Here is a 72,089-nt window from a genome sequence, read left to right as displayed (position 1 = left end):
TCTGTTAAACTGATGACTGACTCAGAAGCTTTATGAGCTGTTATTTTTGTGTCACATTGAAAAATGTATTTCGAGTTCTTATATTTTTAAGTTACGCTGCATAGAATGGCAAAAGTATGTGGACACCTGCCCATTGCACCCATATGAGCTTGTTGGACATGTCATTCCAAGGACTATTTGCATTAATATGGAGTTGGCCATCCCAATGCATTTATAACAGCCTCCACTCTTCTGGGAAGGCTTTCCACATGATTTTGGAGTGTGCCCATTCGGTCGAAAGAGTATTCATGAGGTCAGGCACTGATGTTGGACGAGAAGGTCTGGCTCACAATCAAGGTTTCAGTTCATCCCAAAGGTGTTCCGTGGGGTTGAGGTCAGGGCTCTGTGCAGGCTGCTGAAGTTCCTCCACACCAAACTTTGTCTTTTTGCACATGGACACAGTCATGCTGATACAGGAAAGGGCCTTCTTCAAACCATTGCCACAAAGTTGGAAGCATATAATTGTCTAAAATTCTTTGCTTGCTGTAGAATTAACCCTTCACTGGGACATAGACCCAAACCCTGTGGCATCCTATGACAGTGCCATGTTCTCAGTCTACTTTCAGTAGAGCCCATTCTACCGTTCTTGTTTGTCTATGGAGGTTGCAAGACTATGTGCTTGATTTTATACACCTGTTAGCAACAGTGGTGGACAGAAACTGTGTGATTGTGATTCATTACTGTACTTAAGTACTTTTCGTGTATCTGTACTTTACTGAAGTTTTTCCATTTGGGTGACTTTTTACTTTCACTCCGCTACATTATGCAAAGTCTGTCGTTCACTTTGGTTTATGTGTGCATAAAAACATAATGTCAAAGTGAAAGAAGCGCAAAGCAAACACACCAATTATCAATGCTTTTGATCATTTTTATAGACATCAGCATCGGACTAATTAACATTCTATTAAAACATTGGTGTTACAAGACTGAGACTAGAGTATTTTCCCCTAAAATGACTTAATGTAATGTTTTACCCTGAGTATCTCTACTTTAACTCAAGTGTATGGTTTGTGTACTTCATCCACCGCTGCTGGATAGCAATAGGATTGGCGGAAACCTCTGAATGCAACAACCGTAGGTGTCCACATACTTTGGGCCACATTGTGCAGTTTTTTTTCACATTTCCATTTTTGGCAGGACTTCACTGGAAATGGCTTAAGCAGAACGATAACGTACAAACTCATCAACTTTCTAATTAAAGTCTTCAACAAAAGCCAAAGCTCTGTGTAATTCATGCTAAAAGTCTAAACACAAGAAAATGGGCAGTTAAATGCCTCAGACAAATGACAAAACAGTGGGCAAGTGTTAACCTGCCATTCAACATGCAGCGCTGTCATTCAAATAAAAAGCCTTTCCAAAATTGAGATGCAATTACTGAAAATGGTCAGTTTCAAACGCTCACCCGCTGGGTAGGACAGACCACTTTTTGGAGAAATGAAGGTTCTGTCTGCCCTGTCGAGTCTTCTGACATGTTCACTTTGGGAGCGAAATTTCATTGGCCTGGTTTAGTCATCTAATGGCTGGTCAAGGTTAAGTACATAATGACCGCCATCTCACGAAGTCTCATCACTGTCAGCAGCAAGTTAATGTCTGGCAGAAGGACAAACTCAAAATAGGTGCGCTTTGATGTGGTTTTAGTATCCATCAGTGTTCATACATTAACTGAATAAGAATAACTTATTTTGCGTAAACAAGCAGGTTAATGTGATTAAATAGATACGAATAGCAAAACAAATAGCGGCACACTCCTGTCTGGGTGTCAGAAACTTCTCGATTCCAATTTGGTCATGAACACATGGCTATTCCGTTGTATGTAAATGTTTAGGTGCCTCTGGTTAAATGACACTTCTGCACATTTTAACACAGAATTACTGTTTATTTCCTGAATTTAATGTATTGAAAATCAATAAACTATAAAATGTGGCCTGTGCATAACTCGCGGCATATTTTGTGTTATGTTTTACATTTACGTTTACATTTATGGCATTTGGCAGACACTGTTATCCAGAGCGACTTACAATTTGATCATATTCATACAGGTAGGCGAAGATAATGTTAGGAGTCTTGCCCAATGACTCTTATTGTTATAGTGTCGTGTGCTTTACTGTCCAACTCTGCAAATAATTACAAACTAGTTACAAATAGGTGGACTTTACAGTGAGGTACTGTCTCTGTATGACATATTATAATGAGAAACCTTTCCTGCTGACATAGCAAATAGCATTTTTATTGGTATAATTAGGCTCCCATTTCCAAGAAAGGCTGCTGCCGCATGAAACAAGGGCTCTTTAGACAGAAAAGTCCACAAACAAAATGAAATGATTTGTTTTAAAAATGTAATTAGCTTTTCCTTGAGGTACATCTCTCCTGCTGCCATTCCAAACTGAACAGAGGGACAGATATTCAGAGCACTAAGCACATACAGCTACAGACAGACACACTGGCATAGCGTGCAGTGCACCAATGCACTCTTTACTTCCTTTGGTCAGCAGATTGCATCTGATGTTAATGACTTTCTTGCTGCAGGGTTACAACTGAAACCTGAGGCTGGTTTATTGGGCTAATTGTTAGCACAGAAGTGTTTAATGTACTGAGTTAAAGAGTCTCTGGGGGGCTGGAATCACAGAAGCCTGGTACATAAAGTAAGATTGTGTTAGAAAATACAATGTCTCTAATTTAATTTTCTATCCAGTGCAGAGGTAAGTAGTATGACAGGGTTTATCACGATTGTGATAAATTGTCTTGCGTTATATCACAACATGCTTTCCTTGGTGTATTGACCAACTGCATGTTTCTTTTCAAAGAGGGCTTATTTGGTCCTGTTTAACCTCTAATTCCTGTCTAACCTTTAATTCCAGGCTTATTGCAGACTAAGGCATATTATTCAGGAACCACAGGGAATTCAATGCAAACTGGTTGAGCTATTCTTAGATTATAGAAGATTGAGATAAAGCAGGCCCTGGCCATGTAAGGGGTTAACTGTATGCTTTACTATAGCACAGTGCATAAATTGCTAAGAAAAATCATTCTAACAGGAATATTTTATGTAGATAAACAGGCTCAAACAGAACATGCTGTTAGTCATGTTCTCGTATTCCCAAAGCAACATCATCCATGAAATTTTACACCAGCTGGACAGATATTTCTCAAGATTCACTCCGAAGGTTTTTATACCATGTACTCAACTTTTTAGAGAGTGAGTTTGATCACTGAGCTTCGTGTATTTAAGCCCCTTTGGAGCTGGATCAGTGTTACCAGAGGGGGTCCGGTAATGTAATTCATGCATGATTTGAATGGTTGATTCATGCAGGATAAAGGATTGAGGTTGAAGTTGCAGGTTGAGATGCAAAGAGGGAAGGTGAATGGAGTTATAGGCCAGTTGAATGGCGTTATAGGTCAGTTCTGAGTCCCAAAGCAGCCTGTTATCATATTAACTATATTGTTTTTTTAAAAAGGTTTAATCTAAGATGAACATGTTGTCATCAAAAACTCCCACTCAGTGTGCCCTCTAGTGTTTCTCACTACAAGGCCATGACCATATCGGCCACCATGCAATCTAATTGGTTGCTGGTTTGATGCATCATACAGTATATCGCTGTTGTTGGAACAAAACCTCGTATCTCCAAAATGGTAACTTTACGGAAGAAGGAAGAAACCTACTTTACTTTAAATGGAAGTCAAGGGAACCAGACATTTTTCCAAGTCATTTTGAGACATTTCTTTTGGCCCATTCATCATGAAATTTACAAACAATGTAAAGGGCAATAAGTACTTTAAAATTAGGTCAAAAACTGAGAAATGACAAAAACGGAGATACAAGGTTTTGTTCCAACAGCAAAACCTTGTATCTCCATTTTTCAGTTTTTGGCATCATTTGAAAGTGCCTATTGCCCTTTATAGTGTGTGTAATCATTTTGCGCAATGTCATCATTCATGTCAGTTATAGGCATTCCAGCACTTCCTCCTGCGTCCCTGAGCAGACTTGTAAATCCTACATACGTTGCTGATTCATACTTGATTAAACTCATGGATTTAGTCAGTAATCACACAAATGACAGCACCACCCCAGGTCAGTCTAATCCAGCTCTAATAGGGTTTAAATCATGCATTGTTTATAAACCAGTACAAATCTGCTATCTTCTATCATTTCCAGAGCGTCCTCTGTAATAATACATTCAAAATACACGTTTTTACGTCAACATATTTTCAGTTTATAAGTCAAACAACCCTGCTGGTTCATTTTTTTTGTATATGCTGGTTCGAATCAACTTCACAGTAAAGTTATAATAAAATTGGGTGATAGAAAATGGTGCCTCCATTTTTTCTTTTTTTTTTTTGCTACCTGCAGACAAGACTAACAGCTAAAACTGACTCAATTTGTTTATGCTCAAGTTCATGATAAGACTACTGAAGTCCACAAAAATGTGTGGTATACTATAGTTATTCACCATCATTTGGAACTGTTAATGATAAAGGATGTCACTCCACCCTGAAGCAAATATAAAGTCATCTCCCTCATCCAGTGTCATGTTTTGGCCTTTTCTTTTGCACCATATTTGCCAAATACTATTTGGGAGTGAGGCAGCTGTCTCATAATGCTGATGTAAATGTCCCACGATGATGTTTCAATTCGGCCGTGAAGGAAAGTTACACAAGTCTTTTGTCCTGTATGAGTCAACCAGTCAAATCATGCGCAAATTACATTACTGGACCTCCTGATAAACTAATCCAGCTCCAACAGGCCTTTAGTCACAGAATACACATTTAAATCATTCACAGAATTCACGCTCTTTCCCCTGGCTGCTGTAATATAACACCATTTTAATGCATGTCTAGTTGTATATAATATCTGTGTGCATCCCTGGTCAAATGATCAAAATCCCTGGTTTTGCTGATTTTCTACATCAAAGTATCTTCCAGTTGGTCCAGATTTGTGTGGGTTTTAGAGAGTAACTCAGAAATAAAGTAATAAGTAGTAAGAGAGAGTCGTAACATTACAGTTTGAGAGAAGTGACTAGTAACTTGTGGTGGAAAGTCATATAGGCCTTCAGAGAAGGTGTAATGATTTCTGTAAGTTTTAGTAAATTTTTGTTTGATGTTTCATTTTTGTCATATTTAAACTCTTTATTAAACTATTTTATTGTTAAGTTTTGGTTGGACTCAAAAGTGTTAAATAACCAATAGAGAAGTAACCAATCAGGAATTTTGTCTGTTTTTTCTATAGAGACAGCCAAGCAAGCTCACTGGTCAGACCTTCAGGAACTGAAGTGAAGACCTAGAAAGTCAGATTAACCACTAGAACCATTATGATCTGAGTGGAATCGACCAAATACATTTTAATTTTCAATTTTGTGCGGAAAAACCACTATTGTATGACTGTAATTACAAGCGGTAGCCTGACCAGTACGTTTTAGTCCGGTGTTGGAAATGGAAAATAAGGTAGCTCTATACCAGACCTCTTTACTGACCTGCTACAAAATAAAATATATCATCACTGTCAGAACAAAACCTGGATTGTCCATTTTTGTTGTTTTCATTTAACATAAATTCAAAATCCCAGCTGCCACTTACATTATACCAAAACTTCATAAGAATCAGAGCAACAGAAACATTCCAAAATGACTTAGCATAAAGTCTTGATCCATTAACTTACATTAACAAATGAAGAATGTTTTTCCTTCTCCTGGAAAGTTAAAGAGTAGGTTTGTGCAAATAGTGATAATGGACTTGGAAAAAAACTGTGGTTCCATTGACTTACATTAACAGTACAGTTGGGTTTTCCTTCTCCTGTAATTTTACCATTTTGTAACAGGTTTGTGTGATTAGAATCCAGTCATGAAGAAGAGTAATCAGTGATCAGTGAGAGTCCTGAGTCATGAGACACAGTGAGGGGTTCTGGGAAACGTAGTCTGGAACGGCAGCGTTGGCTGTACTCTCAGCCATATTGGTGGAAGGCGTAACATTAGTCTATATTTACTTAAATCACTGTTAGCTTAGCGCTAACCTACTACTAGAACCTCACTGGCACACTAGCAGAACTTAGCACTACTATAGAGGTGTTTTTGACCAACTCATCACATCTTTCTTCCAAACTGGAGGCCTAGCTCTAATGCTAAAGGTTTGAATGGATTACTCTTAAAGGACCAAAGTAACTACGAAGAAAGCAGCAAAAAGGACTAGTTCAGCATTAAGGATTCAAACAGAGACAATACAGAGGAAATATCCATTAGATAAAGCAATAAAAGATGAAGATGGGAGTTTAGCCATTGTGTTAGACCCATACCGGATGTTAGATATGAGAACATGGTAAGTAAGAAGTTCAGTGTGAGCGTAAGGCCGGATTAGGGCTTCCAGAAACAGGCTGGGAGTTCACGCAGGGGCTGGCAGTCATGAAGCTGATTACAAACTGGAGAGAGATGAATAACTTCAGCTACCTCAGTATGCATTACCTGCTGCTTATCATCAGTACAGCTGGCATGATAAACTCTGAATTAATGTGTTTTGAGCTTAATTAAGCAGCTACTGAGGATCATCAACAGCTGACAAGCAGCTTGATTTGCTTTAAAGAAAAGTAGAAAAATTACAAGCTCGTTCTGCAAGATTAGGTTTGAATGATGTGTCCTTCACCACACGGTACCTGGCATAATAAAAGCACAATGACTGCTTTATAATCAAACTGCAAAAGACTTGCTGAAGCGTTTTAGACGTTTACAAGATGTTAAGACTGAAAACATGTCAAGTAAGAAGTTCATTTTGAGTGTGAGGAAGGATAAAGGGGCTTCGTGCAGGGGTCAGTTTCAGAGCTGTAGAAAAGGTGCTTCAGTTTAGCTGTTTATTTATTTATTTGGCATCATTGGAGCGGCCCCTGCCCTTTACATTGTGTGAAAATTTCAGGATGATTGGACCAACAGAAATGCTCTAAACTTGCTTGGGAAACATCTCATTGCATTAACCTCTTAAAATCTCAGGCTTATGACACACTAAGGCTTATTATTCTTTAACTACATGGACTTCAGTACAAACTGCTTGAGCTATTCTTAAGTTATAGAAGTCTGTATAGAAGTCACTTATTATTAAGGGTAAGGGGGGGTAAGTGTACACTTAATAATAAGGGTAATTACATTTGTTATTAAGTGTAAGGGGTTAACTTACATTAAAACCTAACGATCTCCTGAAAAGTTACCATTAAATAGTTATTTTATGTTTGAACAGCAACAAAATGTTATTTTATGTTAATTATTTCTCCCTCATAGCTCCTCAAATTAAGCAGACAAATTCTTTGAAGTGGGTTTCAGACTTTCAAACCACATTTGTGTTCCTGAGGACAGGAGAGATATGGAAAACTGTCCAGAGTCCAGTTTTGAGTCTTTAGTAGAGAATCTTACTTTATTTTACTTAGTACTTTGGTTAGTAGCTGAAGGCACTGTGTTATGCACGTAACACCTGTCAGGGTCAACACAGCTTCAAATAATCAGGCTTTCATTATACAAAACCCTTCGGTCTGAAGGACAGAGCTGAAGTGATTCATGCATTAAATGCAGCGTTAAAATAAGAGGAAAAACAGATTGAAAGCTTGGTTAACCTGTAGTTTGTGCAGCAATTATGCTAGCTTGCGTAATTGGGGTTGTCATGGGGTGGGCAATCTGGGCTTCATTTTTTTGGACTGTATTTATAAGTATTGCTAATGTATTATAGTTAAATGTTGTTAAGTAGAACATGCGTCCTATTGCTTCACACTAGTATTTGCACAATGATGCCACACTTCATGCTCACTATTGTAGGTATATGCACTATTGCCAGCCATGAATATCATTACATAGAAATACTTAATACAAGAACCTTTCAACTCCTTATATGGCCAAAGTTTTATCACACACTTCTATACTCTAATAGCTCAGCCAGTTTGTATTGAAGTCCCATAGTACTGAATAATCAGCCTTAGTGTGTAATAAGTCTGGGATTGTAAAGGGTTAAGCACACATGTCCAATCATTGATACATGCATATAAATATATATATAACCAACATTTTTTGTCAACACCTCAGTGTTGCAGCTCCTTGACAATTAAAAAAATAATTAATAACAAAAATAAAAATCCAGCGTTAAACTTCAAAAGTCTTTAATAAAGCCAAAACTTGAATTGTCAGAATAAAGACACTAAAAAAAATAATAATAATTTTAAAATATAATTATGTATGTTTTTTTAACATCCTGAAAAGCTAGGCTTATTACACACTAAGGCTTATTATTCAGTAATAACTATATAACTACAGGGACTTCGGTGCAAGTGTGTAATAAAACTTTGGGCCTGCTGGTGGGCCCTGGCCTCTTAAGGACCTAACTCATGTTGTCCTATCTTATAATGCTGTGTAGAGCATCTTATTATCAACCTTACAGTAAAGTCTTGTGTTAGAAAATGTCTTAAGATTAGTAGATTCTGAAGTAAAATGACGAACACAGTGTTAAATATTGCGAAATCCTGGCAATAATTAGTAATATTTAGTGATATTCATTTAAGAATTTGGCTTCGGCTACAAGGTTTGTACTGGTTTATCAGATCAATATTCAGAGATCATCCTCTCTTATGTACTGAGATGTTTAAACAGACTGAACGGCACCCTTTATTCTTATTTAGATTGATTGCGTATCACTATCATATGGACTATCAGTGGCAAGTCATATTCTGTATTAGTTGGCATTTGTATGGTGAAGAAGTGAAGTGCATATGGAGAATTAAAAGTCCTTTTCAATAGCCACCTGTCAGATTTGGCATTCGACGCACTCATGCAATCATGCCAACTCCACCATCATGCCTGTGCAGTGCTGAGAATGACCCACCACCCAAATAATATCTGGTAAGTGGTGGTCCCTTTCCAGTGATGGATGGGTCGGAGGGTGCCTGATAAATTGTGCATCAACAGACCTTCCCCCTACAAAGGGCACCTATATCACAAGTATTTCTGATAAAAAGGCCAGCGAGTGTAGCTTCAAGGTTGGTGTATGTAATAAAGTGTTTATGCAGGGATTAAACTCATATCATCTGAAACAATATTCTTTTTGTAGACTCCCTGAAAAAGACCAATGTATTATCATAAAGTATATTCAAAATGAATGTGGGTCCTTATCTTGATCTATGTGAAGTAATTGAAAAAAATACAAAAGGTCAGAAAATGGGAAGGTTAATGTTTTGGCATGAGGGCTTTTCCCAGGCTACAGTGATTTATGAGTTGTATTTTTAGGGAGCTTTGGTATTAGTTTTCACTGAGAGACTAGACTCACTGCCCATAGGCAAGGTACTTGTTTTGCCAACGTGAATCAAAATTGTAACTGCTTAAAATTTGGGGGTTCAAAGCATCTTTTTTTCTTTTTTTTTGCAGCTGCTGGAGTGTTTTATGGTCTTTTCGCGCACTAGATAAAGCAAACTGGGCCAGGTTCATTAAACGCACCACCACGTTTAACATGATGCCAAAAGCCAATAACATTGCAGTAGCACATTTATTGTAAACAAAGGTTATCAGCATGTTTTACTGCATGACATATGAAGCTACCACCATTTCCCCTCATTTGCATTCATGGCTGTTAGAGCTTGGCCTTCAGTTTGGGCCATAAAAGTTCAAATTTGGCCAAAACATGGGGAAAAAAGCACCTCAACAAAAATGCTAACTTCTGCTAGTGTCTTCATAGGATTCTAGTTGTTTGTTTGTACTAACATAACAGTGATTCGCATGAACACTCTCTGACAAGGCCAGCTTCTTCAAATATTCCGTTCCACCTTAAATGATGCAGCCATGGATCTGTTCTGGTGACATCCTGTATAAACAAAAAATGATGCGAGGCCACACCTTATTAATGCTGCGTGGCTACAACTTGGTAAGGCATGGGAATGAGATGATTAAGTCGTGGCCATGACTTAGTAAGGTGGGAACAAGATCACAGCTTACTAAGTTGTGGCCACGACTTAATCATCTCATTCCCGTGCCTTACTAAGTCATGGCCATGCATTATTTTTATTTATACAGGATGTCACCAGCGGGGCTCTGTATGCAGCAGTTACATTCTGGAATATTTATGCAGTAGAATTTATCTGCTGTAGCATTTAAGGTGGAATGGAAAATTAGAGAAAGGCGGTGGTAGATTAGGCAAAGACATCTGAAGCTTCTAAATTGCATCACATTTTACATGAAGCTTGTGACAGACATATTAGCACTTTGAAAACACCACTTTATTTTAATTCAGTCTCTTTTTGAAGTATAGCTAATATGACGAGCGCACTGTACATAAACATAGCACAAAAAGAGAAATCCTCCACAGCGTGTGGAGATCATGGATGTAATGGTTCCTGTTTATGTTGGGTATGTCTCTCTCGCATTACTGATTGGCTGCAGCGAGTGAAAACATCATTCACTGTCACAGTCAGAGTGTTTACATACACTTAGTAATCTAATAACTGCAGAAAATCACATTTTGTCATTAATCTGATTGAGTAATCAGATAATGAGGAAACTCTGGGTCTACAGGAGTCAGACAGTAATCAGATTTCTGCTTTGCAACCAGCCAGTAAACTCACAGAAGAAGACGTGACATAAACATAAAGTAAAACTCAAACTTCATGACTTGGCATTTTTTTTCTTTTTTTTTTTTAATTGCACCACTTTAACTGAAAACATGAACATACATCATCTAGAAAATGAAGAATAATTACATTCTTTATAGTGTCAAGCATGTGTTTGGTTTCAGAGTCACTTCGAAAGTGTTTTACTGCCATCTTCCAGCAATGCCACATGCTCATTTCCGGTACTGCAGTCTGTTCACATGCACTGAGAAATCCCATTACTGAGCTAAAATCCAGCTCTCTTTATTGGATTTCATAATTGGATTTCTAAACTTTACTCCAATCTCAGAAATTGGAGTATGCTCTTTACATGACCACATGAATAATCAGATAACTGCAGATATCCGGTTATGACTGGATTGTTGTGTTTTAGTCTGCAATCACTTTATGCACTACTAACTAAGATGTACAGTAAGTGTCTGTGGTGCAACCGAAATTCTGTGTGTCACTAGTTTTAAACTGACTGCTCTCAACGTGAGGGTTAGGAAGGACTTCTTATCACAAATTATGATCAAACTTGTACTGTAGAGATTAATTATAACCTTCTGTGCTGTACAGATTAAACAAACACTTCTGCTTTTCAGAGATTAACCATAAACTCCTGTACCATCCAGATTAAGCATAAACTCCTGTACCATCCAGATTAAGCATAAACTCCTGTACCATCCAGATTAAACATAAACTCCTGTACCATCCAGATTAAGCATAAACTCCTGTACCATTCAGATTAAGCATAAACTCCTGTACCATCCAGATTAAACATAAACTCCTGTACCATCCAGATTAAGCATAAACTCCTGTACCATCCAGATTAAGCATACATTTCTGTACCATCCAGATTAAACATAAACTCCTGTACCATCCAGATTAAGCATAAACTCCTGTACCATTCAGATTAAGCATAAACTCCTGTACCATCCAGATTAAACATAAACTCCTGTACCATCCAGATTAAGCATAAACTCCTGTACCATCCAGATTAAGCATACATTTCTGTACCATCCAGATTAAACATAAACTCCTGTACCATCCAGATTAAGCATAAACTCCTGTACCATTCAGATTAAGCATAAACTCCTGTACCATTCAGATTAAGCATAAACTCCTGTGTTGTAGATTACATATGTACTTCAGTCCTGTAGAGATCAAACAAAGTGCTGCACTGTACAGATTAAGCATAAAAACTCCTGGAATATAGAGATTAAGCATAGTAATATGGTGAAACTGTGGGGAAAAAGTGGTGAAAAGTCGATTAGGAACCATCATGATCCTGCAGTTGTGCCAGTTTGAGTATTCAGAGAGCTTGAGTTGTTTATTCTTGCCTGTTAATTGCTGTGATACAATTTGGGTTTAACCCAAACAGCATTACTTCTAAAACAGCACTGACAGCTTTGAGAAGAGCACCTTCTGATGTAGGCCCTTTTGGAGCTCTGGAGATGGCGACATGGTATATAATTGATTCATTTCTTTTATTTGTTTGGCTGCATCTCAAAGGCGTCCTGTTTTTTGCTTTGAAAACAAATGATACAATTTGACCAAGCAGATATGTCTGTCAGACGGCTATTCAACCAGAGTACAAGATCAGGGCCTGGATCCCACTGCGGCACTGGAGCAACACACTGGGTTACTGATGCTTCATAATCCCATTCTTTTCCTCATACTGTTGGTAGATTTATTGAAAGTAGTTTTAATCAGGGAATCATGTGCAGTTCTACAAACCGCTGGATAGAAAATGGTTTTTGTTGCTGTTTAGTCTGATTACTCCTGCATTTTCTTTTCATTTTGGTTTTAGGTTTGATTTCAAAGAACCATCTGAGTGATTGTTTACTGAGGAAACCGTTTAGGGATCCATACATAAAATGTGCTGTGAGGAGCGGCTAGGAGTTCTTGTGGAAACAAAAAATGCTCTTTTGTGGCACCAAAGGTGGTCGTTTAAATAATCATTCCTTCAAAAGTGGTTCTTCAATGGCCTTGCTTCCAGGAACCCTTTCTGATTACACTTGACACCTTTATTTTTAAGAGTCATATTTTTTCTCCAACCTTAAACAAATCTGCCAAGTAAATTGGACCTGCTATATTATTCATTTTTAAAATGACAGGTCAGCATGTAAACATTTAGGCCCATGATTTGACTTGAGTTTGGCATCGTATTCAGGAAAAATGACTTATTTAACTTATTTTCTCAAAATATAGACAAAGTATCTCAAAACATTATTCACTTTCTAAAACTATTTACTTGCTAGGCTAAATACTAAATACTAAATGCTTATTTACTTCTAGGATTTTGACTTAACATGCCAAAATCATGATTTATTTTCTTATGTTTTTGATTGAACATGTCAAAATAAAGTCTTTTTTTTCTTAACATTTTGGCTTAATGTGTCAAAATAATGGCTTATTTCGACTTAACATTTGTAGTCTTTATATTGAGACATTAAGTCAATATTGTGACATACTGCAGCCAGAAACAGAGAAAGAACAAAAAGCAGGCTATTTTTATTCTCTACCTGGTAGAAATGGGCTTCCATATTCACAGATTACAAAAGCTACTAAAAATAAAATGTGGTTTAACTAAATGTTTTTTTAAAGAAGTTACAAAGTGAAATAAGGTTTATTATTTCTCACTCATAGATCATTGAAAAAAGCAGCAAAATTCAGTGAAAAGATTCTGCAGATTCTACACTTTCAAGCAAAATCAGTTATTTGAATTATACACTCACTGGCCACTTTATTAGGTACACCTGTTCAATTGCTTGATAACACAAATAGCTAATCAGCCAATCACATGGCTGCAACTCAATGCATTTAAGCATGTAGAGGTGGTCAAGACAACTTGCAGACCGAGCATCAGAATGGGGAAGAAAGGGGATTTAAGTGACTTTGAATGTAGTGTGGTTGTCGATGATCTGCTGTGGCGACCCCTAAAGGGAGCAGCCGAAAGAAGAAGAAGAAGAAGAAGAAGAACGTGGCGTGGTTGTTGGTGCCAGACGGGCTGGTCTGAGTATTTCAGAAACTGCTGATCTACTGGGATTTTTACACACAACCATCTCTGGGGTTTACAGAGAACGGTCCAAAAAAGAGGAAATATCCAGTGAGCGGTCAGTTGTGTGGACGAAAATGCCTTGTTGATGTGAGAGGTCAGAGGAGAATGGGCAGACTGGTTCGAGATGATAGAAAGGGAACAGTAACTCAAACAGCCAACCAAAATCTCTGAGGAACGTTTCCAACACCTTGTTGAAAGTCTGCCACGAAGAATTAAGGCAGTTCTGAAGGCAAAAGGTCGTCCAATCTTTCACTAGCAAGGTGTACCTAATAAAGTGGCCGGTGAGTGTATATAGAGTGAAATATTTTCACATTTTTTGATGCTTTGCTATTCTTTAACATTGAAACAAGTTTGGAAGTACAGACAACATTCAAAACACTTTCCTTATATAATGACACACCTTACTGTGAGATGAATCAAATGTAGAGCCAAGTGATCATCATTAGCATGGATTTATATTGCACATACAGTGTACCACCCTCTGACGTGGCCTCAAGACATCCAGCTATTCTGACACTCCATCCAAAGCACAATATCCAGCACTACTACTACTTCAATAAGCTCACAAGGAACAGAAGACATACTATAAGACTGAATATCCCAGCAACATGCATGAGCCAATCTCCGCACTTCAGTTACTGAGGTCCATGTTGCACAGGGCTTCACTTTGTGCTTTCTTTTTCCTTGTAGGAGCGATGATATCAGATACACCCAGCCACTTTTCATCTGATCCATCAAAGCACTGCTCTGGTGTTTTCATCTATATTTGCTGCAGCTGTCATATTATTGATTACCACAGACATTCCTTTCGACACGTTTCACTGTTCTTAAAAGTTCACTTAGATGCCTTGAAAAAAGTCTGAGACCACACTGAAAATCTGGGATTGTTCTTTTTTTTCCCACGCACCCTTAGAAAAAACAAAATTTTAGATTAAAAAATATTAAAACAAATAGAAATTGATGATAAGTAAATGAAGACGAAATAGTCAATATTCTACACTGCTTTTAGTTCACTTATTGCCTTTCGATTCTTATTTTCTTACGATTTTGATTTAATGTCAAAATAATGTCTCTTTTAACATTTTGGCTTAACATGTCAAAAGCATTACTTATATTCTAAAGATTGTGACTTAACATGTCAAAATAATGACTTATTTCCTTAACACTTTGACTAAACATGTCAAAATTAGAACTTATTTCCTTAGTATTTTGACTTAACATTTATAGTCGTTATACTGTGATATTAACTCAAGTTTAAGCAAATTTAAGCAAAAATATTTACCAGGTTGAAGCCTTTGTACAAAAAGGTCTCTTCAATCTCTTCAAGTGAAGCTTTTGCTCTGCACCTCTTAGGATCTACTCATCAGAAGCTTTTGCACAAGCCTGCAGATGCTTGACATTAAATCAAAAGACCAAACAAAAAAGTCTGAAATTCATGTTCAAATTAAAAAAATTCTACATTTCAAATTGTGATGCTGATAATAGCATTTGTTGTGTTGTTGTGTTCTTCAATAGAGGTCTCAGAATTCTGGATTCCAGTTTGCATTTGATCATGCCATATATCAAAATTATGGTTGATGCAGTTCAGGTAGGCCTACGGCGTGAAACCAATCCAGTCACATGAAAAGTAACTGACCGTAGAGTCCCGTCTCCTCCCCATACTTCTTCCACGTCTCCTCCCCATACTTCTTCCACGTCTCCTCCCCATACTTCTTCCACTTTGGGTCTCAAGTCTTACCATAAATCTCAAGTAAAAATCAGAGGCATTAGTGTTCAAGTCAAAGTCAAGTCTTTTTTGACTGAGAGTCGAGTCTGAAGACATCAAATTCAAGTGTGACTTGAGTCCACACTTTTGATTTTATGTAAGTTTCTATTTAATGGACTTTCTGTTCTTTTACAAATGCAGGAAAGTGCACTGAAATTGTTATCCAGTGCCTGGCACAGATGTAAAAGATAGAGACAAGATGAAGAACTCTGGCATATTCCTTTAAAAGGTTAATCACATCAGTGACTACAAACAGGAAAAAGCAGCGGGCAGATGGAATTTGTAAGCTCTTTAAGCATATAGCAGTAGATTCAGTAGAGCAGCCTTGTTTGGTGTGTTGACACGAACGTGATGAAGTGCCTCTGGCTGGGTGACGCTGGTCCGCTGAGACTGCTCTTTCTGCTGCCTCACCGCACCCATAACTTTGTCTTCATCGATTTCTAACCAGCTCCTGTGTACTACTACGATGTGTCTCTGTTTGATACAGTCTTTCAGCGGGGACCTTTTTAATGATGGCGTGTCTGCACATTCCTCATCATATTGCACTACAATAAACAATAAAACAAATAATTATGACAGATCTTACTGTGCAACCAAGGATAACTGTCAAAGCAGAGTTTTTAATTCCTGTATGGGAACATCAAGAACACAGACACCGGTCATAATTCCGCTCCTAGTGTCAGGTAAAATTAACCTTACTGTGGTTTTAATTCACAACAAAGGGTTTTAAAGCCTCCAGCAGCATATGATTGCTAGTTAAAGTGTTAAAAAGCAGTTAAAAAGCAGAAGATGAGCTACAACTTTCTTCATACCACCAAATGTCAATCAATCAATCAATCAATCAATCTTTATTTTAACTCAAGGTACATTGAGGGAGACCCACATTTACAAAGTAGCCGAGTACAGATCAGGGATTGAGAGGTAAATAGTAAAAAAACATAAATAAAGAAGATAAAATAAGTATAAATAAAAATGTAATTAATTAAATGAATAAAATAAAAGATGTAGTAGATCAGCCACGACATGTTTGTTTCTTTGGTTTTGTACCAGAGCTACAAGCATGCCTGGTGTCAGGATGTTTTTGGTGGGACAATGCTCCAGAAACATCAAAAGGAAAGTTAGCTTGATGAAGTTTGACACATCATGATCATTACTACTGCCTGCATGTTGCCTGATGTTGTAGGAAGATTAATTAGCAGATTTCCCAAATGGGCAGATATTTGGTGATTTGCTGTAAATGTGGTGCCCCTCTGTGGTTTGCAGATGGCCTACTCATGACTTGCTTGTTGGCTACAAGTAATGAGTTGCCTCAAACCACTACTTTAACAATGTTTATAAGTCAATTCAATCAAAGGTAATAATATAAAATGAGCACAGACATGTATAGAAGTATTTCTGCATGGTTTGCTTTGTAGTGGCATTGCTGGAATTTGTTTAGTGTTTAATGGTGACACTGCATGGGATTGTTTTGTCTGTGTAATTTGTTTATGTCTGTTGCTAATGATCTCTGCCCTTTGAGGAGTACTAGGCAAAGACAACTCTTGGCCGTCAGCAGTCCTTAATCTGTAGCATTCATGGACCATCCATCCATCTTCTAAGCCACTTCTCCCTCAGGGTTGCGGGGGGGTGCTGGAGCCTATCCCAGCGGTCGTCGGGGCGGAAGGCAGGATACACCCTGGACAGGTTGCCAGACCATCACAGGGCAGACAGACAGACACAGACAGTCACTCACACCTACGGGCAATTTAGCATGTCCAATTGACCTGACTGCATGTCTTTGGACTGTGGGAGGAAACCGGAGAACCCAGGGGAAACCCACGCAGACACGGGGAGAACATGCAAACTCCACACAGAGAGGACCCCAGTCACCCGGCCGGGGAATCGAACCCAGGCCCTCCTCGCTGTGAGGCAACAGCGCTACCCACCAGCGCTATCCATGGACCTGGATATATAAAGGACAAATGAATGAATTGTTTCAATACATTAAGTTATCTAATTAATTACAGTCAATGAAATGTGATATGATGTCAGAGCGATCAGGCAAAGGCAAGTATTGCTAAAGCAACATTTTACTATTGAGATTTCAATGCCAAAAACTATTTTCTAGACTTGCTCGAGTCAAACACCCAAAACTAAACTCCACTGAGCATAGCGCTCTTGCTGAAGACATCACTGAAGGCAAAAGGGTCAAGGAACTGAAGATGGTAGCATTACAACACCACCAGGGAAAAGACTCTCAAACAGACTTGAAATATATACACACTTTTGCCCACTTTTCTCCCCAGTTTAGTCATGTCCAATAACCATGCATGATCTTCTGACAAGACTACACATCTACAGATAACATGTTAAACTTGGTGCAGGGTATGTCTGCTTGCTTATGAATAGTTAGGACTGGTGGGCACATCAGCTGGGAAGGGTTATAAACTCATATTATCTCGAGACATCTGATCAAAAGATAAGGAGATGAGGATAAATGGCAGCCTTGCAACTATAGTCATATGCAGATTGAACACTTCATCTTGTTGACAGTAAAAATGAGTTAACACATCCGCTACAGAGAAAACATTTTTTATTTTTTACCAAATAGTACTGCACAATTTCTATTCATTTACTGAGATTAACATATCGGGGGACAAACACATAAAATATAAAAGGTGCCATAACTTTTTCACAGGCCACATTTTATGTTATATTTTATTCTCATTTAGACGATCAAGATGTCGTCTGACCAGGGGTGCCCAAACATCTGCATGCATTTGTATAGATAAAATTTACATAATTTGCACATTTTTACATAAAAACATGCCAGCCGCTGTTTATATTACATCATGATGAGTGGCCCAATAGAAATTCTCCAAAATCACTTGCTACATTAACTTATATTGAAATTTAAGAATTTTTCCTTCTCTGGTTTTTCAGATACAGCGACAACCTTTATTAGCAATTGTATCAAGGCTTGTACTGCAGAACTGTTTAGAATGAAACATATGTTGGTGAACTCCTCTGGCATTCTGTAATTTACAGGCTTTCTTGGTAATCTTGTGTTGTGTTCATAATCTGACAGATTTATTGTACAAGCGCACAAGTGGGACTGCTCTCCAAGAAGGTATCTGAGGATCCGGTCATAAACTAGCACTACTATAAACTTGCCGATGCAGCAAAGAAACCCACCCCCATGGGAGAATATTCAACTCGATTTCCATGCTAATATTGTTCCTGGAGTCGAAGTTCAACCAACAAGCATGATGCATCCTCCCTAAGAAGCAGAGGAGCTGAGGCAGAAAAGCGCCACAAGGCGAGCGACCAACCATCTTAGCACGCCACGCAGAACGTACCGCAAGCAGTAGAGTGTTCATAGTGAAATTACCTCACTAGAAATTACAGCATTACTCTTCTATTAGTAATCTATGAAACTGGAAATTGGAACATTTTACATTTTCAAACAAGAAAACTTATGACAAGGCCTGAAGTGTAATTAAAAAAACAAAATGTGCAATTAAAAAAAACTGAAATATATCTAACTGCTAAGAAATTGTGGGAAGATTTGAAGTCAGATTTTAATAAGATGAGATCATAAAGAGAATATAAACAATACACCTTGTCATAAATAGGTTTTCAATAGAATTTAAGCAATAGGACACCATAAAAAGATCTCAAGTAAAAATTTAACAACCAATTTTTTTTAATGTAAAATTAAAAAAAAAAATTAATTCATTTGAAAAATAAGATCTGAAATAGAATTTAAACAATAGAACATCCAAAAAATATCTGCAATAGAATTCCAACAGTAAAACGTTTAATATAAAGATGTTAAGTGGAATTTAAATAAAAGAACTTGTCATTAAATGGTCTTAAAAAGAATTTAAAAGAAAATATTTATCCTGAAAGGGTCTGAAATACTTATAGTGAGACTTATCATTAAAAGATCATCAAAAAGAGTTTTAAAAATAAAAATTTTAATGAAAAGATCTGAAGTGGATTTCAACAATAAGACTTTTTTATTGGTCCCTTTGAAGCACATAATAAGGCACCTGTTCACTGAATTATATCCCAGTATTTTAGCATGATTTGTGTTAGTCATCTGCAAAACTAGAAATTTGAAGATTTCAAAATTTTTAAACATGATACTTCTTATAAGGCACAAACTAAAATTTAAACAACATTTTTTCATGAAGAAATCTTACAAAGGATTAAAAGGAAAACTCATTATAAAAACAATAAGACATCATAAAAGGATCTGAATTTAGCACAAACATCATTCAAAATATAGTTTGACACCAACTCAGTTCCCTGATTGTATTTTTGCCATTGATAATGAATGTTGTTTTTTGTCCCTTTAAGCATATAATTTGTTTTTCCCCTTCAATATGTGTTTTCCTAGAACCTGTTTAGTCATTTATATAATAATTATTTTCGCTTTTACTAGCGCACTGGTCCTTACATGTAAATTATGCATATATACATATATCGACAGAGAGATCTTAAAGGAAATATGAATATAGGCCAGAAAAGGAGTAAAATTACATACAATTCCACATATGTTTATGTTTACCATCCTGATTTTGATGAGAAGCAGAAGGGTTAAAGTGATAAGAGCTTCATGTGCATTCCCTAACGTCATTATCTATTACTTATGGTAATCCTACTGCATGAATAAACAATGAACTGAACTTGTTTATGACCCTGCGCTGGCTTTTGCTGTAGGCTACATAGTGCCCTCGTCCAGTTCTAGACAGAGCCACTGTACTATACTGTTTGTTTTTCCTTTCTCTGACACCTGACACATTGTGTTCTGTGTCCACTCTGAAAGAAAGTTTGAAAACCCAACATCAAGGTGACCCAGAAAGGCCATTGGCCTTGTGGTTTTTTGGGGTTTTTTTGTGTGCAGGTTGGGGACTGTGAATGTAGCAGATGAGCGAGTTTTCCATTGGTAGTGTTGTTCTCATGTGTATTAAGCCTCTGAAAACACATGGTATTGCATTGTTTTAATGTTTTATTCAGAGAGTTCAGTGCAGCTTCAATCCAAAATTGCCTGGTCAGCACTGTGATTGTAATGCCACTCACTTCACATAATGCTTTGATGTGTTTTATTAAGTACCTGCATTAACCCCACATAGCTGAACAATGGCTTATATACTTCATGCATTATGTAATTTTTCAGTGCAGGCTGTTCGCTGTTCTGCCATTAGCCTTTAAATGTCAGTTTATATACCTTTGCTCCTTGGGTCATCAGTGATCTGGCAAATTGCACTGTTAAAACCATAGGGATAGATTTGCTAGAGGAGGTGCTAATTACAATCAACATACACTTTGCACTTGTGGGGGTGGACAATTAAGCAAGTTATCTACTAAGAACTTTGATACAAATAAACACAGGTTGAACTTCGTAATTAACATAAGACTGACAGACTAACTCCTGTTTTGTTTACATCTGCTTCCTTTGGATAATAGAAAATCAAGCTTTATTTGTAACTTGTTTCCCTCTCCATTTCTGGCTGCAGTATATTCATATTTAGACTTCGCTGTTGTCAGAAGAAAACCTTGTATCTTCAAAATGATAACTGTGCTTGAAAAGTAAAAAATCTACTTTTTTTTATTGTCAGTGGAACCAGACTTTTTTCCAAGCCATTTGGGCTGTTTCTTTTGGTTCATTCATCGTGAAATTTACACACAACGTGAAGAGCAACAGGCAAAAAAAGAAAAACTGTAGAAATGGAGTTTTCTTCCAACAGCAGCGACTTATTGGTCCTGATGTATCATAAAACAAGCACATATTTGACTGCGTTTAATGATATACAAACTATTCTGTACTCTGTGTGAAACTTACCCATACAGAACACGAAAACAAGCAAAAAATTTTTACCAATGATGAATCAGCATCAGTGCATGAAATCAAGTGCCAGCTTACCAGCATCTTGTTTACATACAATTTTACATGAACCATGGCCAAATTCATGCCTGCATTTCGGTAGGACACCAATAACACAACAGCATTCAGTGGCTCATGGGTCAATGGCTATGTTTGTAGGTGGAGCATGAGGTAGACCAGGGAGTGCACTGCTCCCCCTACTGACCAAACTTCATAAAATTGAAAGGCACGCTTAGTGATAGCCAGGAGGTTGGGGTCCAATAATGTTCTTGGACTGTCTGGTGACTCTCGATGATAGGCCCCCGAGTTCTTTTCAGGTATACTTACAACAGTGTTTAGCATGTAACTTGATTCCAAATAGTTTTTTTCATTATTTGAAGTATATTGTTCCCTGCGATAGACTGGAGACCTGTCCAGGGTGTATTCTGCCTTCCTCCCAATGACCGCTGGGATAGGCTCCAGCAACCCTCCATGACCCAGAAGTATAAGAGGTTTAGAAAATGTGTGTGTGTAAGTGAAATAAACTGTTGTCTCAACTCTGTCAAGCATCACCCTATCATGTTCTGGCATTTTGAACAGTGAGGTTGGGGAATATTAGGGAGTTCTAACTGAAAAGACACTACAACGCATTTCTAACAAAAATTGAGCCATGTTACATATCATAAGATCAGTCTTTGATATTTCATTCATGCTTTTCCAGAAAAAAACACTCAGTTGTTCGTCCATTCTGTGGCTTCCCCACTGGACACACAGAACCTACTCCGCATTCCTTTTCCAACGTTTTGCTTCATCATTCCATCTGAATCTGCTGTCAACAACCTAATCTCTATTTACTTGAACAGGTCTGAGGCATTGACTTTGGCTGTCAGCGGCAGCTCAGTAATATCTCAATCTTATCAGTCACTGATTTCCCATGAGCTACCGCCACAGAATGAATAAACACGGACATCTTTTAAATGTAAATCTGCTTTCGAAATGGAGCCCTGCCATTACGTAGGCATTAGCAGGTTACACACTAACGGCCATGCTTTCACCATATCCCTTTGTGCCTGGAGGGGAAGAAAGAATCTCATTGCAGCCATCAATGCAAATCGAGGTTTAAGAAGCAGCTCCAAAGGCTAGACATGAAACCAGTTGAAATTAGAGTCCAGAAGACAGTGACAGATGAGAAGTCTAAGCAATCTAAGCAAAACAAATAGTTTCCATCTCCGCCCTGCACAGCCTTCTTGTACTATTTGTATGCCACTGTTTGTGTATTGTGTTCTCATTTCCTTTTTGGAGGGAAAAAAAAACACATTTCCATAATGTAACAAGCTGTTTGTGAATTGCTCTTGCCTTTCCAATTATTGCTCTCGCACAAGGAGCACTTAATGTTTTGCATCAAGGTTAATGTAAGGTATTAATTATGCATTTCGATGGATCCCATTCATTGTCACTGTGTTTTATTGATGCTTTTTTTAAAAACCACCAGCTTGCTGCAAAAGTTTTTAGGTCTTGTAAACACATATATCTGGAATTAAAAGCACCATCAGGACATTTTTACAACTCCGTACAAATTGACTGACGACAACCTATTCAGCTTAGACAGTACACATCAGCGAAATGGGGAAAAAATAGATGTCCAATTATCGATTCACATGTAGATTGGCTCTGGTTCGGTCTTCTGAAAGGCTGTAAACTACAGTACATTGTCTGCTGATTTACTTTTTAACTTGCTGTCCATTTGTGAAGGCTGGGAATGTTTGTTGTACCCATGAGTTATAACCATAACCACTTTAGAACCTCTCATGCCAACACTCCTCATCACTTCGGTTTGAAGGGGTGGAGCTAAGCTGCTGTAGGCTAAATAGGTGGTTATATGTAAATGTACTCATGGTTGTGACATCACAATCATTGTGAAGGGCTGTTTTTACATCTTAATTTGAATATGTGGGTTGGATGGACTGTAGCGTGAGCACTATGTATTGAACCCTCCCTTAAGGGTTATTTAAAGCTGCACTATGTAAGGATCTGGAAACCTCTCTGGCTGAATTGTGTAATTGTATGCAACATCCAGAGGAACATTTTATATTATGGGTTGTGCTTTGGACACCAATGAATGGATTAATCTAATGATTGCGAATATGTTGAAAGTGTATTCAAAGAGAACTCACTCAAAATCTGGTGAGGGACATGTCATCTGAGGTGTGTTCATCATATCTTCATTAGTACAATGTTATTTCTGCATTTGAGACCTATACTAGTAGTTGGTGGACCACCAGGTAAAATTCTCTCTTACGTATGAGTTTTGTTGTAACCGTTCCATCAGGATTCCACATATAAGTGCAGACCCTCAATCACCTCCAACTGTCTCATCTGTTGCGCCTGATGTAGTCCACTTTGTTTTTGAGGCAATGGGCTGAAACAAATGGCTGGTCTTTAGGGGTTAGCCTCAACCTAGCATGGACACCAGAGCTATTACTGCACTTGTTTTCTCTTTTATCACCCGAGAAGCTGCTTGAATTGATAGTTGTCCAGTTTAGTTGTTCTTATTTTGCATAATAAATATATTTAACTTTTACTTCAGTTGTTAAATAGTTGCTTTTTTAATCAGAAGTGAAGAGACACCTTTAACAAAATAGGTTTACTTCTAAAATGCTGTTATTTGGAAATGCATACACGAATGGCCCATTTGTTAAGCACAGTGTTAAAAACTCCAACAGCACTGCTGTGTCTGATCCACTCTGACCAGCACAACACACACCACGTCAGTGTCACTGCAGCGCTGAGAATGATCCACCCAAATAATATCTGCCCTGTGGTGGTCCTGTGGGGGTCCTGACCACTGAAAAACAGGGTAAAAGCGTGGTGACAAAGTATGCAAAGAAACAGATTAACTACAGTCTGTAATTGTAGAACTAAAAAGTGCTTCTATATGAAAAGCTGAGCTGATCAAATGGATAATGAGTGCAGGTATGATGTGTATTCCATGATATATACAATACATTGTTGGCCATGCCTCTCACTCCTAACCTTAGCATTGTGCTGAAACGTCTTTTTTGAGCCTGTGCACGTATGTTAATGTGCAAAGACATGACATGGTCTACAAATGACTATTTCAGGCTTTACACTGTGACTCGTAGATGTACATTCACACCATCTTAGCATGCTGTTTTCTCATGGAAAGGTTTCTATGATATGAGCTTTAAATTCTCAATCTGTACCACCTATCACAGCAGGAGTTACAGGATCACAACAAACACGCAAGCTTTTCCCAAGGCAACATGACAGCTCAGATCAGCCTTTGGTAGCGAATCAGTCAAAGACCGCGCAAGTACCTACTGTGATAGTGTGCTGTGAGCACAGCCGCTAGCAGTTATTCTTTTGGAAGAATGGAATAGATAAGCATCTGCTGTAAATGACAAAGTGATTCTCCCCTCTGATGCCGTCCCCAGTCCCCCACCTCACAGTCTGTCATGCCTGCTCTGAATCCTCAGGGCCACGCAGTAAAGCAAGCAGAATAGATTTTGTCTAGCCTGGTCAAGCTGGCGTGAGATCCGCACCGAGCATTTGAGCTCTGTTTGCTTGTGGTGTTAAAGCCAGTGTCCAGGGGCAGGAGAAGAATGTTTAGCTGTCGAGGTCATGAGGTTACTCTCTTCATTATATTTTGCCCAGGAGCAGCTGACCTCAAAGGCTGGAAAGTGCTGTGAGGCACCTGGTGGGACCAGAATGAACAGGAGGACTGAATGGGGGAAGATAGAATTAAGCCATTGATATTAAAGGAATATGCCAGCATTTTTTAACCTAAACTTTATGTGCTACAAATGGTTGACTTATATGGACAGTCATTTGAAACATCTGCCTATTGAGCTATTATAAACATACAAGCCCGTTTCCAAAATATCAGGACACTGTGCAAAATGTAAATAAAAACAAAATGCAATGATGTGCAAATCATTTAACCTTATATTTTATTGAAAATAGTACAAAGACAACACATCAATTGTTGAAACTGAGAAGTTTTATTGCTTTTTTAGAAAATATATGGCCACTTTATATTTGATGCCAATAGCACATTCCAAAAAAGTTGGGACGGGGACAAGAAAAGCCTGGTAGTTGTGTAATGCTAAAAAAACAGCAGGTGGTTCATTGGCAACAGGTCAATAACATGATTGGGTATAAAAAAGCATCCCAGAGTGGCTGAGTCTTTCAGAAGTAAAGATGAGGAGAGGTTCACCACTCTGTGAATGTCTGCATAATTAATTAGTGCAACAATTCAAGAATAACAGTTCTCAGCATAAAATAGCAAAGAACTTCTGCTTTTCATCATCTACGGTACATAATATCATCAACAAAAATTTAGGGAATCTGAAGAAATCTTTACATGCAAGAGGCAAGGGCTAAAAATAGAACTCGTATTACTAGTGCTAGTAATAGTAGTTATACTATACTAGTACTAGTAATAGCACTAGTATAAAAACAGACCGATTCTGTAGTGGAAATCATTACATGGGCTCAAGAATACTTCTGAAAACCACTGTTTGTGAAAACAGTTTGTTGCTGCATCCACAAATGCAAGTTAAAACTCTTAAACACAAAGAAGAAATCATATATAAACAGGATACAGAAATGAGGTCCAACAAATCAACATTTGAAGTTATTTTTGGAAATCATGGACACTGTATTGTCCAGACTAAAGACCACTGAGCTTGTTATCAGTGCACAGCTCAAAAGCCAGTATTCATAATGGTATGGGTGCACATATGCTGCCATTCAGATGATGTCCTTTTTAAGCAAGGACTTGCTTATTTCAGCAAGACAATGCCAAACCACATTCTACATGTATTAAAATAACCCAGGAGTTAAACTGGCCTGACCACAGTCCAGACCTGTCGCTCACTGAAAATATTTGGTACATTTGGTACAAAATGACAAAGAAGACCCCGAACTGTTGTGCAGCTGAAATCCTATATCAAACGAGAACGTTGTGGGTTCCTAAACGCAGGACGTTGTTAAAAGAAGAGATGAAACACAGTGGTAAACATGCCCCATCCCAACTTTTTTGAAATGTGTTGTTGGCATCAAATTCAATAAAGTTTCTCAACATTTAATATGTTGTCTTTGTAGTGTTTTTCTTTAAAACTATGGGTTCATTGATTTTCTTATCGTTGCATTCTGTTTAGTGGTGGGTTGCTGTGACAGAGCTGCTCAACCGACAGACTCAGGAGAACCTTTATCCCTAGAGCCATCAGGCTCTTCAACTCTTCCCACTGGGGCCAGAAGAAGAAGAGAGAGGAGGGAAGAGGAGAGATAAGGACTGAATCTGAATCTCATACTAAATCATGCTTAATCTTATGCTAAATCAGTTTTATTCTATCCATCTGCACATATGGACACCTTACTGTACACATTGCACTTTCTGTAACCCCTGCACATCTTGAACATCTTGCACATCTGGACACTCCACACCTAGATACTTCATTTCAGTACCAATATATGTACATATTTATTCAGGATTGTCATTATATGCTGGTATTGCACTGCCTTTTTATCTCAGGTTATAGATCTTATTGCAGATTTTTGTATATTTCTATTTGTATATATGCCTGTAGATAGTGTTTTGTATTTATTCTTCTTTTTATATTGTTTCAGCCCTATTATTAATATCGTCCTGTGTTGTGTGACTGCTACTGGCTGCTAAATTTCCTTCGAGATCAATAAAGTATCTGTCTATCTATCTACATTCTGCACAGCATCCCAACTTTTTTGGAAATGGGGTGGTATTTTGAGTCAAAAGTTTTAGACACTACATCTTTATTTATAGTATTTTACGTTATTAGCCCAAAGACATTGCAGTTACAATCATATGCAAAAGTTTGGGCACCCCTGGTCAAATTACATGTTTTTGTTGATTGGTGAAATAAGTTAACATATCCTCTACAGATAACACACTTCTGCATGTTTTAATGCACCAATACTGTTTTTTGACTAAATCTAAAGCACCATTATGTAACTTCAAGTAATTTTACTGTAAAATTACCACTTCAATGTCATTTTGATGGTACATTGTCTTACTGCAGACGAACGGCATCTCTGTCAGGCACTCTGGACCTGAAATGCCTTCTATAGTGCAATAACTTTAGACGAGTGGGCATGAAACCTCTTGTGAGAACCTCTAGTAATGCTTTGCATCACCACACCACACCAAGAGCTACAAGTCTTAAGCTAGTTATAAGAAGCTAGCTCAGTATTCCCAGTATTAAGTTTATGACATTTGGCAGATGCTCTTATCCAGAGCGTCTCACAATTTGATCATTTTACACAGGTAGGTGAAGTTAGTGTTAGGAGTCTTGCCCAAGGACTCTTATTGGTATAGTATAGGGTGTTTGCTGTGGCCAGGGGATCAACCCTGTCTACAGCATGGAGACATTATCCACTACACGATACCAATCACAGCATTACTGCAGAGGGTGTGAAGCGATCTAAGAAGACATTGTCAGAGGAAACAAGAAAGAGATAAAGAGAGTGATGCAAGAGACCCAACAAGAATAAATCTTGGACTGGATTTTATCCTTCCTGTTGGTGAGAAACAGATTAAAAGGGTGCAGGACAGTCTCAAGGCATTGCATATAAAGATAAATGAAATTTAAAAAATAGGAGTTTCCAAAACTGAAATGCAAACAAAGATCCAGAGAAATAGGAACAACCACGCAAGACCTGGTAAACAGCGCTTATAGCTTTCACCTCTGAGAGAGAATCAATCCAGATCTGAAAAAATCCACAGGCATTTCTGTCCATCCTTCCACTGTAAGAAGACAACTCAAGACTATGAGTCTAAAAAGATGTGTATCTGTCAGAAAGCTCTTACTGAGAAAAGAAGAAAGCTTGCAAATCAAACAAAGAAGCTGCTGATGTTCTCAGAACAATGGACCGGCCACCCCAGAGTCCAGACCTCAACATCACTGAATGTGTTTGGGATTACTTGGATTGTAAAAAGCAGAAAATACACCCCAACTCTGGAACTAAACGTTGCAGGTTTGGAAAAATATCCCTGCAGATTTATTTGAAGAACATAAAGCAGGTCTCCTGAAAAGAATGGGAGATGTCATAAAGGTAAAGAATGAACACACTAAACACCAAAAAATATATATTGTATTTACTTGTTTTCTCCTCCTGCTGAAAATGAATAACCATTGTAATAAATGAAGGGTGGTCTCTGACTTTTACACACTTTTCCACCCTGTTTTCTCTAACAAGGCTATCACAGAGCACATTAGCTGCTTTGTGGACATATCATTTGACTGGCTCACTCACTCTGCTGCCCTCGAGGGAGCTGCTGAATTGCAATGATGCTCAGCCCTGTCTGCAAAAAGAACATGTTTTAAAATTACATTAATACTCATTAGCAGAGTGACGTACAGCTGGGAAAGGAGAAAAACACAGAGGCAGGAAGAGAGATCAACATCTTTCTTTAACCATGCACAAGTGTCGGGATTGGCTCTTGGTATTTGAAGTGACGCTTCATTTGCCCCATTTTAAGACATTAACCTCATAACATTGCTTTTTACATTCCCTAAGATCTCAGATGACAGTTTAATTGCACTGAAATGGTCAAGGCCTTCCCAATTACTTGATTTTCCTCTTTATTCATGAAATTACACATTCTATGCACAAGTCAAACATATTATTAACTGATCTTGAAAGGATAATTGTTCACTTGTCTTAACCGCTAAAAACGGACCGTTTGTTTCAGTAGACTCTTACGTAATCAAAGGGTCACATCATTTTGATTTACATTTACATTTAATTTGCATTCTGTTTCAACTCCAAATCCATACTTTTGACTTATTTCTGTTTGTTTCCATGTCAATGACAAAAAGAACTTCATTACATGATTATTTCCATATAATTACATATTCATTACATTGTAACATGATAATTGCGTTTAAATTTTTTTTATTTTTCGCATTGACAGGTTGCAGGTCTACAAAACACTGTAACTGTAGCCCAATTATAAATGTTCATCAAATTCAAATCATTGTAAAAGATGTATTTTCTACTAACAAACTCATGGCATTGATTGAAAGTTTAGAATCACAGCTTTCAATCAGCTATGATTGAGGAATAATTCATATTGAATTATGCTCTACTTTTGTTTTTGCTGGCAATAACTCTGACAGCTCAAAACTTGTAGAAGCTGGTTTGATTTGGCGTTAACTACCATTCCCCTGTAGTCTGAAGTAGCAAATGCCTACCAAACACCACAGTGATCTCATTTGCGTGTGCTGTTGTTTTCTCCTGTGTCCTCCTCAACTATCTCCATACACCATATGTGACTTGACTGCTGAGGTGGTTGGTTGGTGCCTTAGCAATTCTTCGACACTGGCTTCAAAGGACAGTGTTGGGGGTAAATCTGGATTGCTGCAGAGGCAGGCCCTTTCATTCCAAGCGACGCTTTCAAGCCCTCTCTGCTGGAAAGGCTTGTAATTTGCAATTTTGGTGATGCTTCTGAAGACTTTATTCTCCACAGTCCTAGGCGGTATACTGCCGTTCCTGTCATTATCAACGTGCAAGTCGTCACGTTGCAAACCTTTTATCCAGAAGAGAAGGTCATTTCTTGCCACAGGAGGTGACTTCATCATAATTCACAGTCACTACACTCTCCAAATCTGCCACTTTGAGGCTCAGCTCAAGGCTAGGAGAGGTTTTTTGGCTGAAATGAGACCTATCATGGAGATAGAAATGTCATCAAGGACTTCCTGCCAGGGCAGAAGTGGCATGAGCTGCAAATGATAACCTCCTCCTCACACCTGCCAGATCACACCCAGCAGAAAGCAAGTCTCATCGTTTGATTCTTGGACTATCACAGAAATAACCTACTGCCTTAACCTGCCAGAGCGCAGCAGGAGGACAAAACCAGCTATCTTCAAACTTCAGGCAGAGTTGTTGTCTAGAGGCTGCCTGCTGACAGGCTGAAGCAACAGCGTTATTAAGTATTAGCTTTTGGTTGCTTGCCAACCAAAGTTGAATCCAAGCTGAATGTGATGATACAAAATGAATGTTCCTAAATGGTCCTTGACTGGGCCTATGGTTCATTTATATGGTTTTATATTACAGGGAGGTTCTTCAAATGTTGATGAGGTTCTTCACATTTACACGTCATACACAAATAGCGTTCTTTAAAGAAACCTTTGTTAAAAGGTTCTTTTGGCAACCAAAAAACGTTTTTCTGTGGTATCACTCCAAAAACCTTTTTGGCAATAGTGGCCCTATCATCAGGAGTTCATGCACCACAAAAGATGAAATCTTAGCAAGTGAGATGTTAAATCTAAGTAATATATCTAATATTTCATCATGAAAGACTGTTGTAAGAATATTGTAATATTATATTTCTTAAAATAAGCAAAAATACCTGCATCATTTCTCAAAACAAGTAAATGATCTGCCAAAGGAATACTTTCACTAGATAAACTTACCTAAAACAAGTAAAAATGTCTAGAAATAAGTTAAATAATCTTATATTATTTTTACAATTAAATAATAGATATTAGATATTGACTAGATTTGAGATATTTTCACTTGATATCTCTTTTTGCAGTGTGAGTCTGATACCTGGCAACCTGATGATCCAACTATTCACTGCCAGGAGTCAGAATGAGCTTAATTGGCATCACTCTCTCTGGGTGGTCTTCACTCCTTCCATAACTCCATAACATAACATAAAAGGTCAAGCTAACCTTTACCCTCCCAGCTTAATAGCATCATATGATATCTGGAGATCAAGCTAGAAGGAAAAAATGGAGATGCCTAAATTTGGGCCAAGATGTGGTAAAAATATGAGATCTACAATTCTACCAAATTCTGATTAGTTCCTTTACAGAATGTCTGCAAAAGGTTTTCATTGGATTCTCAGAAGTGGTTCACCTATAGGAAGAAGTAGAAGAATGTATGGAGTGAAAGAGTCGATAGATATAACCTCTTTCTGCGGGCCCCCTAGAGGCAAATTGAGTGCAAATTGACTCAGATCATTTTATTTCATATAATCAAATAAAACATTTTCCTCATAAGGTTGCTATCGCTTTCAGTAGGATACTGCCGGCTTTCTGTGTGTGAAAAGTTATGACTGTGTTGATCCATTGAAATACATTCTACCAACATAATTGAAGGAAAACTGCATAGTTTAACTGAGGCACCTCCAAATCCAGTGGAATTTACAATAATAGACTAATTATTGTGATGTGATGCACCTCTTATGAGAAAAAAAACCTTGATCAGGGATTTCTATCGGCATCACTGGAACCATCTTTTTTTCCCCCCGATCTGCTTAGTGCTTTTCAGATGTTGAAGCCAAATAAATATGAATACCAAAGGAGCAATTGAGAAATTGTCTTATTTACATGCGACAATTCATTGGAATCGTCTCACAGAAATCCTTTAATCCAATTAGCCAACAGGGATCCCCAATGCCTGCATCTCTTTTCTTAAGATACTTAGCCTGGGGATTTATATCCATAAACAAAGCCACAAAAGGCTAAGGAATGCCATTTCTGTCTTTGGTGAGAATGATGTGAAAAGTGTGTTTTTTAACACATTTGGCAAAAGTAGAGGTAAGGCTTGGAATGTCGGCTCTGCACACTTGTTACTGTGAATGATGCAATGTTTTGTGTTCAAAGCTTGGCCAAATCGTTCAAATGTGATGATATGGCATCCAGAATGCAAAACAACACCATCATTCAATTAAATCCTGAATGGTTCTTCTAGGGAAATATCTCTGAAAGGTTTCCAACTTGACACTAAAGGGCCATTTAAGCTAAAGATCTTCATATGCAGAAGAAGAGACTACTTCCCACCTCCCCTACCAGGAGAGTGGCCAAAAGGTACTTTTTAAATTTAGCGTTTCTGCATGGTTCTTAGCTTGGATGTTCAGTTCTAGGAAATACCTTTGGTATAGAACTGCACATTTCATTTGCAGAAGTGATCCTTCAAAGTGCCATTGACTGAAAGGCCTTTTAGAGCGGCTTTGCCACAAAGAACCATATTTGGCACCATTATTTCAAAGAGAATTCAGCCAGTTTCTGCTAGATGTAGTGCCAGTAGCTGGGGTTCATCACAATGTTTATTGGCTCTTTAGTGCAAGATGTTTCTCTCCAGTCAGGCTATGAATGCCTAAGTTTCCTCAGAATAGGCTTAGGAATGGAATAGGTAATGAAACAGTTTTAGCGCTTCCATGGCAACCGAGAGACTTACTCTTCACAGATTGGCTACCATTGCACCAGGGAGCTCCTGCCATATTTAGTGTCCAAAAATGGCCCCGATACCTGTCTATTAGTAGGCCAAGAGGAAATGGATTTACAGAAAAGAACACTGTAGGCAGAACATCGTGCATAAACAACAGCATTCAAGAAAGATTAATTCAGTTTCCTGCTGTGAAGACTGACAGATAATTTGCGTAGATCCTGCTTTGTGGATGTTGATGATGATGTCTTTGCTCCCTAGTTGTCCTATTACTCGTTGACTCGTTGCACATCTTTTTGGTCCTGAGAATCAATAGGTTGTAAGAAAAATAATGGTTTGTACGCACTTGTGAACCTTGAGGGAATAATGGCACATCAAGACTTCACTGTGAGACAGTACATCTTTAACCCTCCTGCATACTCCATGATGCTGTTTTCACATTTTGCTCAATACTTCAGACTTGTAGCTCATTAAAACAAGTGGAGAAATTCTGTCGCCGTGCAGAATGTAAACTTTTAATCAATGGCATGTTTGTGTTTGTAAGTAGAAAAGGTGATTTATTATAGCGAGGGTGGCCAGTAACCAAAGGTGAGCCAAAAACAGGAAGGGTAGAGGTTCACATCCTCTGACTGATTGGACATTCCTGGTTGTGGTACGGGATGATAACCGTAGACCTCTGAATTCATGACGTTTTGTAATGCTGACATGCCAATATAACAAATTCCAAGTCTAGGTCGTTTTTCTCTATTGGAAAGATAAATGACATTTTTAAACATCGCTGCCGTCTCACCCTGTGTTAGAGAAAACTGTTTTCAATATGTTTCATCTGTCACGGTTGGCTCCTCCCAGTCCTGTCCATGTGTTCTTGTTTTGGATTGTAACTCCGCCCCTGATTGTTTTCACCTGTCCCTCATTGTTCCGTGTATTTAAGCCCTGTGTTTGCCCCTTGCGTTTGCCAGTCTTTGTATCGTTGTTTCATTGTACCTGGTCTTTGTTTGATGTCTGTTTGCTGGTTGCTCTGGTTTTTGTCATGTCTGTTTCCCGTTCTGTGCGTATTGGCTCATTGACCCTGGACTGTTATGACCACGACCCTGGATTTGCCCATAATAAATCTCGCTTATCTCAGTGTGTGCGTCTGCCTCCTCGCTCCCCCTTACATCATCTTACTTACATTTTTTGATTAGCACTGCATCCTCTAAATTAGAAGGCCATGAAGTAGTTGAAATAGAAGTATTGCTACATGCAAGCTAACACCTCTGCACATACTAACATGACACAACTGGCAATCACACTAAAATCCCCCTTCATTAAATGTGAGGGTTAAGTTGTCTTGGCAGTTTTCAGCTGGCTTTATATGGTGAAACTGTCTTGTGACTTTAGTTGCTTGAAACTTACATGAAACTAAATTTCTTTTGAGTCGCACATTGCAAAGCCTCCTGCAACTCAGCCATAACAGGTGCAAGATCAAAACAGCCCATCAAAACGCTGAAAATGCGTCGTCAAGTGATGATGTCAAATGACATAAAAACTGGTATTGTGTAAGTTCAGTATCAAATCTGACTTTCTTTTCAACTAACATCATTTCAGTGTGAGTGTTAGCTTTCTTGTGGCATGCATGTAGCATTATTTATATTTTGACTCCCCAACAGCCTCGTAATTCAGAGGATCCAGGACATTCAGGGGGCAGCAGGGGGCAGTACATACAGGACAAAAACGTATTGGCTTTGGAACATTTTTGTTTGGGTGCGATAGACATGGAGTTCTCTTGAGGCCATGCCACAAACTACAGAGTACTTCAGAGGTCTATAAATCTAGACTTCTCAATTAATTTAGACACAGTCCACAATGTTTTGAAAGATCTAAGAAATGTTTTAAGTATTTAATCACTCAACTAGAAGTTACCAGACAAAACAGAAAAGGCAAAGGCACTTCTGTTTATAAATGTATTATCAGTCGGCCCCAGCTCTGTGGAAAAGGCCTTAAGGGAAAATAGCTCAGGGCATGTTCCCACCTCCCCACAGTTTTCTTCACAGGGCGTCAATTGGGTGTTAACACACAAGATGAAACATGTCACAACTATAATGTGAACATAGTTTCTTGGTCAAATACTCATTCCCATGATTGGTCTGCAGTTTTGCTTAACCCTTCTAGTTCTAAGGTAGTTGTTCTTTCTGCTATACTACATAAATGTAATCGCAGTTGCTACATGTAGCAGCCCTGCTACATAACATTGACAAAAGCATGTCATAAACATGTTATGGTAGATGTTACATGCCACCCACTTCGAATGTTATCACGCCATTGAATGGATGTAATCAATAGCCAGTAGGCCCATTGATATGGTCAATAGGGACCTCCTGTGCCTGATAGAAGGTTCAAAATGTGGTTGTCATCTATTCCTATTGTTCATCACACACACCAATAAGGAGCCAGTGGTGTCTGCCCGTAATCAGTAGCTAGCAGGCCCATTGCTATGGTTAAGTAAAGACCTTCTGCACCTGATAGAAGGTTCAGAATTGGTTGTCATCTATTCCTATAGTTCATCAATCAGACCAATAAGGAGCCAGTGATGTCCACCAATCGCAAGTGATAACAGTCAATGAAATGTGAGGATTTGCAGACATGCTTCATTCTGGCTGTGCCATCAATCAGGTAAGCATCTTTTCATCATATTGCTAACTAAAACGAAGATTTGAGTAGGACTAGTGTTATTGTGATCACCTTTGAAGCGCATGGTTCTCAACAATTTTCGTCCTTAGCGAAAATATGACATTGGTTTGTTGTTTTGCTTTAACTTGTTTTGTTACAGATACACGATACAAGTGAGCCGTCGCCTATCCATCTGCCTTTCTATCTGGGTGCACTGTGTCATTAGCTTGGGAATTCATGACCAGCAGCCAAGATCACTGCATGAAATCAAACTTTTTGTGTATTTGTTTTCCTGTAAGTTTTAAAGTTCTGAGGGTGAGGTAGGATACTACATATCCACCACAGAGAACAGAGATAAACACATCTTTGAGTGCTTCCATAGTGAAGGAACTTCTTTTCCACAGAATATGATGGCATTTTCGCAGATGTGTCAGTTTGCACCTGGGCTTATTTCTACTGCATGAAAGTAAAAAGTGCTGAAATCTCTACTGATGGCTGAGCGCACAGTCAATAAAAACATCTGACATGGCCCTAAAATGGGACCAAAATCATTAAAAAACACTGCTAAAAATGACATTACCCACCTTCTCATGTAAAATGAATCCTGTTTAAGTGTTTTACTGTCATCAGCACCTGCATTTGTCTTTGTATTACGTTTTTGTGTTGCTTCTGTTTAAATGAATGAATATCTGTTTCTCAGACCTGGATAGGCAACTATAAAAGAACTTCACATCCTGCAGCTGTTGCGTCAAAGGTAGCAAAGTCTAGACTGCATACCTGAGAGCTGTCGTGACTTCTTTGTAAATAAGGGTAAGGGCTGATGTGGTTTGTAACATTCATTTTTACATTTCTTTGTATACTAGTGTCTAAACATTCTGAGTCAAATTTTTAAAACCACTTAATGATACTCATGCTCATGCTTCTGAATATATCCTACAGAAGAATCTTAAATGTGTTAGTTCACCACATTTTAGAGCCCATTTTTAAAACATAATGCTTTGGTCTTGAGGCACAATGAAAGACATCAAAAGCAGGTGGAGCAGTTTAGGAGAAGATGAGAGGAACAAATATATTCAGGAGGCTCGAGAATTGAAAGCACAAGAGCAAGCAGACCAGCTCAATTCTGAAATGAGGAAGCTCAAAATTAGGAAGCATCTGAAGCAACTTAAAGTTGAGGTGTGGTGATTTCTAAATGCATTAATAACGTTTTTTAATTAAAAGCAGTTTAAGGAGTTACTTTTTTTCTGATGTTTCACAGTAAATTAAGTAACATTTATTAATGCACTCAAAAATTACTGTCTGTGACAAGATGTCGAAGCTAGAAGAACTTGGACTGGAAACAGCACCTATGATATTTGACTGCCTCAATCCACAAGCTGCAGTCCATGAACTGGCCAGCAAGAAAGCCAGTGAATTCATTGAATCAACTGGAACAGGAAACAAGTTCTGGCTGCATTTTGCAGATATAATCACAAATCTAATCACGCTTTTACATTACAATCACATTTACTGCATTTAGCTGATGGTCTTATTTAGAGTCCCTTGTTATCCACTCAAGTAATGTATCCTTAATAGTACAAATAGTTTATTCCAAGCTATCCTTTGGATAAGAAACAAAAGCCAGTGCTAATATATAGAATGAATTAAACATTGCATAAGTGCAGTGTAATGCATTTCAATACGTCCTTAGATAAACGCTCGTTTCAGTGCTTCATGTCTTCAGTCTGCATTTGAAGACTACAAGGGACTCTTCTGTACAGACAGCCAGTGTAAGTTTGTTCCACCACCTGGGTGTCAGGACAGAGAAGAGTGTTGATGCTCGTCTCCCATGTGTCTTGAAGAATGGTGGGTCATGCTGAGCTGTACTTGAGACTGTACTTGAGTACTGATAGATTTGATCATTGCCATAAAGTAGCGAAGAGCTTTGTAGGTAAGCATCATTGTTTTAAATCTGATGTTTGCAGCTACAGGAAGCCAGTGAAGGGACTGCAGCAGTGGAGTATCATGAGTGAAGCTGGAAAGATTAATGATAAGCCATGCTCCTGCATTCTGGATCAGTTCCAATGACCTGATGGCCCATATGGGAAGACCAGCTATGAGAGAGTTGCAGCGGTCAAGCCTTAAGATAACAACAGACTTAACAAGCACCTAGTTGGCCTCCCAAGAGAGAAAGAGTTGTATAGGAGAAACCTGCATGATCAAGTCAGGTTTGCTGTATTAGTTGAAAACTATAACTTGTTGTCCAGAATCGCACTAAGACTTCTTGCATCTTCAGATGGAACAAACAAGGAGTTCTCAAGTGAAATGACAAGAACATGGTGAGGACCTGTAGTTCCAGGAATGAATAGCAGCTCAGTCTTGCTAGGATTGAGCTTCAGGTGATGAGCTGCCATCCATGCCGAGATGCGACTGGAAAGTGTGTTAGTTGGGTGTCAAGGTTGAAGAAGACAGACGAAGGATCTTGTGGTTGATTGTGTTGTAGGTTGTAGAGAGGTCGAGAACAATCAGAGCCAATGATAGTTTGGCTTGTGCTGTGGGCCTGGTTTCTTATCACATTTTATTATCTAAAAATGTTTCATTTTCAGGCAGTTTCCATGCAAGTTCTTCAAGCTCCAGATCTATGGAACCTGTTCCAGTCCTAGTTAGAAAGGTCTAGGACCTGTTCAACCAAAAATACAGTGATGCAGTCACTTATAGGCTTTGACAACAACATGTGGTAAGGAGCAAGAGAAATGTAATCTTTTTGCAAACAGAATAACTTATTGATTCTACCTCCTGTAAATTTGCCTGGCATTCATTCCCCAGTTCATTCAGTCCATGCAGTTGTACTGTTTTTGCAATGTCAGTCACAAACACATTTACGTATCATATTCAGCAGTACAAAAAACAGACAAGTGTGTCCCAGTCAAGGCAGAATTGCACAGAAACAAATGATCAAGATGGAACTGTAGTTGTACTTTGAATTCAACACTGTAAAAACGTAATGTTTCTGCTGCAGCGTAAAAAAGTGGTTATGACCAAACTGTTTATCACACAGGGGGCTTTGTGTTTAACTTTTGAGTTAATTAGAAGAGGCTGGAGGCACAGGAAGACTACCGGTCTGTGCTGCACACAGGATTATGATAGAGGTCACCAGCCTGCCTAATGACCTACCTCTAAAACAGCCATGTCTTTATGGGCGGCAGCAGTTGGCAGCAACTTTGCAGCACGCAAAGAGCATTTCTTCTCAAATAAGTAAGTTAATATATTTCTGACTTGCAAATTTGAAAGGTATATTTGTCTCAAATGATTTGATTGTAATAGCTTCTGCTGTAGACAGGTCACATCTGTATAGTACAGTTGGTTATCATAAACAATAGTTGTGACGTGTTTCTGTTCTTGATTAAAAAGCAGACTGTCAGACCAATGGAAACACATGAAAATGATTTTCCATGGTAATTGTCAGTGTGCTGCAGATATACATTTGCCTGAAATATTGAAGTATTACTTTAGTTCATTTATGCTTCGCAGTTTTTAGCGCACTAGTCTGCTGGACCTGTGCAGCTCGGCATATTAGCCATACAAAATGTACTGAAAGCCAATAGAAGGTTGTTGGCTGTATGGCTGAGTCAAAGTGAACTGTTCATTTATTTATTTATATCCTTTTCTGAAACTTTTCTTTCTTGATAACTTCTAAACGATCAGACTTGGCTGCAGCAGAATGCCCTCCAGAGGCACCAACAGAGGAAACAATACTCGCCATGTGTGCAGATGGTATGTTTGATTTTTATATATGTACTACTAATACATAGTTTGGATTGCTTTTAATTTCATGTACAAAGATCAACAGATTTTTCATATGGCTTCACTAGCTTCATATCTCTGTCAGTGTAATAATGACACTTGCTCACTTGCTTTCCCAATGACCCCCACCCCCGGGCCAGACAAATGAAGCTGTGTGCACCCCTGCAGACAGTGGGCCGATGACTAGTGGAGCTAAACGTGTACACAAGCTCCTCCAAAAGTACTGGAACTTAGACTGAAGACATTTGGCTTTGTGATCAAAAGATGAATGAGTTGATGGAATTTCAGCTTTTATTTTTTGATATTTACCTCACCTTTCTCTCTGTGTACCTTATCTTCATTACCTCCATAGAATCAGAGTTGACCACAGCAGAAAGCCAGCAAATAGTAGGAATATCACAGGCCATGTGTATAGATAGTATGCTGCTGATTTTCTTTTTCAATTAGCTTTAAAAAACAAGATGTTTTGGATTATTCCCAAGCACAAGTTGGTACAACAGGCTTTGATGTGGAACAAATTATGGATTAGTTTTTTCTGTTAAACGCCTGCCTCCATGTATTATGCTAATAAGTCACAATTTAGGCTTGGTCCTAACAGTTGTATACTTTGACAGTTATGAGTTAAATAAATGAGTTACTTCCCCAGAGGAAAGTGCATCATTCTTAAAATAAAAAAAGCAAAATAGTTCTTAACATGATGACTTGCTTACCAAAAAGCACAATGTGAGATGCTCATATATCACTGTATTTACCTTATTTTCATTACCTCAGAGATGGTTGCAGCAGAGTGCTCCCCAGAAGAGACTACAGAGGCCTAGTGTGTAGATGGTATTTTCCAACTTGGCATTAGTTTGTACACAACACATTTATTTTATTCCCTATACCAGTTATATTAATGCAGTAATTAATAAAATTACTGCTTTTGTTTGCACAGGTCAGAGAAGTGGAGCTGTGTGCAACCCTGTGGACAGTAGGCCAGTGACCAGTACAGCTAAAGGTATTGTAGTTGTCAGTGTGAACTTTACGTAGATTTTCTGCACATTTACATTACATGGGTTTACATGGGTTTACATGGGTTTATCCTTTTCAAAACTTTAACAAGTGTACATTATTCTCTTCAGCCTTATTTAAAGGCAGGGTTCTTGTACAGTCTTAAGTTGGTGCAGTCTTGGAGGGCTGGTGTCCTGCAAAGTTTAGTGTGGTGTGTTGTGTTTTTTTTTTGTTTGTTTGTTTTTTGTTTTTTGCCCCACTGCTCTAACTCTCTTACTAAACATGGCAGTTAGCTGAGTTGAGCCACGGGTGTCTAGGGTGTCTAATTACTGAACTCTGCAGGACCATAGCCCTCCAGGAGTTTGCTCCCCCTGGGCTTGAGCAGAGTTGTTAAGGGCAGTGTGCCTCCAAGACCCAGGTTAGGAAACACTGGGCTAGACGGTGGCATAACTGATAAACTGACCAGTCTTGGGTACCCCTGGACAACAACATACACCAAGCAGCCATTTCATTAAGACAACTGTCCGCACTGTTTGCAAGAGATCAGATCTGCTTTGCGTTTCCAGACATCACCAGTCTATCTACATGGGTTGTTGTAACAACGTAGGCATCGGTAATTACGTAGCTATGCTGGTGATGCGGATTTCAAACACGGATGCAGAAGAGATGGAGTTGCCCTCTTACCCAACAAATTCTTAGCATAAGAATGAATCTTTGGTGCTCTTCTTGAATCCCATCTCTTCCATCACTCTGGATTTTTCGTTGTTGTTGCAAAAGTCAACCTGGGTGCAATCTGAATATGGCAAAAATTAGATTCAGGCTATCAGTCTCAACAAAATCTAAGTACACTTCATTGTATCTAAACTCTTTTCCCATTTTATTAGGAGCACACTGTGGTTCTACAATTACAGACTATCTCCATCTGTTTCTCTGTTTACTTTGTTCGCTTTCTTTCAGCCTGTTTTTCAATTGTCAGGACCCCCAATGAGCAGGTGTTAATTGTTCATGTTAGTTTTTAAATCTGTCACTGCTGGGCTGAATAGTCCACCAAACTGTGAGCACTCGTGAGGGACTAGAGCAGGGGTGTCCAATCTTGTCTGCAGTGGGCCGGTGAGGCTGCAGGTTTTCACTCTAACAAAGCAAGGTCACCTGATTAAATGTTTGAAGACTAAGACCCAATCCCATTTCTTCCTTTTACCCCTACCCCTTGTTTTCGAGTGTCACCCTAAACCCTTGGAACAGAGTTACAATGGGTAGTGGTTGAAATCTTGCCCTGGGATGGGACAACCCTCAAATAAAAATATTAAAAAACAACACAGCATTACTTCATTAACGGGCTACTAACAGTGCTCTGTATGTGACCGGGCCCGTCTTCAGTGATGGCAGAGAAGGGAAAAGTTCATCTGGGCTTTAATTACATTTAGGGCATCATATGCCTTCAAAGAGGGGATATAAGACAATTACTTATTAGCGTCCACCCCTAATTCTTTGGTCATATGAAGCTGAATTCAGCTATTTACCAGCTCCTTGTTTGAATTTTCACATTCCGTCTTAAATGGTGCAGCAGTTACATTCTGGTGCTCAAGTGTCAATACTGCTGGACTATTTAAGGTGGAACAGGAAAATTAGCTAGCTAGCTATCGCGACATTAGCATACTTTAGTGAATTATTTTATATATTTTTATGCTTGTTATGAAGAAAACAACCATAATACACTGAAACGTCATTAAACAAATAATACAATGATCAACGTAATTTAACAAAGATTCTTAGTTAAATTCTCACATTTGTGGGTGTTTTTGTTTGCTTGCACATCCATCTTGCCAGTTTTTCCTTTTTTCCTCATAACACTGTTTGGAGTGGGTCTCTGAAAAACCTTCATTTGGATGGCCATGTAGCTCTAACACTTTGTCCTACCCCTCTATCTCAACAAAAAATGGGACACCCTACCCCTAGACATGAACACAGAAAACAGAGGGCTAAGTGGTAGGGGCAAGGGGTGAAATGGGATTGGGCCCAAGACCAACTGCGCATGCCACCTGGAAACTCATCTCACTCTGACTGGACCTTCACATGATGTTTGCTGTCATGGTAATGTTCACTCTAAGTGGTTTTCCATGCTTGCACGTCATTTTGCATTTAGCACCTTGTAGCGTGCAAGTAAATGAAGACTTTCCATCAGAGTGTTGAGCAGAGCGAGCATATAAACACCTCAGTCTGAATCTGTAATCGGAATGTCTTCAATGGGATTGGCAGAAATCTTTGCGTGTAAATACAGCCAGTGTTTGGTCTGTCAGTTATGGTCACACACTCCTGTCATATCAAACGAAATATGCATTCTCTGCCAAAACAGAGACGGAGTCATTTAGGTGAAAAACCTAGGTCAGCAGATTTTCTCCACACATGACAAACCGTCTGAGGAATGACCACAGTCTTTCCATTCCTTCTCCATCTGCAAGTTCAACCCCATCAAGCCACCGGGTGCTATACATAACCTGTAAGTAATAACGAGTCTTGCAGTTTTACATACAGAAAGCGAGTAATATCCAAGAGATATTACAAGATACATCAGTGATTTAAGATTACATTTAACCATTTTTAACATGAACTAGGTACAGACAAATTTAAACACATGTCAGATTTGAATAGGATATATGATCTGTAAAACCAATGCAATTACCTGACAGGGCAATTTGTGACCATAGATGTGAAATGCAGGTACAGCCAAGGACAGGTTGTGTGGTATACCTTTGCCTGATGTCCGGTTGAATGCAGTTAAGATTAGATCAAATTCAGACAAAACAATATTAAGTACATTTTCACTTTTACGCAGCAAATAATTTGCTTACATGCATATGTGAGGCAACAACATATGCTATGTCATAGACTGCATACAGACATATGTTCTTGTCTTCACATCTTTGGAGAAGCTCACTGATGACTGATGATGGGTCAACCTATGTCTAAAGGAAAAATAAAAACAAGGGAAAAGTATAAGATTCAAAGAACACAACCTACGGATCAATCAAAGTTGTTTTGTTACTAGTGGTCACTATGACAAAATGATCAGACAAATTATCTCTTTGAGCTGGGATTATTATACAGCCTCCAATAAAAGGTGTTCATAAAACAACACTGCTACATGTAAAATGCCAGGGTAACCACTGTTACCCTGTCAGGATATCGAGACACTGAATGTTAGGAAATGTCTAATGCTAAGGCAAGTCTCTCATTTAGCAGCATCAACCGAAATCTGAACTTAATTACCACCCTCCCTGGTTCATGTTGACAAACATAAGAAGCATGTAATGACGACAAGAGGCGCCAAATTCCCCTTTAACATCAAGCTTCTTCACTTGGGAGGTTGCCAGCCTTGAAGGTGCTAGATATGGGAATGATTTCAGTTTATATGGGAAGAATGACACTCTGGGTTCACATTAACATCAAATGATCTCTGTTATAATCAACTAGATCGGGAGTCTGTAACAATGACTAACCTCGTAAGGTTTCGAGTTGTCTGGATGTGCTAACAGTCCTGTCATTTTTCGTCTCCAACAAACATTCGGCTTCCATGCAATGGCTGAACTATGCTTGTTCCTGAGCTTTGCATCTAGTGTTACTATCATGTCTCCATCCCTCTGGAAAACACAAAAGAAAATATCAACTTTTGCAACCTAGCCTGAAGGATACACAAGCTTGAACACTTGTGTAAGTATCATGCGAACTAAGCACCAGTGTGAATACAAAACTAAACATACATGTACACAAGCCAACACTGTTGTATAAACCAACTTTACACCGTTTTAAAACAAGCATAATTATGACATTCTGCACAGAAAAATATACATATTCCTAGAAAGCTGAAATCCGATTAATTTTAACAAAGTTTTCTAGTAGTTCCAATGTTTGGGCATGCAGGGTATGCACTCCCATCATCCAAAAAATTGTACATTTTGTACAAGTCATATCACAACTGTTCCGGGCAGACTGGCATTTCTGCAAAAAATTGTGTTCAAAGATCAATTTAATTGATCTTTATGGATCACAGGGCTCAAAAGAAACTGGCAAAGACTGCAAACGGACAGGCCACAAGCAGGCAATTTGCATCTGAAAACAGTCCCAAATTGCAGAAGATCATGTCAGAATGCTCTACTTATCAGACTCTCAGATGCACCACAACAGTTAGAGAACATATCAGATGCCTATGCCAGCAAAAAGCAGGGAAGACTATCACATGTAGCAGGGTCAAAACAACCATTAATGAGTGCAAAGAAGTCGCCTGTTTAGCTGAATCCAGGTTCCTTTCTCTTCGTGCAAATGAAAATATCAGAAATGAGTGAAACAAACACAGGAACCTAAAGTTATCCTGTTTGCTATCGACAGTACATCCTGGGCATGGCTGCATGATGGTGTAGCAAACATTTTTTCTTAAAAACATTAGGGTGTGATACCCACTGAACAGCAGGACCATCTAGACATTTCTATCGACCAATCATGAAAACACAACCTAATTAACAACTTTATTAAGTTCAAAATGTATAACAACTTACTAGACAGATGTACATAAACAGGCAATCCCAGTGTATAAACAATTACATACACATGGACTTACTATATTATACTAAGTTCAAGGGCCCACATCTAATATTTTCTCGTTTTCTATCCTCTATGAATGTGTGGAGCTAAACTGCTGTAGGCAGAATAGGAGTATCACGGTATCTCATTAAGTGTCTCGTTGTATCACAGATGTTCATTTTCCATGATGTGGATCCTTTAAACAAAGGCTTTGTCTTACCTCTGCAAGTGTGAGGCTGCTTTTCCATCGCAGTGTACTACAAAAGCAATGTGTCTGTCTGTCTGTCTGCCCTGCGATGGACTGGCAACCTGTCCAGGGCATATCCTGCCTTACGCCCAATGACCGCTGGGACAGGCTCCAGCACCCCCTGTGACCCAGAAGGAGAAGTGGCTTAGAAGATGTGTGTGTGTGTGTGTGTGTGTGTGTGTGTGTGTGTGTGTGTGTGTGTGTGTGTGTGTGTACAAAAGCCATCAACTGAAACCTGACACTCCATTGACAAAAACATAACCAACTCTAGAAGAGAGATTGAGAAGGCTGTCTGGGGCTTTTCTGCTGTTGCTGGCCAGAGTCCATATATTACTAGTGCAGACTTCAGGTTCACTATAGAATGATGCTGACGTTGCAGTTTGTCTGTTGGAATGAAAACAAGAAATAAGGATTTAAAATGATATCGAAACCAGCGATACGTCGACCAGATCAATCTGTTGAAAATCACTTTACATATCATGTTGATATATGTTGAGCCCAAGTACTGCTACCGGCACGACTGAGGATTCATTTGACCAACTCCTGAAGTGTTTGCTCAACATTCCATAAGATCAAATTACTTGTCCAGAAACGAGACACATTTTAAGAATTAAAACACCTGAATTGACAACGACCCTCATTTCCCTTGTATAAACAGCATGATCATCATGTCCTTCAGGTAAAGCTAAATGTAACATTAGTGAAGATGGCTCAAAGTAGGCACCCTGTTTGTTGGGGGGGGGGGGGGTGACTAACCCCTTAGTCACTATATTACAAAACCACAACACTCCCCAATATCAATGGATAGCTAATACCATCAAATAATTCAATTGAAGGTGTATGTCATGTGTGAATGTTATTTTTCTTACGTTCCATGTTTCAGGCAGGTGTAGCACATTTCTGTGTGACTTTCTCAAACACGGCTCACAAAAGACTGCTGTGTGACTGCAGCCTAAGCATCTAAAATCAGCACGTTCTTGGCACGCAACACACTGATTAGTGGTTGGAGCCGAACATTCAAACGCCACCTTAAGCATGTCATCCTTGACTGCATTCCAGGCACTGAGCTCCTTTATTTATCTCCTGAGATTTAAAAGCAACCATTTGAACAGCAAGATGTGCATTTTTTCAGGTAACTTAACCAAAAAAAAAAAAAGAACATGAAAATGCAGCGCTACAGCGAATCCAGGTCCTTCGCATGACAGGCAAACCACACGACTGTCTTCATATCCAGCTTTTCTCCGTGCATCTCTGTGCTATAAAACCATGAAAGGCTCAGAGACCAACATATTTTACACCATACTGTGGATTTCTGAAACTCAAAATGCTCAAATCTGACAGCGTGTGCTGACAGACAAGATTCACTAGCTAGCTAACGTTAGCTACGTAGCTTATGACGCAACATGAACAAGTTAGCTGTTAGCTAGAAAGCTAGGTACTAACCTCGCTAGCTAGCTAGCACATTATAGCCTTAGGCAACGGCCCACTTGTATCATGTGTCCGTGACAAATCCTCAAATCCTCAAATCCTTGCGTTTCATTGGCTGTTGTCACTCAAAATTGGTGGACATCACAGGCTCCTTATTGGTCTGGTTGATGAGTTATAGAAATGGATGACAACCACATTTTGAACCTTCTATCAGGCACAGGAGGTCCCTACTGAACCATATCAATGGGCCTTTTAGCTACTGATTACATCCATTCAATGACGTGATAAAAAATCAAAGCAGGTGCACATGCTGTCCTGAGTTGTCATAATGCCAAAAGTCTGTGGACACCCCTCCTACTTGTTGAGTTCAGGTGTTTCAGCCACACTCATAGCTATCTGTCATATTAAATTAATGCCCAGTAATTAATGCACAGTGACAACTGTAAAGTTTGGTTGAGGAGGAATAATGATCTGGGGCTATTATTCAGGGTTTGAGTCCAACCCCTTTGCTCCAGTTAACTCCTTAAAACGTCAGGGCCCACTGGCCCTTCTATAACCCTTATAACACTTCTATAACCAGTCAGTTTACATTAAAGTCCCTGTGGTTACAAAATAATAAGCTTTAATAAAAAAAAACACTTGGGATTTTAAGGGGTTAAAGGTACTGTTAATACTATATCTACCTTATCATGTTTATAGCATGGTATGTCAGTGTTCAAAATCAGGGTGAAGGTTAGAAAAACAATTCTAATTGAACTCTGTCCTGACAGGTTCAAGTCTTACATTTTTTTTCTGTATGTTTTGATGTCAAAAAGGGATTAAAAACAAGTAAGGGATGCAAAACAACATTGTGCATACTATCAAACTTTCTATTTACAAACTCAAATGTGATATTGATTCACAGTTTAAGGTCCAGACTTTCAACAGAATTTCTCCACTTGCTTCGATGAGCTATGACTGAGAAACAATTGCAATGAAATAACTACATATTTTTCTTATTGCCAGAGATAAGTGCATCTTCAATAGGTTAATCTCCAGGAAAACGACACAGCACTTGGGCCTTTCTCCACAGGGGCAGGCACTAAGGGAATGCTCTGAAGAGAAGCTGGGAGTGGGAAACATGTTAATTATATCTGCTAGAACCAAGAATCTAAAGTACCCTGCTGTTTACTGATGCTTTGTTCTTCTATTTTTTCCTCCCATCACAAATGTATTTGCATTGTTTACTTGCATGTATTTTGAATATGGCCTGAAAAATTGTAAGCAAATCAACTGCAACATTTCAGTATTATGACTGATAATAAATTGTGGTGGTGTGTTGTTGTTTTTTTTTTTCCATAATCACATCCCCGTAGATTCAGCGTGTTGAAACAGATGCGCACTGGTTCACTAGGCCACTCAAAAACTGCATATTTTACCAGTTGTTATCAAATTAATTGTCAAGCATGTGGAGCGTGCAGCTTCCAGCATGTCTCTGATAAAGAACGATTGCTGTTGTAGGTGTGTTGTGTGCTGCGTGGGTGTATTTGATGAAGTCACATGGTAAAGTTGCTCGTGTTAAATCTGAAAAAAATTACAGTGAGTCCAATTCATCACTGTGGGAGTACATTGATCTTCAATGTGTTTACTGAGAACCCACAGTCAACAAATATGGATATTTGTGCCAGAACAGTGTGGATGCTGCCAATATCCTCTCACTCACACTGTCTCATTCTCTCTCTCTCTTTGAAAATCTCTATTAAGCTTGATGAGAGAGATGAGAAAAGCTGAATTTTATGCATTTTTGAAAATGTTTAGTTTCAAAACATTAAAACACGATTAGTTGTAGATGTCCAGGAATTGTCAGATTACTGGTTTATCAACTTCATCACTCTTTCTTCCTTTTTCACACCCTTTGATAACAGTAGCTGCTTTTTTATTCTGTGTACATTTCATGATGAATCAAACAACAGAAATTGTCTAAACTGAGTTTTAATAAAGTCTTGGTGCAATAAAGCAAAAACCCAATTCCAAAAAAACGTTAGGCTAGTATGTGAAAAGCTAAAAAAACAGAAAGCAGCGACTAAAAATTTCTGTATGACCTGTAATAAAATACAAATAAAATGAAATATTTCATGTTTTACCTTATAAACTGTCTTGTTTTTTGTAAATAAATGCTCACTCCAAACGTGACGCCTGCAACGCATATTAAAAATTTGGGACAGGAGAATGTTCACCTCCGTGTTACATCACCTTTCCTTTTAACAACACTTAATAATAGTTTGGGAACTGAAGACACCAATTGGTCCAGTTTTAGAAACCAGAATATTTTGCTGATCTTCTGTTCAAGAAGTCTTCTCAGCTGTGTTAAATTTGTCCTAAATTTGAGCTTAAAAGCATTCATTTTCTACAGGAGACAGGACTAGACTGAAGAGAGGTCAGTTTAGCAAGCACAATCTCTGATTACACAGCTGTTGTAACACATGAGCATGGACGTTCCTGAAAAAGACATTGTTTAAAAGGCAGCAAATGTTGCTCCAAAATGCGTTCAGTGTTAAATGATGCATTCGTAGATGTACAAGTCACCCTTGCTTTGGGCACTAATGCACCTCCATACCATGACTCTGTTTTTTTTAACTTTACACTGGTAACAAACTGGATGGTCTTTTTCTTCGTTGGGATAAAGAACACAACATCCATTATTTTCATAAACAGTCTGAAAGTTTGTCAGACTGTACATGTTTCCATTGTGCCTCAGTCCATTTGAGATAAGCTCAAGCCCAGAGAAGTCAGGAGTGTTTCTAGATGTTGTTGACATATGGCTTCCACTGTGTATGGTATAGTCTTGCATTTGAGGATACAGTAGTGCACAGTATTTGCTGACAACGGTTTGTCAAAGTATTCCCAAGAATACTCACACACAAACGTGCCAGGTTTTTAATGTAGAAGGATTGCAGGTCACAGATATTCATTTGTGGTTTTTGGTCCTTTATGCACAGATGTGTGTCCAGATTCCCTGAATCTTTTGATGATATTATACAGAGTAGAGGGTAAAGTATCTGAAATTCTTGCAATGACGCATTGAAGAATGTTGTTCTTAAATGGTTGGATTATTTGCTGATGCACTTTTTTTTTGGAAAATGCCTAGGATGCTCCCTTTATACCCAGGCATGACTGCATCACCTGTTTAAGATGTTAATCTTAAATTGCCCTGTCATTATGTATCCTGCCTTTGCACTATTTTTGTTTTTGTTTTGTCTCAACTTTTTTGGAATTGAGGTTTGTAAAAGCCCTTTTCTGCTTCCCAGTTAAGCCACAAAACTTTCACACTGTTCAGAATTTGCATTTCACTAAGTCACATTATTCCATTCATTCTGTTCCCATGTCTTTTGTTTAAAAAAAGGCAGATTTTGGAAAGAGATCCAGAGACTCCATGAGTGGAGCCTGATTATGACAGATCACTGTGCAGAGAGAATAATTGCTTTTTGAGGATTTGCCTTATAGTGGGAAAATGGTTCAAAGAAACATTTAAACAATTAGGATAAAAAGTGTCATTTGAGAGGGAAAAGTACCTTTTGACACCGTCTTAAAACGGAGTTATAAGAGATGAGAGCAATACATTCAATCACACGTTTCATTTCTACTGTACAGATTTGCGACAGCTTATAAATGATCTTCTTTTATTATGAAGTGTCGGAAAGTCTGAACTGCAGACATGAGGCCAGTGGAACAAAAATGTCCATTTTTGCATTTTGTGTAGGGTAATAAATTCGGTGTACCAGGGGAAATTCAGAGCTTCAGAACATCACAGAATTTCTCACCTCCATTTTCTGTCCGCTGATTGCATCTGCAGCATTTGGCAAGCACTGACCAAATATCTCCGCCTGATCCACAGCCAGGTCCAGTCTGTACCAAACACGTTTAGTCGCTGTGTTTGCCCTGAGGCTCACCACTCCTGTCTGTTCTCCATTCAGATGCTGTTTTTTTTCCATTACTGGCACATAGTCACATGCATTCTGGGACAACACAGCAATGTTCTTGGAACCACAGTTCACTGATATACACTATGCGCTAGACATACTCAGTGCACAATGCAAAGGTATAGCCAGAGGGGTGGCAAAGGCGGCTCTGAAATATATATTTACTGTATATATATATATATATATATATATAAAATAGTGTACAAGCCCACATGATTAAATTGCATTACATCAACACAATTTTCTCTTTCAGTTCACAAACCTTTGACAATTATCATGTTGGCTCTTTACAATGTCTTCATAGTTGGGTAACACTTTAGAATAAGACTACCCTTAGAATGCATTCATGAATGGTTCAAAATTTGTTTGTCAATGGTTATGAGTTGGTTTATAAACACTTTAAAAATCACTAATAAGCTGTTATAGCGCATTAATATAAAGAGCAAAGTGCGGTGTTATATCTGATGAACAAAGAATATGTGATGAAGCTGTCAGGTTTAGTCACGACTGATGAAGAAGACAATGTAAGTAATGTAATGTAAACATCTAAACATCTTATAACTGCTTATGAATGATTGTGAGGTCTTCTTGACCTAATTATTAACCATTAATAAACATTTTAAACCATTTGTGAACCTTTGTAAGAGTAGTCTTATTTCAAAGGGGTACTGTAGGTTGCCTAGTTATCTTAACTTCCAAGTGACACCACCCAGCCAAACTGGAGTCAATCTTCTCTTTTCAAAGCAGACCAAACAGAAAAAAGCCAATGATTCTAAGGTCTCTACTAGCGTTCATTTTGCCACATCATCTTGTCAAGTCAAACTTTTTTTTGCGAGTAGCTCTGAGGAACATGTTTCAGGGACAGATATAATTAAGCAGTGTTAAACATGACATAGGATTTCAGTGCTGTCAGTCACACAGTCTTGGATGCTGCATGACTATTGTCATGGCAACAAATCAAAGCCCACCACTTTGGCTTCCACAGAGAATCTGCATTTGGGTGTTTTTATGATTTGGGTGCCTTTTGTGTCCCATTGATCTTTTGTTTTCAAATAAATGTATAAAGTGAAGGTAAAAGACATTTGAAACACAGGTGAAGTGTCCTTCACAGCAACCTATGCATGTGAATGTTTCAGATAAATCACTTAAAACATTCATAATACCTGCTGCCTTCACCATAACGACCCTTTACCTTGAAATAAAATAATATCATTCTTCAAAAATGTCATTACTTTTGCAATAAGGTGTGAATCCATTTAACATCCTGTGTTTAAAGCATCCTTTATAAGTTATGAAAAATGTTCAGTCGCTTCAGGTGACCTTGGCTACCTCAACACACCTTCACCTTCAAATATCTGGAATGTTCTACAGATCGTGTCACTTTGAAAGTTCGACCATGTTACCCAAACTACAAACAGAAAGCAAACGAGTCTTTAAAAAATCATTAGAATGACTTTATTGTCCTCAAGCTGTTAACATGGATGGATGATAACCAGCTTCTGTGTTAAGCCACTGTCAGCCTTGTGAAAATAAGATATTGCTCCTGACATTGGTTAAAAACCTTAATCACATTTTTGACTGGTAAAATGTCAAATTTTAAAACGTAAGCTCACATTTTTTGAAAATGCTGCGTTTAAAAAATGATTTATTGAAGGGACAAATATCACCCAAATCATGGAATCACCTGCTCACCTTCTTTACACAGCAGCCACGTTTCTTGTTCTTGACTGTCTCACACAGGGTAGAAAACTGGACAGTCCGCAGATACATGAAATTGGAGCAAAACATTTGACACAAAATTTGAAAAACAGTCTGCAAAAGTACCTCAACAGACACAATGAAAGATGTCCAGCAACTGGAGCCAATATGTTGAAGGTAAGTCACTTAAAAACACTGTAAATAGAGATGTGCTGCGTTCAAGCCAGATATTGTATTGTTTTAAATGAAGCCATGACAGAAAACTCTGCCACTGCAAGTGGCAGCGCGCCGTAGACCGCAGCAGTAAGCAGAACGCTCCATGAAGATTTCAATTTTCCCAACTTTTGCCATCAATGCAGCAGTGAAATGAATTGGATGGATGTTGATTTTGTTGGGAGCCATGGATGCCCAACAACTTGATATTGACTTCCAGACGAACCCGGTATTATACATCAAAAATAAAAGAGTACAGAGTCCTCCTGCCTTTTTTCCACCTTCGGTAAACAGTATACTCTGATAAAGCTCTCCTGTGATAACCATCCATTTTGATGGCCCCATGGTCACTACGTGGCTTCATGCCATCATTGACCGCATAGCGCTATATGAGGTGAAGAATGACATTTTTTCAATGCAATCATGTGAATGCAGCATTAGGTAGGTCAGCTAGCTAACTTCATTAAGATTATTCATGGCTAACATGTGTACTAACATTGTCCATAGTTGATATTACAATGAATGATCTGGTCAGAGGAGATATGATCAATTTCCATTAACTTGGTATGCTATGCTAGTAATATCCCTGCTGAAAAAAAGAAACATTAGGATTGTAAGGATTGATTTTGTCATTAATGGAAATCGATTACATCAGACACCATTAGTGTACTGTAGAACATGTAGTGTAGGACCCATCAAGAAAAGGCAAAACACAAAACCAGCTGGAGTCGCCAGGAACCAAGAGCAACACTCAATGGTTTGTATAGGTTTTTGGCAGGGGTGACAACCAGAGATGTTCACAAGTTGATTCATGCGAGTCCAAATAAAGCCTTGAGTGTCTGGGGTGCCAGTCAACTCTAGATTCTTCAGGAGAGAATTTAGCAGAGCATCAGGTGAGCTTGTCAGGTTCAACGTAGCTTTAAACAATGAGCCTTTCTTTATTAATAAACCTTCAGTCAGAAGCACAGAACTGAAAATCTTCATACAGTAAATATGGTGCTTAAAGTAGTAGTTTGTAAGTTTGCTTGCTAGCTAGCTTAAAGGCCAATCCAGCTGAAGTTTAATAAGTTTTAAAGAGATGTGATCTGTAATTTACTAAAACTTTGGTTAGACTAACTGACAACTAGAGATATATTTATTGATAGTTTTGCACCTTTTCCCAAAACAACACACTTACTGCATGTAGCGCTTCAATTGGAAAGAGAAGGTTTTATTCGTTTAAGATTGACAGTCAGTTTTGTTTCAGTCTCTGACTGAAATTTTGCCAGTCTTAAGTCTCGAGCCCAAGTCCAATTGCGAGTCAGGTAGCTCTGACGACAGCTAAGTGAGGGAAAGTTACCTGTCATGCCTCGGACTGAATCAGACTCAATGTCCCACAATGCTTCAGGAGATCACATGACTCTGGACAATCACATGCGTCACTACCAGCGTTCACAGTCTCCTGATTATTAACCCAACACAACTGTGCACGATGACCTAGTTAGTCAGTATATAAGCCCGGGCTTCAGCTAGATTCAGTGTGAAGTATTGTTTCTCTCTGAGCACAGTAAGCGGTCACTTTGTGATTCTGGATTCCTTGTTATGACCGTATCTTTGTTTTTTTGACTTTGCCTTTTGATCTCCCCCTTTTTATACCTTCACCAGCTGGTTTTGTGTATTTGAAATTGGTCCTTTTTGGATTGTTTATCGACCAGGATTTTCTCTTCCCCTTGGATTTTGGTTGCCTTGGTTTTTTGGTATTTGACCCTCGCCTGTTTTTGACCCTGATACTCGTTCTCCTGTATTAAACCTCGTTTGTCTTCTTATCCACGTTCATCTGACTCCTGTGCCCACCTAACACTACCTAGCGTACATGGCTGCAAGTTGTTTAAATGAGCTTGTCTGGCAAAACCTTTTGCTTGTTGTTCCACGCTTTGCAGTTCAGTCTATCCATTCAAACAAAGATGAACCTCGTTCCTCTCACCCTCTGGACTGCTTCCAAAATAAAACATCTCAACTACCCCCTAACCCTCAACACATTCTCAGCCACCTTAACAAATGTAGTCATTATGGAAACTCAGAAATGGCTAATTGCAGACGCCATCTGCAAGAATTTTTCGGAGGGCATTCTCTAACTCCTTTCAAGGTTTTGGCTGCAAAGTGGCTCTTAATGGAAATCAGAGATATTTATGTCTCAGCACATAGGCCTTGGCTTTCCATTTTCTGAAGGGGTATCTGATTGCATCTTTAAAGCAGCCAGTGACATGCAGAAGAAGCAGGTGGCTCATACTTGTGCATTAGCACGTAATTTGCACCAAACACACACCTGCACGACCACATATAGAGATTTTAATATAGAACAGCAAGAAAAGAAACCAGCACAATGGAGAAAGAGAGTGGCCATACAGCTTTTAAAGAGACCGCCTGTTTATGCATTTAGACCACCTATTTATTAGACTGCCACAGATAGTGCTAATTGCTGACTACTAGTAAGAAATGTTCATCTGTGAGTTGCATATCTGATGCAAATCATGGCACATGGACATCTTCAGTGACTACGCAGTATCATAAGTTATGTAATACTTTGTTACACAACAAGCTTCTCAGAGAGGACGCATGTCTTTCATTTGTCATGTCACGGGCCTGTCAAAGTCACTTTCGCAAACATGATCAAATAAGATCTGAATATGTTTTGCTGAATACATGCTAACTCAATGATATACACACGATCAGACTTTGGGTCAGAAGTTGAAGAACATGTTTTTATAAAGACTAACAATTGAGCCATTATAGTGGCATAAGCTCTTTTGTAACAGGCATCACTATGATCGTGCCACAAATACACTAATACACGACAACTAAACATCACTCAGCCAGGCCATGTTTGATGTTCAAAGTTTGCTTTTTCATTTTGTACATCTAACAAGATAAACAAAGTTTATCTAAGAAGATAAACAAAACAGCTAATTAAACTCAAAAACCTCCCATTCACCACATTATTTATAATACACTTAAAATTTTCAATATGTTTATAAATGTATCTATTTTTAAATCTCCCACTGCCTATTGAGAGGAGCCAGCTGAGGTGGCTTGGGCATATGATCAGGATGCCCCCTGGCCACCTCCCTTTGGAGATTTACCAGGCATGGCCTACTGGAACGAGACCAGACCCCGGGGTTGTCCTAGGACCCACTGGGAAATTTCACCTCCGCATTTAACCCATCCGTGCAGTGAAACACCACATACACACTATTGAAGGCACACATGCTAGGGGCAGTTAGCACACTTGCCTGGAGTGGTGGGCAGCCCTATCCACAGCACCCAGGGAGCAGTTGGGGGTTAGGCGTCTTGCTTAGCGGCACCTAAGTCAGATTCTGTCAGCTCAGGGGATCAAACCAGCGACCTTCCGGTTGCAAGGCTGGTTCCCTAACCTCCAGCCCAGGACTGCCCCCAAACTTTAAATCTTTCTGCAGATTATTCCACAGTTTTCCCTAGATTTTGTCAAAACCCAGGGTATATTCAAAAGCCACCACCTGGAAGAGCATAGCTGGCAACTACCCCAGCTAAAACAAAGAAGAGTACAGAGGTAAGCTATGTCAAATATTTTGATGCTTATAAAGATGTTTTGGCAGTTTTCCACATTTTATGGTCATTTTGTAGATTATATTCAATATTGTTGCAGCACAAAAATGTTAAAACCTTTTTTACCTTTACACCGAAGCATTAACCTCCACTGATTTTGATGAAAGAAATAATAAATAAATGAAGACATTTTTCTATGTGCTTAAATAAATGCCCAATGTATTTGGCCAAAATTGCCCCCTCGGGCTCCCGAGTGGTGCAATGGTCCAAGCATTGGTCCCATCATCAGGAGATCGCGAGTTCAATCCCTGGTGATGCTACAGCCATCCATAGCCGGGAGTCCAAGAGAGCACAATTGGCCTTGCTCCCTCTGGGTGGGTAGGATGGCCCCCCTTTCTCCACCCGTCACTCAATGCGATGCTAGTCAGCGCAGGCGTGTTAGCTGACGTAACAGGTCTGGCGGTTGGCGCTTTCCTCCAAGTGCGTTCGGCTGTCCAGTGACGTTGCATGAGCGGCAGTTCAAAAAGAAGCGGCGATTGATTTCACAGGTCTTGGAGGAAGGATTGAAATCCCTGTAGTTACTGAATAGTAAGTCTTAGTATTTAATAAGGCTGGGATTTTAAGGGGTTAATCATGTTACAGAGGTAAGTGGAGGTACTGTTAGGAGTCTTGCCCAAGAGGTGAATCAAAGCCCAGTCTGCACTGGTGGAGGACGCCAGTATTACCTACTGTGCCACCAAGCTTTATGACAGCAAATACTGTAAAACATCATACCTATAAACAAATATACCTATAATCAAAAAATTAAAGACTATGTTTCAGCATGTTAAGTGAACATAACATTAGTTATTTTAATACTAACTTACTAAAAATAATATAGCCTCAAAAAAGTTCAAGTAGATTCATGATATAACATTGATTGTTGCATGCAAACATTTTAGTTACCACAATGAAATGTCAAATGATAGATTTTGTTGAGTTCTAAGTGAAAAGTTTAAACGTGCTAAAGAGAACACACATCTGTACATTTTAATGCAGAATAACTGTTTATGTGCTGGATTTAAACCTTTTGGGGGGAAAATAAAACATAAAATGTGGTCTGTGAAAAGGTTTTCCCAATATATCAATACATGAAACTCAGCAAATAAATAGAAATTGTGCACTAAAATTTGTAGATAAACACCACATGTGTCTTAGGTTAGTTAAGAGCCTGGGCTTTAGGTTAGGTACTTAGCAAGGTATTGCTTCTCTTGGTACTACTGAGCATTTCCTGTTTGATATTCTTCCCTTATTGTGTACTTGACCCTGTTTCTGGATTTTCCAAATTAGTCTTTTTGGATCTGGTTGCTTTTGTTATGTTTGTCCTATTCTGTCTTTTGTCTTATTTGGATTTGACGTGCGCCCGTGCACTGACCATGATTTTTGTCAAACCCTTTTACAATTAAAGCCTTATTTCTTGTTTTATGTGGGTTTTTTTACCATAAGCATCTGGCTGGTTCTGTCACGTTGTATCTCATCACTGTGTAAACCTTGTAAACATTTTTTTTTTTTTTTGGGGTCTGATATTTTACACCTTTTGAAAGTGCTGGCTGAACATTTTGTGCTGAACAGACCTACAAAACTTGTCTATTGGTTAAAAAGATCTTGGCATTATAGCCTATTTTAATGTTAAGAAGGGTTTCATTACAGAGATACAAGATTTTAATCAAACAACAGCGACGATATGTTTCTGATGTATTAGCTGTGTGAACAATGTGAACGTCTTCATTTTTTTAAACCAAAAGTAATTTCAGTATAGAAGCAGAAGTAATTCTCAACTCAAGGCAGTGAGACATATCATCTTTCCCTGCCTAATTCTTTCTCCCGACTCGGCCGGTGCAGCCACTGTTGCCTAGGTTACTAGCATGTAGTTGAGAATGGAAAATGTATTAGCGTTTGACCTTGCAGTCAGAAATTTTCTTTGGCCATAACTGGGTGTTGGCCTCATGTCAGACAGGTGACACTTCAGACTGATCTGTGTCCAGCCATGGCTCTTCAAGTCCAACTAACTGTGTTCAACCACACTTGAACACAAAACCAATTGTTGATATCCTTGTAAAATGGTCCTCACAAGCTGTTTCAAATACTGTGCTTACAGTGGACGTCGCTGTGCCCTATAAACTATCAGCCTCACTTGCACTGTTTCTCTTTTCATTTCATCTTTACACTCTAAAAAGCAGTGGTAGGAGAAATATAGTGGTGGAAAACATGAGTGATAGCTCAAGGTGAAGACCCCAGTGTCTATTTATTGAGGTTAGACTCAATAAAATCAATGATCTGTTTAAAACCTGCTGATAGCATTAAATAAATCAAAATACAGGTTATTTGGGTCACTTTGCATATCTTTCAGTAATATTATAGCTGAAATTACTTACAAATGACCCCAAGTACAAGTTATATTTCATGGCATATGATGTAATATTACTCTGTAAAAAAAAAAAATGCGAATGCCCAGCATCCACAAATGAACTTGAATTATGGTATTAAACTATATGCGGTTCCAGACGTCTAAGAACACCTTGGAAATCTGGGGCTTTTTCTTTTCACCTAAACCTGGAAATAAACAAGTTTTAATATTTTAAAAGAAAGAAAGGTTATGACCAGTGAAATTAAAAAGAGTCCACAGTAATTCTAGGTCAGTATTCAAATATAACTAAACATCTGACCACATTAAAGGGGAATTCCACTGATTTTTCCATGTTCTGTTAAAGAGAAACTTACCATGTCGGAATTGTTTACAGTAGTAGTCATAGGAACCAGGCATCCGAGGAGTTTACCGGCTCTAAAAGCTCCCTTACAGATTATTATATGATGTATAACTTGTTTCCCTCACAAGTTATTATATGAAATGTTAACAAACACATCATACATCTTTCATTTTTTGCATTCATTTTTAAAAAAAGGTTTTAGCCAAATAAAATAAATGAATAGTGGAGCGGTACAATGCAGCATATTGTTTCAGATTTATTTTACCATTATCAACATTGCATATGACAACCTAAACATAGGACAAGTGTAGGTTCACTGGTCATTTTGGATAGTAAATAGAATTACCATATTTATGTTGAAGACATTGTGACCCTGGTTCCTATCAGCACCGCTGTAAAGATATCTGATTTAGGAAGTTTCTCTGGAATGGAGCATTTTATATCAAACTATTCTGAATAACTTTGTTTATATTTTAGGTGATTGAATTATGCAGTCCTCTTGAAATACCAGTGGAATTCCCCTTTAAGGCCTTTGCACAAAAGGTCAGGCTTTTAGGTCAGCCATGGTTATTATTTTGTACATATAATGTATATAGTCCCTAAAAAGTATCACTTACTTATACTACCAAGGCTTTATCAGAACCAAAAGCATTTCATATGCTAGTGCAGTGGGGCAGACAGGGGTAACTTTTTTGGGAAGGAAAGGAGTTACAGTCACACACAGGTGTCTGGCACAAATGTATATAGTTTTACTTTGGAATAGTCAAATTTATGTAGGATTATAAGCTGAACTAAACAGCATCTAGCACAAACAGAACAGATATAAATGCATTCAAGACTATTATCCCAAACATAATTATGTATTTTCACACCTAATTCTACCTCCCGTGCATTTATGATTATTTCCATATGGGTGGTTTAAAAGTTCCTGTCAATCCTGACACATCTGGCGTCTTGCCTGCACCTGAATCTACACTTAAAAGGGCGTTACATGGCGGATAAATTGCACTACTTAAGGCAAATGTAAATGTCAGGGAGACATCTTTCACATCCTACCACCCACCCAAATCTCTTTCTCCACGCTTACTCCACACGTCAACGTGATGTCTGAACAAATCGCTGTCTCAAACTGCTATCAGCGACATGCACTTCTGACTTGGCGAGTGATAAGTATAGCATGCATGCGTATCAGTTTTTCGCCCCTCAGCTGTTATGCATTTGAGTTTTGCCTCTACTCTGTGCGGTAATGCTACGGTGAGCTGAAACGCCTGAGTGTATTCTGAGAACATTATCTCCCTCAGGGCTTTGGCATCTTCTCACTAGTCTCAGCTGTTGAAATACCCCACTGTGACATTTACTGTATTGTTTGACTTTTACACTGCATCATTCCACAGACAGAGACAAGATAACAACACTGTCTGACTCATTTATGCACAATTTCTCCAGACATGTCTATAAGGCTCAACAACAATGACTGAAGTAAATATAATGATGGTAATGATCTGTAAGTTCATATTGTCGGCTGGTCTTTTTTGCTGGTGTGTTGGTTGGTTGGTTGTTTGGTTGGTGGTTTGGTTGGTTGGTGGATTGGATGGTTGATTGGTTGGTGGATTGGTGGTTTGGTTGGTTGGTGGATTGATTGGTTGATTGGTTGGTGGATTAGTTGTTTGGTTGGTTGGTGGTTTGGTTGATTGGTTGGTGGATTGGTTGTTTGGTTGGTGGATTGGTTGGTTTATTGGTTGGTGGATTAGTTGTTTGGTTGGTTGGTTGGTGGTTTGGTTGGTTGGTGGATTGGTTGTTTGGTTGGTTGGTTGGTTGGTTGATTGGTTGGTAGTTTGCTCATCCAGTCACTAAATATGCATATAGAGTAAACTGATCATTAGCGATGTTGGTCATTTTGATTGAGGGATTGCATGTAAAGGAGTCTACCAGGTGTTACAGGCGGTTATTAGGAGTCCAATTTCTATCTTTTAATGAATTTTTGAGCTCTGTTTTTCTTTGACTTTGTCCTTCCTTAAGCAAATGGATAATCTTCTCTAATTTCATCAGAAATATCTCCTGAAAAATTAATAACTGGCTTATGCACAGTAATGAAAAGTAGAAAAAAAGATTAATTCAATAATCAAAAGTAACAGGCTAATTACACGTCACTGGTTTGAGACAACGCAGCTGCGAGTTGAAGAAGCTCCTCAGGGTGCTTTCACCTGCCTTTGGTGAGGACCATCACACCTTTTCTTTAGTTGGCTATTGTGGCATGCGCCCGCCCTCCAGGCCCCAATGATGACGGCTGAGAGAGCCGGCAGAAAGGCAGGTCCTGAGCACTCAGCCGCGACACACCTCAGCCGACATCATCAGGGCCCGGGGGCACATACCACAGCTATATTTTGACATATAAACATTCCCCCCATATTCTGATCTACAACAAACAGGCCCTGGTTCAGTTCACTGCTAATGGAAACCCATTCTGTGATCAATGAGCGAATTCATTAATGAAGCTGTCTTTCCTTCTTATCTAGCAGCTCTTTCAGTAACATACATTCAGAATAATCTGCCTGTTTTAACGTTTGACTCTTTACAGACTCTCATTTGCTTTCATGTCTTTCCTGTTGAAAACAACAGACGAGCCTCAAAATAATAGCGAAGATCTTTGATTTTGGCTCATTGATCACGAGCATCAGTGACCTGAGTGGTTAAACTCAAGTTCATAAGCCAATGAGAAATAAGCAGACATCAAGTAAGATTTACCATTATTATGGATTGTGATGGCTCTAATCCAAAAGCCCAGTGAGTGGAGGGGGAACCTCACAACGAGACATCCCAAGACCAAACAGTGGCAAAGGCAGTGGATTATTCTCAGTGAAAACACAGGGGACTGCAGCTCCAAATCACAGTCCACAGCTACCCTGCAGCCACACTGGATAGAATTGGACACCCATGTATTATGGTTTTTAACATAACTGATGCAGTCAGACAGCATTACTACTTTTTTCCATGGCTGTAAACATCCCTTTTCTAAAGGAAGTGTGGAACTAACACCTTCTTATGAGCAGGTGTCCACGTCACACAAACATTCAAAGTCAAATGATCCATTTGCTGCACACAATTCACAACCCAGCCATTCAGAGTCTTTTTGGTGGACCATTATTAATGTCTCCTTAGGGTTTGGGGTGTATGAAGCATCTTTTCATAAGCCGCCCTATAGTGGTATGAAATATTTGTTTTCTGGGAATGAATAGCTGGTTCTTGAGCAAAAGGAGCTTTGTCTTTTCAACAACTTGGTTTTGTTGTTTTCATAGTTTCATAATTTGTTTTCGTCCCACAGAGGAAAAATGGTTTGCATATTTCTTTAGGCTTAAGATCATTACTTTTATTTCCTGAGCTCTAACTCTGTGTTTCTCTGTGCAGATCAGGCTTAACTCTGCTGGCTTTCTTCATGGTTTGGGTAGTTTCCAGGCTGGAGAAGTACAATACAATGCTTGTGCATCTGACATCGACAGTAATAGCATTTAATTGCATGGCTACTCTTTCTTTCTAGTGCTTTTGTCATTTCAAGGAATTTTTCATGTCAAACTGGGCGAAGTGCGTAATCTAGATGTTTGATCATAAAGTATAGAAGCCAACATTTCAGCATCAGTGCTGCTAACCACAGAGCCCTGAACTACATTGTTGCTAATTAGAGCACAGCTAACTAAGGATCCCAGGGTTCTACGTGCCCCACGGTCTGTGTTGCCTCACTGTAAAATTTAGTAACACCCCTATATTCCAGGAGTCCTGTATTCCCAGGGTGATATGGTCCCTCATTGAAATTTTCATGGGATATAGCTTTATTTTTTTATGATGCCTCAATCATATTTCCTGGTCATGAAACTAACAGTAACAGCCCAAACCCTTTGGATATTTACTGCATTATAACATACATGTTGCTGTTGTCGGAACAAAACCTTGTATCTCCAAAATGGTAACTTTACAGGAGAATGTCAATGGGAAGTCAAAGGAAGCAGACTTTTTACCAAGTCATTTTGGGCTGTTTCTTGTAGGCCATTCATCATGAAATTTACACACAATATAAAGAGCAACATGCATTTTCAAATTGTGCCAAAAACTGAAAAACAACAAAAATGGAGATATGAGGTTTTGTTCCAACAACAGCGATATTTCGGAAGTAAAATTTGAAACTGTGTTCATGTACATGCTGCTTCCAGCTACAGTCCCATATTAAAACACACTTTGATCATTTCACTGAACAAGAATGAGGGTCTTTTCAGTGTGGGGCAGCTTCAAATGATTTTAATCATAATTTTATCTTTATGTACATTCTCCTGCAGTACTGTGGTACTGCTAACAGCTAGCATACATTGTTTTTTAAGTGTTTACTGACCTCACCATTTAGAGGATAGCTGGCCAACGTTGGCCCACTGACAGCAATGCTGGCAGCCCACTGGCTTTTTGCTCAGCATCTCCACTGGAGATTAAGCAAAATGTTAGATAAAATGCCAATTTTCATTGTTCATTTTGCACTCAGTCCAATTTGCTCATTTTTTCTTCATTTCTTTATTTAGTTATCATTTGCAAATTAGTTTAGTAGTTCATTTTAATTGTATTATCATAAATAAAGACAGTTATACAGTTATAAACAATTTAGCACAGTTTCTGCAACAACATTTTCAAAAAAATGATTTTATATTAAGCCTAGTTATTATTTTTTTCCTCTCAGTTGATTGTAATAATTGTCTTAATTATCAAGGCAGCGGACTAATACATGTTTGTGCTCTGGATTATTCAAAACGTTTGTGTTTTGTACAGTCTGAGTTCTCTGAAAGTGGTTTGAATTACAAAGTTTGCTTAGTTAGCTAGAGGGTCTGGGTTCGATTCCCCGGCCGGGCAACCAGGGTCCTCTCTGTGTGGAGTTTGCATGTTTTCCCCGTGTCTGCGTGGGTTTCCTCCGGGTTCTCCGGTTCCCTCCCACAGTCCAAAGACATGCAGTCAGGCCAATTGGACATGCTACATTGCCCCTGGGTGTGGGTGACTGTCTGTGTGTCTCCAGTCTGTGTGTCTGTCCAGGGTGTATATTTGGGAGGACATTAGCATGTTATTAACACTTTTATGCTTATTTTTTATGCTTGTTAAGATAAAACAATGGTTATTGTAATGTTTTATGGAGAAAATGTGTGGGTTTCTCATAACCCTCTGTTTGGAGTGTGCCTCTGACATACATCCAATGGAGGGCCATGTAGCCGTAACACTTCAATATTCCTCATTATCTCAAGAAAAATTGGGCCACCCTAACCCTAGACGTGAACACACAACAGAGGCTAAAGGCTAAGTGGTAGGGACGAGGGGTGAAATAGGACTGGGCCTTAGTCTGCCGGCTTGCAAGCTAAGGGGTACACAAAGACCAAACAAAGCAATTATTCATAAAGTTTGTGTATTCCACAATCTGACCTCTCAAAAACCAGACTGCATTGCAAAGTTTGCTTAGCTAGCTAATTGGCTCACTGAGGTTTATCTTAGCTGTGGCAAAGTGTGTTCCTATTAAAAATAATCTACTTCTTGTTCCCTGTATGACCATTTAATGACCCCATGACATTAACACTGACCTTCGGAACCTTTCCACAGGTTCTCTTAACAATGTTTGATGAAGTATGAAATATCGTATAAAAACCATAGATGAACATCAGATAGGTACGCACTGCTAACTACACTGTTGTTAAATACAGTATTGTGAACTACAGTAAAGCAAGCCACAGGACTGTCAACCACAGCTAGCATACAGTGTATGTACTGGGCTCTCAGTTTCCATCTAGCAATAACATGCATCAATGCATTTACTACAGTGAGATAACTGTAATCACACTGAGCACTTTGATTTAATATTCTAGACAGCGTTCTATAGTCACTAGAGACCCAGCAGAAGAGAAACTGATAATGACCGAATCAATTACCCAAGCTCAACTTTTGTTGTATTGTTTTCAAAGGGCTATCTAGATTAGCCCGGCCCAAAAGGTGGGGGGGGGGGGGTTCCCAAAGAAAAACTAATTGTTATGATTTGTTATGAACAGTACTTGCATTATGTTAAGAATTTGTAATGCATAATGAGCATGGCTATAACATGTAATACATTTTTAAGATATTTATGATGAATTAAGAATGTTTTATAACATGTTATGAATGTGTTTATAGATGCTTAGAAATGTGACATTCTGTAACGCTGGGGAGCGATGTTGAGGTGGACGCATGTGCAGAGACAAGCGAGATTTATAGTGGGCAAATCCAAAATCAGGGTCAAGACAGACCAGGTTCAAAAAGCCACCATGGAGAGATTGGGGTTCAGACATAACGAACAGAACACAGGACCCAAACAACTCCAACAAACAAAACGTCCAGCAAACAAAGACTAGCAAGACAAACACAATCAAACACTATCAAACTCAATCAAACAGTACATCCAATACATACATCCAACAAACTCACAGGGGAAAACACAGAGCTTAAATACAACAAGGTTAACGATTGTTCACAAGACACAGGTGGAACAAATCAGGGACGGAGTCAAGAAAACAAGGGAGCCAGACTGGGAGGAAACCAAACAAAGAGGCACATGGACATTTAAACAGACGCACATGCAAGACCAAAACACAAAGCACATGGAGGAATGGGAGGAGCCAATCATGACATATTCATAAAAAGTGTTACCAAAATATTTTCTCCTTCCCAGCACAAACATGTTATGGATCAAAAGAATGACAGAACTTGTCTGCTTGTCATTGAGAGTTGATTAGTTATCGTCTGTACCAACTGCACTTCAGAGGGTTAAACCATAATCAGACAAGCGTTAACTCATCAGCAAGACATGATACTTTGGTGTTGATGAATTACCTGTAGTACTCAACAGACTGACGGCTGACAGGTGCATGTCAAGTCACGCTGTACACCCACGCCCAGCTCAAATCTGACAGCACAAAGAGAGTCCTGAGGCCGCATGCAGACACAGTGAGTCTAATGAAATGTATGCAAGAACACATAGGAAGCCATGTGATCACATATAAACAGCAAGATGAGATGTATCTGTGATCATCTGTGGAGAAAGCTGATGCATTTTGTGGAATAATGCAGTATGATGTATTGGATATTAAAATTTCGGTGTAAGAAATCGTATTACCTTATTGACTGGGTAATTAATGTTCTTGATTGAGTCAGCTGCCAGCTTATATCTCTGACTTTACATGGCCTGTTGATTTAAATGAGTCATCCATCACAGCCTCAGTCTGGATGTGCATAAAATAGCTAATTGTGTTTGAAGTTTTATTTTGACTGCAGGTCTTTGAAGACCCTGATTATGCCGACCCTTTTGAAGCTGATGATCAGTCATTGCCAAACTGCTTCTGTGCTTTTATCAATGTTGATTTGATCCTTTGTTTTTCTACCAAGGCCTCATAGATTCAACTTTAGAACAATGAAGGTGCCTAAAGGGGTTTTTGTAGCAATGCTATAGAAGAACCACTTCTGGTTCCAGAAAGAGCCTTTTTTTAGGGTGACTGAAAGAACAAGAACAAAAAAGGTGCCTTGAAGCAATGCCAAAGAAGAATATTGGGTTACTAAATGTAATCACTGGTGATAACAGGTGTTTCACTATGGGAATCGCCTTGGGCGTGACCAACTACAGTAGCTCCAATGACACTACGTTTGCCCATGACCTATATGATTGAGTCATTCTAAAGAGATGTCTTCTCGTACCTAAGCAAGGTACGAGAAGAAATCAATAACAATTCCTCTTTCAAAGAACCAGGAATTAAATTATGTAACCCAACGTTCTTTTTCTAACTTCAGTGTTTCACTATGGGAGATATTGACTACTCCCAGATTGTGCCATCCCACTGATCCATGGCTCAAATGCCCTGTGTTGGCTCTGCATTAGACTGATGCGAAGGCATCGTCTCCTAGCACTGCATGCACCAGGGATGGGCCTGTGACATCTATTCTGTAGAAACACACAAATGTGTTTCCTGAAGCCCAGCTAGCAGCAGTGCACAGATCCAGTATTAACACATCCCCAAACAAAGCCCACAATACTTGCAGAATTTAGATTCCACCTCTCATGGGCCAGGACCAGAGAGCCACGTTGTCTGGGTGTGGGTGGTAAATTTTCCCATTTGTTTTTGAAAGCAGGTCTCTCTGTGGTGGGAGGGCCAAGGCTGGCCTGACAGAAGCTGGACAATCTCTGCCACCCAGTGCTTGGATGGCCAGTGTGGAGCTATTAAAATTAGTGATAGACCCTGATCCCTCACTCTGACAAGTGTGGGAGAGATCAAACTCAGGGATGGAAACGCATACAGAAGGACGTTTGGCCATGGGTGGGCTAGAGCATCCACACCCTGAGGTGCATTTTTGTCTAGCAGAGAAAAACAAAGAAGATAATGCGCGTTTTCTCATGAGGCAAATAGATCTACGGCTGCCTGGCCATATCTCTGCCACAGCTGAGTCACCACTTGCGGGTGAAGTCTCCAGTCTCCGTACAAAGGATTTTCCCTTGACAGGAGATCCACCATTCACAGATCTGCCCATCAGAGTTGCTCCCCAACCTGACAGGGTGCATCTGTCATTAAGGTTATCCTTGTGGACACACCCCCTAGATGAATTCCCGCTGTCAGAACAGTGGAGTTTCTCCAGTAACAGTGTGCTGTCATTCAAGCCGCCATTATTCTGACTGGGCAGCTGAGATGGTGGCGGGTGCACAGGTGATAAGACGCAACCCATTGCTGAAAATTTCTCATCATGAGGAGAACCCACTGCGTCACTGAAATTGCTGATGCCATAAGACTCAGCATACACAGACAAAGCCTTAACGTAAATGTGTTCTGTAACTGAAAATGGGCTAGGCGTTGTACGAATGACACTACTCTCCTCTCTAACAGTTTATGTTGAGACCCAAGTAGTCTACGCACAATGAGGGCTTGAGACGACTCTTTTTCACATGTATTTTGAATCCCAGATTCATCAGGTGATATAACACTGTTTTGGAATCCTTGATCGCTTGCTCCTTCGAGTGGGAGCAAATTAAGTAATCGTCTATGTATGAGAAAATTCTGATACCGTTGTTTCTCAACAGAGCCAGCGCTGCTTCCACACATTTGCTGAATACCCACGGGGCTAGAGACAACCTGAACGGGACTGTTTGGTATTCGTAGTCTGTGCTCTTGAACGCAAACCTGAGAAATTTTCTGTGTGTGGGGTAGATGTCTATGTGAAAATAGGCATCCAACAGATCTATTGTTACAAATCAATCACGCTGTCGACTCGATAGACAAAGCAGTTTGTGTGTTAACATCCTGAGCCTATATCTGAGTAGATGCCTGTTTAACCCACGGAGATCCAAAATGGGCCGAAGTGAGCCTTCTTTCTTTGGAACGACAAAGTAACAGGAGTAAAAGCCCTGCTTGTTTTCCTACTCCGTAACTCTGATTGCTTGTTTTTTTAACAGAGACATAATGTCATAATGTTCATCACCAAACTGCAGCTGCACTGCTGAATCTGCGTGCCGTTTGCTGTGAAGATGAGCTGAAGTTTCCTCATAACACCCCAAATCAAAATCAGACCTGATGAGCGTCTCTGTCCATCATTTCATCCATCTAACTCATCAAAACCCATCAGACAGTCTCAGGGAGTTGTTATCAAAATGCAAACAAAGTGCATTTAGTTAAAAATAAAACACGATTAACTAGAAAATCCCGATCACGTATAAACAAAACACCCATGAAGTAAAGAAAATGTGCGCACGATTAAAAGAAAATGAGGGAACGATTTAAGAAATCATGATCACGAATAAGAGAAAACGTGCGTACGAACTGCAAAATGTTCACTCTAATTCATTATTTTTTTTACCTCCAGCCCCTCCAGGGCTCTGTATGGATCAGATGGAGCCGCCTGAGCGTGTTTAGTGCCCATGCAAACAATGCACAGAGGATGGTGCCCGAGATGGTGGCTCCGCATGATGCTGGGCACAGGCGGGATGCAACCTCCTTAGTGTCCAGTTCCTTCTCTTTGGCAGGGGTGGTGGACATGATACAGAGAGAGAGGGGAACATTTACCAAACTTGTCACCTACAGTCGCCACAACACATTAGCCTGAAGGATAAGCGTGGTTAGCATGACCAGTTCAGAGAGATAGCTCGGCGTGACCCGTTAGCTAAACTCTGTATGCTAGTTCTGCTAGCTGTCTTTTTTTTTTTAACAAAGCTAGCAGTGAAAGCTTGCCTTGAGGCATTCAGCCTCCAGCCGCTGTAAGTTTGTCTTCCTCGGCAAATTAATGCTATGAAGAAACACAAGCTTTGGCAAATTAATGCTGCAATTAGCTACACAAGTGGCTTAACACCGAGTAACTTGGGTAGAGAGAACAGCTCGCCGTAACACGGTCGCTTTTGTCATGAATGTGGCTGAACTAACAGCCAAAATATACTTCTTGACAAAGTGGGTTCTTCAGTGTTATCCAGCGCTGGATACTCGCGTTGTAGCAATGGGCTCCTAAGATGGACCGCCTGAGAACTGTTAAGCGAGCACAGCCTTGGCTGGAGCGCTGAGGGAGCTTGTAGTTCCTCACGGGATGAAAACGTGAATGACTCAGTCGGAGAGGTCGACCGTGGCTATAGGGCAGGGGCAGAGCCAGGTTGCAAGTTGACCTGTCTGTCATGGACAGACATAGTGCCATTGGAGATTCTGTAGTTGGTCACGCCCAAGGCGATTCCCACAGTGAAACCACGAACGAAGTCAAAAAAAGAACCTTTTAATAGATTTTTAAAGAGCTTCTTTAGTGAACCAAAATTGGTTCTTCTATGGTGTTTCTTCACAGAACCTTTTCTTGCATCTTTAGTTTTGAGAATGTACTTGACACGCCAAACTGTCTTTCCAACAGAGGATCATTAGCATATTCATTTATGAAGGCTCTTCTCCATCGGTGGGTAATAGCACAACACTCCCCCACTGAGGGTCATTAACCATTGTAGATTAGCTGTATACCAACCCGCTATATTCATCAATTGGTTGCGAAAATCAGCTTTGTTTTCCCATGATCATTTCAAGGCACGTCCTTGGTCAATGTCAGCCCATCTCCGAGGTTCTCCAGATTCATCTTTCTATCGCATCAGAGCATGACCTCTGCCCTCTTCACCAAATAGCTTTTATTGGCCTTGACATTAGCTAAACCTATTGATTTAATTCTGCCGTTTCACCCAATAAACTTTGATTTACGACACTGGTGTCCAAGTTGTGTCCACCTGCCATTAGAGGTTATAAAACATTTGGGTGGAATTAAATGAATGCGCTAAGGCAGATAGGATGTTTCGGTGGAGTGCAACATGGCAAGACTTGGGCCTATTTCACTGGGAGGAATTTATCTATAGGTTAAATGGCTGAAGTCTTGTTGCTGGTGGCTTTGTAATATAATTAACCCAAATTTATCTTTAGTAGTTTTGCCAATGATACGAAAAGCATGGTGTAATTTTATATTGGAGTAAGGTTCTACCGATTAGTGAGTCTAAATTTGAGATGAATAGCAACATCTGGGGTTGATTTGAGGTGAAATGATTTTGTTTGAAAGCATCTTGAATGCTGAGTGCAAATATTAATATGTGCAGTGACCTCTGGAAAACATTTGATTGCGAAGAAATTCATTGCACAGAAAGATAATGACCACAAGCACACTGCCGAGAAGACCAAGACATTAAACAAAGAAGCTGCTGAGGTTCTCAGAAAAACGGACTGAGTCTAGGTTTGAAAATCACTAACTGTGGATTACTTGGATCAAAGTGTGTTTGAATGCAGGTTCGAAGGTCCCAAATAACACAAATGCACAGCCAATGCACTGCAAACACTTGGTTCTTCTCACCTTTCTTATGTTAGTGTGGCAGTTAAAACACTGAATATTGAAAGGCGCGATAGATGAACAAAGCAGAGCCTCGACTTCTAAACGTGGAAAGGAGATGAAAGTGAACTGCTTCTGCTGGAACAATGTATTATGTTTTTATGTTTATGTAAGCAATCATTGCATGAGACTGCTGCTATGCTGAGAAAGCATGCTGGCGATATCGTCTGCTGTGGCAGGTGAGAAAGCACGCTGGCGATAACGAATACTATGGGAGTTGAGAAAGCACACTGGTGATATCATCTGCTATGGCGGTCGAGAAAGCACACTGGCGATATTGACTACTATGGGAGTATTGAAAGCACACTGGTGATATCGTCTGCTTTGGGAGTAGAGAAAGCACACTGGTGATATCGTCTGCTATGGGAGTATTGAAAGCACACTGGTGATATCGTCTGCTATGGGAGTATTGAAAGCACACTGGTGATATCGTCTGCTTTGGGAGTAGAGAAAGCACACTGGTGATATCGTCTGCTATGGGAGTATTGAAAGCACACTGGTGATATCGTCTGCTATGGGAGTAGAGAAAGCACACTGGTGATATCGTCTGCTTTGGGAGTAGAGAAAGCACACTGGTGATATCGTCTGCTATGGGAGTATTGAAAGCACACTGGTGATATCGTCTGCTACAGGAGTTCAGAAAGCATGTTGGTCATATTGTCTGCTATGGTGGTTGAGAAAGCATTTTGGTGATATCGTCTGCTATGGCGGTCGAGAAAGCACACTGGCGATATTGACTATTATGGGAGTATTGAAAGCACACTGGTGATATCGTCTGCTATGGGAGTAGAGAAAGCACACTGGTGATATCGTCTGCTTTGGGAGTAGAGAAAGCACACTGGTGATATCGTCTGCTATGGGAGTAGAGAAAGCACACTGGTGATATCGTCTGCTATGGGAGTAGAGAAAGCACACTGGTGATATCGTCTGCTACAGGAGTTCAGAAAGCATGTTGGTCATATCGTCTGCTATGGCGCTTGAGAAAGCACATTGGCGATATTGACTACTATGGGAGTTGAGAAAGCATGTTGGTGATATCGTCTGTTATGGCGCTTGAGAAAGCACACTGGTGATATCGTCTGCTATTGCGGTTGAGGAAGGACGCTTGTGATATCGTCTTCTATGGCGGTTGAGAAAGCACGCTGGTGATATCGTCTACATTTTTAAACACAATTACTAAGCACGAAACCCCATCTGTGTAGCGCTAAGCATCTGCGGGAAGTATGTTCAAGCCCAAGACTGAACTTTTGAGTTGTCGAAAAATATCTCACATTTCTTTGAAAAACTAACAGCAAGTCTGCATAAAAGAGTGATAGCTATAATAAAGTTGAAATGTGGGCCAAGTAAATGCTAAACAAAAGTAATATTATATGTACTTGTTGAAGCTTTGTTAAAATGTTTCTGCTTTTTTCTGACGCTGAAAAATGATTAACTTGTACTTAATGGCTGTTTTGACTGGGAATTAAAGGAATGAAGGACAGTCTAGGCAATCGATGACAGTAAAAACTCTCAGAGTTACGCTTCTAAGGGTTAACAATGGAGTAACACTGAGCTGAAAACTGTCCATATGACATTTTCTACTGCACCTTTTCACACTAATCATTACGTGGAGCCAGTAGCCCAATTCAGTGCTACGCCGGTATTATTTTGAACCCCTGACAGAAAAGTGCTCTACATAGAACTACACTTGTGCTGTAATTGCAGCAGATTACAGGCATATTTTTAGCAGTTCATATAAAAAGCCATGTTAACTGCAGGGATCAAGCAGGTGGCATTTTTTT

General features: G+C 39.2%; 1 protein-coding gene across 1 annotated transcript; it reads left to right on the top strand.

Moving 5' to 3' along the window:
* Positions 1–36,208: 36,208 nt before the first annotated feature.
* Positions 36,209–61,811, top strand: zgc:113176 (uncharacterized protein LOC554708 homolog). Its single transcript, XM_037533697.1, is given in 6 exon segments — positions 36,209–36,370; positions 36,504–36,637; positions 37,036–37,124; positions 37,780–37,872; positions 38,264–38,428; positions 61,801–61,811. Coding segments are annotated over 6 exon segments (654 nt in total).
* Positions 61,812–72,089: the final 10,278 nt, after the last annotated feature.

This window comes from Pygocentrus nattereri, chromosome 23, assembly GCF_015220715.1.
Source record: "Pygocentrus nattereri isolate fPygNat1 chromosome 23, fPygNat1.pri, whole genome shotgun sequence".
NCBI classification, from domain to species: Eukaryota; Metazoa; Chordata; class Actinopteri; order Characiformes; family Serrasalmidae; genus Pygocentrus; species Pygocentrus nattereri.
The sequence above is the reverse complement of the archived record's forward strand: the minus strand, read 5'-3'. Positions and strand labels throughout refer to the sequence as shown.